The sequence below is a fragment of the Ammospiza nelsoni genome, chromosome 25, assembly GCF_027579445.1.
Source record: "Ammospiza nelsoni isolate bAmmNel1 chromosome 25, bAmmNel1.pri, whole genome shotgun sequence".
Lineage (NCBI taxonomy): Eukaryota > Metazoa > Chordata > Aves > Passeriformes > Passerellidae > Ammospiza > Ammospiza nelsoni.
The window spans coordinates 2,990,120-3,053,966 of NC_080657.1; the positions used below are offsets into that span (position 1 = coordinate 2,990,120).

General features: G+C 52.0%; 3 protein-coding genes and 1 long non-coding RNA gene across 4 annotated transcripts; 1 reads left to right on the forward strand and 3 right to left on the reverse strand.

Moving 5' to 3' along the window:
* Positions 1 to 13,208: 13,208 nt before the first annotated feature.
* On the reverse strand, positions 13,209 to 15,595 carry LOC132083937 (uncharacterized). Its single transcript, XR_009420007.1, has 6 exons — positions 15,170 to 15,595; positions 14,877 to 14,932; positions 14,576 to 14,635; positions 14,224 to 14,286; positions 13,687 to 13,777; positions 13,209 to 13,427 (listed from the first exon to the last, which is right to left on the reverse strand). It is a non-coding gene; the product is annotated as an uncharacterized LOC132083937 (long non-coding RNA).
* A 60-nt stretch (positions 15,596 to 15,655) lies between these two features.
* On the reverse strand, positions 15,656 to 21,546 carry LOC132083688 (uncharacterized). The gene is made up of 7 exons (XM_059488510.1): positions 21,537 to 21,546; positions 20,184 to 20,391; positions 19,092 to 19,622; positions 18,052 to 18,276; positions 16,724 to 16,924; positions 16,209 to 16,360; positions 15,656 to 15,732 (listed from the first exon to the last, which is right to left on the reverse strand). The coding sequence occupies exons 1-7, from the start codon at positions 21,544 to 21,546 to the stop codon at positions 15,656 to 15,658; spliced, it is 1,404 nt and encodes a 467-aa protein (XP_059344493.1).
* Positions 21,547 to 23,328: 1,782 nt separating this feature from the next.
* KIAA0319L (KIAA0319 like) lies at positions 23,329 to 54,447 on the reverse strand. The gene is made up of 21 exons (XM_059488857.1): positions 54,251 to 54,447; positions 52,871 to 53,037; positions 48,491 to 49,143; positions 43,283 to 43,556; positions 40,484 to 40,585; positions 39,549 to 39,646; positions 38,216 to 38,303; positions 37,109 to 37,201; positions 36,423 to 36,555; positions 35,347 to 35,575; positions 34,477 to 34,600; positions 33,821 to 33,953; positions 32,866 to 33,014; positions 32,438 to 32,589; positions 32,125 to 32,263; positions 31,656 to 31,815; positions 29,622 to 29,764; positions 28,538 to 28,660; positions 27,810 to 27,900; positions 27,372 to 27,463; positions 23,329 to 25,059 (listed from the first exon to the last, which is right to left on the reverse strand). Exons 2-21 carry the CDS (start codon positions 53,010 to 53,012, stop codon positions 24,872 to 24,874), a joined length of 3,306 nt encoding a protein of 1,101 aa, XP_059344840.1. The 5' UTR covers positions 53,013 to 53,037; positions 54,251 to 54,447; the 3' UTR covers positions 23,329 to 24,871.
* A 262-nt stretch (positions 54,448 to 54,709) lies between these two features.
* Positions 54,710 to 59,273, forward strand: NCDN (neurochondrin). Its single transcript, XM_059488863.1, has 6 exons — positions 54,710 to 55,126; positions 55,498 to 56,484; positions 56,629 to 56,855; positions 57,031 to 57,255; positions 57,496 to 57,638; positions 58,561 to 59,273. The coding sequence occupies exons 1-6, from the start codon at positions 55,025 to 55,027 to the stop codon at positions 59,025 to 59,027; spliced, it is 2,151 nt and encodes a 716-aa protein (XP_059344846.1). The 5' UTR covers positions 54,710 to 55,024; the 3' UTR covers positions 59,028 to 59,273.
* The last annotated feature ends 4,574 nt before the right edge of the window (positions 59,274 to 63,847 follow it).

The following is a 63,847-nucleotide window of genomic DNA, read 5'->3' on the forward strand; positions in this document are numbered from 1 at the left end:
GGGTGGGTCCCAGTGTCCCCCCAGCCTGGGAGGAACAGGGGCACATCCCGCAGTGCCCACACACCCACCCTGCCCTGCCCTGCCCGCCACAGCCACCAACCCAGAACAGCACAGGGACACAGGGCAGGTGTCAGCCCAGTCTGTCACCTGCCACCAGCACAAGGTCAATCAAACAGAGTTCATAACAAACTCACCCCCTGCCTTGCCAGCCCTTCCCTGTGCAGGGCGAGAGGGAGCAGGGCTGGCAGCAGTGCCCACTGCAATCCCTGCCTGGAGCACAGCAATTCCCAGGGCACTCAGCAGGTACCTGCACACCCACCACCACTGCAGCCCCTCCTGCCATGCACTTCTGCTTTCGGGGCGCCTCTCGCTCCTACAGCTCTTCAAGGTGCCCAGGCTGCTGGGGCTTCCCAGTGCCTGCCAGGCTGCCTGGCAGGGACCTTGGGGTCAGGCATCTGCTTGGCTTCCCTTGGGAGGTCACAAAGAACGACAGAATGAACTAGGCTGCAAAAGACCTTTGAGATCATCTAGTCCAACCTGTGACCTCACACCCCCTCATCAACCTAACCATGACACTGAGAGCAACATCCAGTGTCTTTAAACACGTCCAGGGATGGTGACTCCACCACCTCCCTGGCCAGACAATGTCAGTGCCCAATCAGTCTTTCAGTGAAGAAATTTTTCCCTGTTGTCTCACCCAAACTTCCCACGAATTTTACCTGGATTATCCCCATTGTTGGGACCATCGTCTGGGCCATTGTCAGGACCATTCCCAGGACCACCACCAGGACCATCCTCAGGACCACCACCAGCACCATCCTCAGGACCATCCCCATCCTTGGGTTCATCACCATGATCTGTCTCATCCCAGGATTTCTTATCTGAATTTCTCTCCTTCTTGGGCTCATCACCAGGAGTTGTGTGCTCCCCAGATTTCTCATCCAAAAGTGTCTCCTCCTTGGGTTCCTCCTCTGGAGTTGGCTTTCTCTTGTACGTCTTGGCAAAGTTTCCTGCACCGAGTGACAGCAGGATAGATGTCAGCCCAATTTTAGCACCAAGAGAGAAACCTGCAGCTCCAGGCTGGTCCTGCCCCTCCCTCACAGCAGCACCTTGAGTCTCTCCTTCCCAGCACTCGCAGTCCCAGCCTGGCAGTGAACCCCAGTGCCAGACCTTCACCTCCAGTGGCAGCTCCTTTGCCTCTGTGTCTCACAGCTAAGAGGGAAAAAGGGAGGAGGGCAGGAGGGAGAAGAGGAAAAGGAAAGCGAAGAGGAAGAGGACAGGGAAGGTGGAAGAGGGAAGGAAGCAGCGCTGCCCACCTGCCCCCAGCATTGCTCACCTGCCCGCGGTGCCCGGTGTACTGGAATGGTCCCGTGGTGCCCGATGGACTGGGATGGTCCCGCGGTGCCCGGTGCCCTGGAAAGGTCCTGCAGTTCCCGGTGCACCGGAACGGCCCCGCGGTGCCCGGTGCCCTGGAGAGGTGCCGGTGCCCGCCCCGGGGCCGCCCCGTCCCAGCCGCGCCCAGGGAGGAGGCAGCGGGCTGAGCTTGATTCTCCGTTCGGGCGGTCGGACACAGCAAGGGCGGCACGGGACAGGGGTGGGGGTCCCGGCCGCGGAACCAGAGGGGTTCCAGAGTGTGGGGTCACGGCAGACGAGTGCGAGGGTCCTGTGGTGTACGGGAGGGTCACGGCACGGCAGCCGAACCTGAGCCCTGCGTGGCTGCCGAAGCTTAACCCCAGCCAGCCCAAAGCGCCTCGCAGCCGCTTGCTCACCACTCCCACCCCTCCAACCCCATCGGGACTAAGGACAGAATGGAAGGGTAAAAACTAGAAAACTTGTGGGTTGAAATAAACAGTTTAATAGGGAAAGAAAAAGCCGTGCGCGCAAGCAAAGCAAACCCAGGAATTCAGTCCCTGCTTCCCGCGGGCAGGGAGGGGTTCAGCTCCTCCGGGAGAGCGGGACTCCTGCAGACGGGACAGACGCGGGAAGAGAAATGCCATCACTCCAAGTGTCCCCTCCTTTGTCCATTCATGTTATGTCCCACGGTCTGGGATATCCCATTGGTCAGTTGAGGTCACTTGTCCCTCCCACGTCTCCTCCCAACCTCTCACTCACCCCCAAATCCCTCCCCAGCATGGCCGTGTGAGGGGCTGGAAATGCCTTGGCTCTGGGAAAGCTCAGCACTAACAAAACACCTCTGTGGCATCAACCTCGTGTTTGGCACAAAACCAAAACACAGCCCCTGGGAGGAAAATTAAAATTACCCCTAGCCCAGCCCAAAGCAGCACAATGACCAAGAGCTGTGAGGAGTCCTGAGGAAGAGGAGGAGAAATCAGCCCAGGGCTCCCCAGCTGGCCCTGCCTAAGCATAGGACCCCCATTATCCCCCCTAGCAAGGGGGAGCACCCCATGGAGGAGCAGATCCCCAAGATCTCAGCTCCCTGCTGCCATCAGGTGTCCCCAGAGCCAGGGCAGTGCAGGCAGCAGGGCCACACGGGGCACCCCTGGGCCTGGACCCTGCTCCCATGGCCACCCCAGGCCCTGGACGTGGGCACTGCCCTGGCAGGACAAAGCTCAGGGTGCTGGGGAAATGCTGTGCTGCCTTGTTTACCAACACTGCTGCAGAATGTGTGTATCTGAGGTAAATAATAGAGAGAATGCAGGAACTGAAACTCAGCTGAGTGTGAGGAGTGCCCTGAGGTCACACATGGGGCAAAGTACGGGACACAGAGCACTTGTCAGCCCAGTCTGTCACCTGTCACCGGCACAAGGTGACTCAAACGTGGTTTACAACAAAGCCATCCAATGCCTGGATGGGAGTCAGAGGCCAGAGGTTGTGCAGGGGCCTTGGGGAGCACCTCCTGCCCACCCCCAGTGCCATCCTCAGCCTGTGCCCAGCGCAGCCCAGGTGGAGGCACTGCCCAGATGGCCCCTGTGCCCACAGCCACCAAACTGCTCCTCGTGTTTGGAGCCATGGCCAACCCATGTGTGCCTCAGACCCAGATCCCCTGAGTGGCTGGAGGATGCTCAGGATGGTGTTTGGGGGTGGCTGCCCTTCGTGGGTGATGGGATGCTCCAGGATGCAGTCGAGGCTCAGTGGTTTGGGCTGCACCCCACTAAGGGTCACCTCAGTCTGTGCCAGAGAGTTGGCCTGCAGTGAGCTCTGCTCCCTGAGCACACCCAGCCCCTTTCTGCTCTGCCTCTCTGTCCCTGGCCAGTGCTGCCAGTGGGCACAGCAGTTCTTGCCACAGAGCACTCACCTCCCTGCACAGCCCCAATGCCCTCAGCCCTGGTCCCTGCCCCAGCAACTCCTGGCTCTTCCCACCACGTTGCTAGATTCCTTTGCTAGATTTCAGTTGGGTTCAGACCACTGAAGCCTTCAAGGGCTGCTTTGGCTCTACAGGAAGCCCAGGGTACAAGTCTGTGTTCCCTCCCAGCACAGCCCAATTCCCTGCCCTCCCCACTCACCGATTCGGAGACTGAAGCCAAAATACTTGTAATTCATAGAGAACTTGATGGCCTCACCTCTTGCCAGTGCTGCAGGGAGGGCAGAGCAGCGTTAGGGTGCTGTCTGTGACCCCCATCTCCCCCTGCCACCTGCACCAGACCCGGCCTCCCCAAAAGCACCCAGGGAGCAGAGCGGGCAGCGAGGGCTGGGGCTGCAGGGACGGGGACAGCCCTGGGCGGCAGGAGAGGAGCAGCGTGCAGGGCTGCAGCAGCGGGGGCAGCCACAACTCCATTCCAGGCACTGCCCAGAGCTGTCTCTTCCATCAGCAGCACCACAAGAGAACCCAAACGCTTCTTAACCCGTGCCAGGCTCTCACCTACAAGTGCAGGTCTAATGAGGATTCCAATGAGGAATGCAGCGACAAATAGAAGAAAGTCTAAGAAGGAAAATGGCAGATGAGCAGGAGTTGGGCACTAAAGCTCCTCCCGGCTGGAGCCCAGCGCCCTGTGAAGGGCAGGGCAGGGTGCCAGAGGCAGCAGCAGCTCCTCCTTCAGCCCTGCAGATGCCCGAAGGGGCGAACCCCAGGGTCCCTGTCCCCCCCCATATTGTCCCACCCAGGTCCCGTGTCCCCGACCCCACGAGCCACCCAACTTACCCATGGTGCTCTGGACGGCAGCAGGAGCTGCACTGTGTCCTCTGTGATCCTGCTCCTCCGAGAAACGAGAACAAGACGTTTTTCCGTGAGCAGCAGGCGGGGCTGGCGGGGCTTTGGTGTCCTGTACGATCGTGCTCAGCCACACCTGTCCCACTCAGGAGCCCGCGGTTCCCCACACAAGCACAGAGCCCTCAGACTCTGCCCAGGCCCCTGCCCCGCCCAGGGCTTGGTGGATGCTCCCCGTTATTGCCCCCAAGGTGAGCAGGGCCCCGTTATTGCCCCCCCTGCACAGAGAAAGGGGGTGCTGTCCCCAAACACCCACTGTGAGAGCACAGCACCCCACACCACCGACCTGTCCTGTGTCTGCTGTGCTCTGAGGGTCAAAGGGCAGCAGGAAAGGTACCAACAGGTAATGTCACCACAGGTAATTTCCGAGAAATTGCTCAACCACTGAGTTTCGGTTTCGTTCTAATCAACAATTGATTTTGCTGTCTCTGCTGGAGCTGGGCTGGGGCTCCCCCATCTCCAGGACATTGGACCTTGGGGTTGTCCCTGCAGGGAGCCTGTGGCTTTCCACTCTGGGGAATTGCAAGGAATTATTTTAAAAATAGATGGTATGGAATGAAATTAAGTCCACCAAGACAACATTGTATCTGAAAACTGTTTCTTGATAACTCAAAAACAAACAAGAAAAGAAATTACACTACTAAAAAGTGTAGAAAAGACAGAGAAGGAGGAAGGAAAATGGAAAAGGAGTGTGGGGAGAGAGAAAGAGAGGCAGCCAGAGACAAAAGTGGGAGTGAGCAGCAGCAGATCAGGGAGTGGCTCGATGCTCACAGGATGCTCTGCCAGCAGCCCAGGAGCTCCCCATGGCTGCTCCCCAGGGATCCCACCCTGAGCATCCCAGACACGGCTCCCAGGAGCCAGGACAAGGGCCCAGCCCGGCAGGAGCCGTGGGCACAGCGTGTCTGGCAGCACCAGCAGCCCTGAACCACCCCAAACCCAACAGAGTGGGTGTGCAGGGGACAGGGAGCAAGGCTGGGAACACGGCCTGTGCAATCCCTGCCTGGAGCACAGCACAGCCCCAGCTGCACGGCAGCAACCTGAGCCACCACGCACACCAAGCAACACCACACATACACATCCACACCAGCAGTGCATTTTTATTAAAGATTTCAAAGCATTGATTGATCAGGGCAATCCTAATTTTTGGTGAGGCATCTGCGGGTCACTGGAGGCTTTCCAGTTCCTGCAGTGGGAAGACACCAATCAATCAGCAATCTTCCTCTTGGAAGGAAGGAAATCTGCTTCTGTTCACTGGCTGTGGTAATCAACAGTGCTTCTTCTGGATCTCTTTGCATGGGCTCAGAGGGTCATCCTTGTGTTTTCCCCCTATAAAGACAGGAGTGTCAGGTCCCAGAAGCATCGAGGCTGCCTGCTGATTGCCAAGCAAGAGGCAGGGACAGCCAACAATGTCTCTCCAGCAAGAGCCTCTCCAGTCTGTGCCAGAGCGTTGGCTGCAGTCAGCTCTGCTCCCTGAGCACACCCAGCCCCTTCCTGCTCTCCATTTCCACCTCTGGCCCGTGCTGCCAGTGGACACAGCAGTTCTTGCCACAGAGCACTCACCTCCCTGCACAGCCCCGATGCCCTCAGCCCTGATCCCCGACCCCAGCAACTCCTGGCTCTTCCCACCACGTTGCTAGATTCCTTTGCTAGATTTCAGTTGGGTTCAGACCAGGGATGGCTTCAAGGGCTGCTTTGGCTCTACAGGAAGCCCAGGGTACAAGTCTGTGTTCCCTCCCAGCACAGCCCAATTCCCTGCCCTCCCCACTCACCAAATCGGAAACTGAAGCCAAAACACTTGTAATTCATAGAGAAGTTGATGGCCTCACCTCCTGCCAGTGCTGCAGGAAGGACAGAGCAGTGTTAGGGTGCTCTCTGTGAGCCCCATCTCCCCCTGCCACCTGCACCAGACCCGGCCTCCCCAAAAGCAGCCAGGGAGCAGAGCGGGCAGTGAGGGCTGGGGCTGCAGGGACGGGGACAGCCCTGGGCGGCAGGAGAGGAGCAGCGTGCAGGGCTGCAGCAGCGGGGGCAGCCACAACTCCATTCCAGGCACTGCCCAGAGCTGCCCCTTCCCCCTCAGCAGCACAACAAGCCAAGCTGACTGCTGCTCATCTCATGACAAACTCTCACCTGCAATTGCAACACCAATGGCGAGTCCTGCAAAGAATGCAGCAGCAACAGATGGATTGAGGACCAAGAAGAAAACTGGAAGATGAACAGGACTTGATCACTAAAGCCCCTCTCAGCTGGAGCCCAGAGCCCTGTGCCGGGCAGGGCAGGGTGCAGCAGCAGCTCTGCCAGCAACGCCCTCCTTCAGCCCTGCAGAAGCCCTGGAGGGGGAGAAGGGCAGAACCCCAGGGTCCCTGTGCCACACACCCCCCCCCCCCTCCAGTCAGTCCCACTGCCGGTCCCATGTCCCCGACCCCATGAGCCACCCAACTTACCCATGGTCAGCTGGACAGGAGCAAGAGCTGCCGTGAGTCTGCTCTAATCCTGGTCCCTTGGGAAGCAAGAACAAGAAATCTTTCCATGGGCAGCAGGTGGGGTCAGAGGGGCTTTGCTGCCCTGCACAATCGCCCTGAACCACCCCTCTCCCACCCAGGACACCCCAGCTGTCCCATAAGAGCAGAGACCCCTCAGTGCCCACCCAGGCTCCACTGCTCCGCCAGCGCACGGACTCAGACCCGCAGGGATACTGAGATATTTATCAAGAAAAAGGAGCTGGTTTTATACCTTTCATCAAGACCCACGATTTCCTTGTACGTTTTTTATCACTAAGTGACCTTTCACACATTGCCATATCAGCAACGTTCTTAACGTTTTCTTATCATCCTTCTATGGGGTCATCTCATGCCATACAGGTTCCAACAGGCTCCTCTCCTTAGGGTGTCCACAAAGTGGCTTTTCTTCCCAAGGTCAGGGGACACCAGTTATTCCATGCTGCCATGGCATTCTGCAGGCACAGCCCACAGCCTGTTATCTTATCTCTCCCCACAGATACAGCCAGGTGAGCAGGGCCCCTTATTGCCCCCGCTACACAGAGAAAGGAGGTGCTGTCCCCAAACACCCACTGTGGGAGCACACCACCCCCACCACCAGCCTGTCCTGTGGCTGCTGTTCTCAGAGGGTCAAAGTGCTGCAGAAGAGATCCCAAAAGGGAATGTCAGGGCAGGCAATTCCCGAAAAATTGCTCAATCACTGAATTTCACTTTCATTCTCATCAACTTTTGATGTTGTCTCAGATGCAGCAGGGCTGGGGCTCTCCCATCTCCAGGACATTGGACCTTGGGGTTGTCCCTGCAGGGAGCCTGTGGCTTTCGACTGTGGGGAACTATGAGGAAATATTTTGAAAATAGATGACCTGGAATGAAAAGAAGTCAACCAAAACAACCTTGTATATGAAAACTGTTTATTGAAAATGCAAAAGAAATTTTAAAAAAAGAAATTACACTACTAAAAAGTGTAGAAAAGACAGAGAAGGAGGAAGGAAAATGGAAAAGGAGTGTGGGGAGAGAGAAAGAGAGGAAGCCCGAAATCTGCTTCTGGTCACTGGCTGTGGTAATCAACAGTACTTCTTCTGGATCTCTTTGCATGAGCTCGGAGGGTCATCCTTGTGTTCTCCTCCTATAAAGACAGGAGTGTCAGGTCCCAGAAGCATCGAGGCTGCCTGCTGATTGCCAAGCAAGAGACAGGGACAGCCAACAATGTCTCTCCAGCCAGAGTCTCCCCAGTCTGTTCCAGAGCGTTGGCTGCAGTCAGCTCTGCATCCTGAGCACATCCAGCCCCTTTCTGCTCTCCATTTCCACCTCTGGCCAGTGCTGCCAGTGGACACAGCAGTTCTTGTCACAGAGCACTCACCTGCCTGCACTGCCCCAGTGCCCTCAGCCCTGATCCGTACCCCATCGTGTCCTGGCTCTTCCCACCACATTGGGATGGATCCCTTTCCCTCAGTTTGGGCACATTCAGACCAGTGAGGGGTTCAAGGGCTGCTTTGGCTTCAGAGTAAGCCCAGGGTACAACCCCGTGTTCCACCCAGCACAGCCCAGCCCAATTCCCTGCCCTCCTCACTCACCAACACGCATAAGCAGACCCGTGGGAGTCATACCGATCCATATGGGCCGTCCCATTGCCAGTGCTGCAGTTAGGACAGAGCAGCGTTAGGGTGCTGTCTGTGAGCCCCATCTCCCCCTGCCGCCTGCACCAGACCCGGCCTCCCCAAAAGCAGCCAGGGAGCAGAGCGGGCAGCGAGGGCTGGGGCTGCAGGGACGGGGACAGCCCTGGGCGGCAGGAGAGGAGCAGCGTGCAGGGCTGCAGCAGCGGGGGCAGACACAACTCCATTCCAGGCACTGCCCAGAGCTGCCCCTTCCCTCTCAGCAGCACCCAAGCCAAGCTGACTGCTGCTCATCTCGTGACAAACTCTCACCTGCAATTGCAACGCCAATGGCGAGTCCTGCAAAGAATGCAGCGGCAACTGGAAGAATGACTAAGAAGGAAAATGGCAGATGAGCAGGAGTTGGGCACTAAAGTTCCTCCTGGCTGGAACCCAGTGCCGTGTACCAGGCAGGGCAGGGTCCCAGAGGCAGCAGCAGCTCTGCCAGCACCGCCCTCCTTCAGCCCTGCAGAGGCCCCACAGGGGAGAAGGGGCGAGCCCCAGGGTCCCTGTGCCCCCTCCCCGTCTGTCCCACTGCAAGTTCCCCGTCCCAGACCCCACCAGACACCCAACTTACCCATGGTGGGCTGGGCGGGAGCGAGAGCTGCGATGACCCTGCTCTAATCCGGTCCCTTGGGAAGCAAGAACAAGATTTCTCTGCATAGGCAGCAGGTGGGATCAGAGGGGATTTACTGCCCGGCACCATCGCCCCCAGCCGCCCCTCTCCCACTCAAAAGCCCCCGGCCCCTCCCCTCACAAGAAGAGACTCCCAGCCCATGCACACGATCCTGGCCGTCCCAGGGACCAGTGCCTGCTCCGCCGGCACAGCGAGGGGAGCAGCCCCCGGTACTGTCCCCTCCTCAGAGAAAGGCGGCTGTCCCCGAGCACCCACCGCGGGACCGCGGCACCTCAACCTCTGCTGCGTCTTTTGTGCTCTGAGGGGAAAATGGCAGCCGAAAATAAGCGGACCCACCCTTGCACCTTCCGGCAGGAAAGGCGGGGGTGGGCCAACTGATTTCCGAGAATTCTTAAACCAGTCACAGTTCTAATTTCTGTTTCACTCTTGGTGTTGCTGCCTGTGCTAGAGCAGGAGTGAGGCTCTCCCGTCCTCGGGGTCGCGCATACGGGCATATGAAGAAGTATGTAGGGTTGGCAGGGAGGGGCGGGCGCCGCGGGGCTGGGGGCGCAGGGCACGGGGCTGCCCCTCTGCCGGCCGTGTCCTCCTGCCCCAGTGAGGTCCTGCAAGGAGCCCGTGGCCATGGTGAAACCCGAGAGCGAGCAGGGGCTCTGGGGCACCTCCTGCCCAGCCCCAGTGCCATCCTCATCCTCTCCCCGGTGCAGCCCAGGTGCAGGCACTGCCCAGATGGCCCCTGTGCCCACAGGCACCAAACTGCTCCTCGTGTTTGGAGCCATGGCTAACCCATGTGTGCCTCAGACCCAGAGCCCCTCAGTGGCTGCAGAGTGTTCAGGATGGTGTTCCAGGGTTTTGGATGCCCTTCGAGGGTGCAGGGATGCTTTGGCACGCAGCTGAGGCTCAGTGGTTTGTGCTGCAGGGCACCAGTGCAGCTGAACCTGTGAGGAGATGGGGGCACAGCCAAGGGCCGTGTCCTGTGAGCCCACGGGGGCCAGCAGGGATGGGTGGCAGAGGTGGGTGCCTGTGCTTGGAACCACTTCCAGAGGGGAATCTCCTCCAGCCCAAGCTCTTGGCTTGGCAGGGGTCACTGCTGCTGCTGCTGGGTCAGGATGCACCAACTCATTCCCCTGCCCCCTGCACTCCACAGGACACCCTCCACATGTCCCTGTCCATTTGTCAGAGCAGTGGTTGAAGGTTGGAGTAGCTGGGTCAGTGTAGGGCAGCACCCACCTCCCACACCCCCATGCCCCTGCCCATCTTGTTGGCAGTGACTCAGCACCAGCAGCTTGGCCACACCGGCCACAGCTCCCTGCAAGGAGCCCCCGGGTGCCAAGTCCAGCCTCACATCACCAGCCCTGCCCCAGCACACACAGGCAGCAGAGTCACTGCTCAGTGCCACCCCTGAGACACCAACCATTGCCGTGAGCCACCACGGTGGCTGCCACCACAGCCCTGCTCCCCCCAGGACGCTCTGCCAGCAGCCCAGGAGCTCCCCCATGGCTGCTCCCCAGGGATCCCACCCTGAGCATCCCAGACACGGCTCCCAGGAGCCAGGACAAGGGCCCAGCCCAGCAGGAGCCGTGGGCACAGCGTGTCTGGAGCACCAGCAGCCCTGAACCACCCCAAACCCAACAGAGTGGGTGTGCAGGGGACAGGGAGCAAGGCTGGGAACACGGCCTGTGCAATCCCTGCCTGGAGCACAGCACAGCCCCAGCTGCGCGGCAGCAACCTGAGTAACCACACATGAAACACCACCAGACAGACATGCTGGCACTGCTCATTTATTGTTTAGCATGATTTTGTGAGTAAAATGGATCCAAATCATTGAAAGCAGAAGCTGTGGGAGGGATTGGACTTTCCAGCACCAGCCATTTGGAGACGAATCCTGGGCTTGGAAGGAAGGGATCTTGCTTCTGCTCCCTTGCATTGAGCACAGGGAGCTGTTTCTGTTCCAGCATGCCAGCAGCTGCTGCTCAGGGGGCAGTCAGCCCCTTGATGCAGCCCCTGCAAAGACAGAAGGGTGATGTTCCAGGGGCATTGACACTGCCTGCTGATAAACAAGCATGAAGCAGGGACAGCCCATGACTTCTCCTGAGTAGGAGAGGCAGAGGTCTCCATGGACGGTGCCAGACTGTTGGCCTGCAGTGAGCTCTGCTCCCTGAGCACATCCAACACCTTTCTGCTCTTCATTTCCACCTCTGGACAGTGCTGCCAGTGGACACAGCAGTTCTTGCCACAGAGCACTCACCTGCCTGCACAGCCCCAGTGCCCTCAGCCCCAATGCCCTTGCCCCATCGTGTCCTGGCTCTTCCCACCACATTGGGATGGATCCCTTTCCCTCAGTTTGGGCACATTCAGACCAGTGAGGGGTTCAAGAGCTGCTTTGGCTTCAGAGTAAGCCCAGGGTGCAACCCCGTGTTCCACCCAGCACAGCCCAGCCCCCCTGCCCTCCTCACTCACCAAAATGGAAACATGCAAACTCGGTATTCATGCAGAAGACCGATACGGACGATTTACATTCATTGCCATTGTTGCTCCTGCAGTTAGGACAGAGCAGCGTTAGGGTGCTCTCAGTGAGCCCCATCTCCCCCTGCCGCCTGCACCAGACCCGGCCTCCCCAAAAGCAGCCAGGGAGCAGAGCGGGCAGCGAGGGCTGGGGCTGCAGGGACGGGGACAGCCCTGGGCGGCAGGAGAGGAGCAGCGTGCAGGGCTGCAGCAGCGGGGGCAGACACAACTCCATTCCAGGCACTGCCCAGAGCTGCCCCTTCCCCCTCAGCAGCACAACAAGTGAAGTTGAGCACTGCTCATCCCGTGCCAGACTCTCACCTACAATTGTAAATCCAGTAACGACAACCAGGACGACCAGAAAGGCGAGCACAGTTGGCCCTAAGAAGGAAAAATTCAAACGGGCTAATATGTGGGCATAAAGTTCCTCCCGGCTGGAGCCCTGTGCCCTGTGCCGGGCAGGGCAGGGTCCCAGAGGCAGCAGCAGCTCTGCCAGCACCGCCCTCCTTCAGCCCTGCACAGGCCCCACAGGGGAGAAGAGGCGAGCCCCAGGGTCCCTGTGCCCCCTCCCCGTCTGTCCCACTGCAAGTCCCGTGTCCCAGTTTCCACCAGACACCCAACTTACCCATGGTGGGCTGGGCGGGAGCGAGAGCTGCGATGACCCTGCTCTAATCCGGTCCCTTGGGAAGCAAGAACAAGATTTCTCTGCATAGGCAGCAGGTGGGATCAGAGGGGATTTACTGCCCGGCACCATCGCCCCCAGCCGCCCCTCTCCCACTCAAAAGCCCCCGGCCCCTCCCCTCACAAGAAGAGACCCCCCAGCCCATGCACACGATCCTGGCCGTCCCAGGGACCAGTGCCTGCTCCGCCGGCACAGCGAGGGGAGCAGCCCCCGGTACTGTCCCCTCCTCAGAGAAAGGCGGCTGTCCCCGAGCACCCACCGCGGGACCGCGGCACCTCAACCTCTGCTGCGTCTTTTGTGCTCTGAGGGGAAAACGGCAGCCGAAAATAAGCGGACCCACCCTTGCACCTTCCGGCAGGAAAGGCGGGGGTGGGCCAACTGATTTCCGAGAATTCTTAAACCAGTCACTCAGTTTTAATTTCTGTTTCACTCTTGGTGTTGCTGCCTGTGCTAGAGCAGGAGTGAGGCTCTCCCGTCCTCGGGGTCGCGCATATGGGCATATGAAGAAGTATGTAGGGTTGGCAGGGAGGGGCGGGCGCCGCGGGGCTGGGGGCGCAGGGCACGGGGCTGCCCCTCTGCCGGCCGTGTCCCCCAGCCCCAGTGAGGTCCTGCAAGGAGCCCGTGGCCATGGTGAAACCCGAGAGCGGGCAGGGGCTCTGGGGAGCACCTTCTCCACGTGCTTGGAGGGCGAGGCAGCGCCGTGGCCAACCCACGTGTGCTTCGAACCGAGAGCCCCTGGGGGGCTGCAGAGTGTTCAGGATGGTGTTTTGGGGGAATTTGGCTGCCCTTGGAGGCTGCAGAGATGCACCCACTCCAGCCCCGGGGCTCTGCCGGCCCTGCAGTGCAGTGCCAGGCAGCCCTGAGGATTTGCTGCAGCAGCGCCGGGCTCCCAGGGACTGCCAGCACTGCCAGGCTGCAGTGAGAGCAGCCCCTGGCTGTGCAGGGGGACAGGGAGCAAGGCTGGAAACACGGCCTGTGCAATCCCTGCCTGGAGTACAGCACAGCCCCAGCTGCGGGGCAGCAACCTGAGCCACAATGCACACCCAAGTACCACCACACAGACATGCCAGCACTGTGCATTTATGGCTTATTTATTGCTGAATTCCAAATCACTGAAAGCAGAAGCTGTGGGAGGGATTGGACTTTCCAGCACCAGCTGTTTGAAGACGAATCCTGGGCTTGGAAGGAAGGGATCTTGCTTCTGCTCCCTTGCATTGAGCGCAGGGAGCTGTTTCTGTTCCAGCATGCCAGCAGCTGCTGCTCAGGGGGCAGAGTCAGGTCATTTATGCAGCCCCTGCAAAGACAGAGGGTGATGTTCTAGGAGCATCGACGCTGCCTGCTGAGGGACAAGCATGAGGCAGGAACCTGAGCCACGACGCATACCAGGCACCACCACACACACCCGCACCAGAAATGCACTTCCATTAAAGTATTCAAAAGCATTTATTGCTCAAGGCCATCCAAATCTGTTCAATGGTCAGCTGCTGATCACTGACAGCATTATGGTTCATGTGGGAAGACATGAAGCAGGCTGTTGGAGGGAAGGAAATCACCTTCTGTTCACTGCCCATGGTGATCAGGCTTTCTTCTTCTGGTCAGCAGGGCATTGGCTGCAGCCTGGGGGGCTGGCCTTTTGTTTCCCCCCTATAAAGACAGGAGTGTCAGGTTCCAGAAGCATCAAGGCTGCCTGTTGATACACAAGCAGGATCCAGGGACAGCCAACAATGTCTCTCCAGCAAGAGCCTCCTCAGTCTGTTCCAGAGCGTTGGCTGCAGTCAGCTCTGCTCCCTGAGCACATCCAGCCCCTTCCTGCTCTTCATTTCCACCTCTGGCCAGTGCTGCCAGTGGACACAGCAGTTCTTGCCACAGAGCACTCACCTGCCTGCACAGCCCCAGTGCCCTCAGCCCCAATGCCCTTGTCCCATCGTGTCCTGGCTCTTCCCACCACATTGGGATGGATCCCTTTCCCTCAGTTTGGGCACATTCAGACCAGTGAGGGGTTCAAGGGCTGCTTTGGCTGCAGAGTAAGCCCAGGGTCCAAGCCCGTGTTCCACCCAGCACAGCCCAGCCCCCCTGCCCTCCCCACTCACCAGGATCACCATGCACACCCCCGGCTTTCACAGAGGTCTCCATGGGCTGATTCATTGCGACAGCTGCAGTGAAGGCAGAGCAGCGTTAGGGTGCTCTCTGTGAGCCCCATCTCCCCCTGCCACCTGCACCAGACCCGGCCTCCCCAAAAGCACCCAGGGAGCAGAGCGGGCAGCGAGGGCTGGGGCTGCAGGGACGGGGACAGCCCTGGGCGGCAGGAGAGGAGCAGCGTGCAGGGCTGCAGCAGCGGGGGCAGACACAACTCCATTCCAGGCACTGCCCAGAGCTGCCCCTTCCCCCTCAGCAGCACAAGCAGCGAAGCCGAGCGCTGCTCATCCCGTGCCAAATTCTCACCCAAAATTGCAGCGCCTATGACCAGTACCGCCAGGTACGCCACGGCAACTGGAAGAAAGCCTAAAAAAGAAAATGACAGATGGGCGGGAGTGTGTGGGCAGTAAAGCTCCTCCCAGCTGGAGCCCAGCGCCCCGTGCCGGGCAGGGCAGGGTCCCAGAGCAGCAGCAGCTCTGCCAGCGCCGCTCCCCTTCAGCCCTCCGGGAGGAGAGGGGAGCAGGGGCGAACCCCAGGGTCCCTGTGCCCCCCTCGATCTGCCCCACGCCAGAGTCTGGGCCCCCCACCCCCGAGCCACCCAACTCACTCATGGGCAGCTGGACAGGAGCGAGAGCTGCGATGAGTCTGCTCTAATCCCGGTACCTTGGGAAGCAAGAAGATTTTTTTGCGGGCTTTGCTGCCCTCCACGATCGCCCCCAACAACCCCTCTCCCACCCAGGAGACCCCGGCCCCCTCCCCTCACAAGAAGAGACCCCCCCAGTTCCCGCCCAGGCTCCTGCCCGTCCCAGGGGTCCGTGGCTGCTCCGCCGGCACAGCGAGGGGAGCAGCCCCCGGCACTGTCCCCCCATTACAGAAAGGCTGCTGTCCCCACACACCCACCGCGACACTCCACGACACCAAAGTCCTGTTTACGCTCTGAGGGTCCAATGGCGGTCGGAAAAGCTCCCGCCAGGCACGGCAGCTGTGGGTCAGCTGCTTTCCGGGAAATTCTGGAGCCGCTCGCTCGGTTTCATTCTCTCCTTAACTCTAGATGGTGCTGCCTCTGCTAGAGCAGGGCTGGGGCCCTCGGGGTCGCACCCTCAGGGATCCCTTTGGCCCCGATGGCCTCGGACGGGACCTGCGGGGGCTGAGGGGGAAGGACGCGCCGGGCCGGGGCTGCTCAGGCTGTGCCGGAGCTCCTGTGGCTTCACGGGGCCTTTCCCCAGCAGGTTTGGGACCGATGAAACTCCGCGGCGCCGAGGAGCACCCACAGCAGTCTGGAGAACAGAGCTGGAGCCGCTCTGCCTCCTCCCCAGCGGGCATCCTTAAAAACCGGCCGAAACCCCTCTCTGCACCCCCGTTTGTCCCGGTCCCTGCAGCCGCTCCTCAGCCCGATCCCGCTCGGGTCAGCACGGATGTAGCGCCCAGGGCCAGCGGGTGCTGTGGCTCATGCGCCGCTGCAGCTGGTTGAAGGGGACCAAATCCAGTTGCAAGTTGATCTGGTTCCTTTTTACCAGCCCCAGGGGACGCATCGTCTCTCCGGAGGCTCCGTCTGGTCGCTGCTGGTCATGGGGGGCTCCCGGCGTGGGGGTCCCAGCCCAAAAATACATACTTCTTAACATTCCATAGCACCGGCCGGCTCCATATGGGCATATGAAGAAGTATGTAGGGTTGGCAGGGAGGGGCGGGCGCCGCGGGGCTGGGGGCGCAGGGCACGGGGCTGCCCCTCTGCCGGCCGTGTCCTCCTGCCCCAGTGAGGTCCTGCAAGGAGCCCGTGGCCATGGTGAAACCCGAGAGCGAGCAGGGGCTCTGGGGCACCTCCTGCCCAGCCCCAGTGCCATGGGCCTCTCCCCGGTGCAGCCCAGGTGCAGGCACTGCCCAGATGGCCCCTGTGCCCACAGGCACCAAACTGCTCCTCGTGTTTGGAGCCATGGCCAACCCATGTGTGCCTCGGACCCAGAGCCCCTCAGTGGCTGCAGAGTGTTCAGGATGGTGTTCCAGGGTTTTGGCTGCCCTTTGAGGGTGATGGGATACTCCAGGATGCACCTGAGGCTCAGTGGTTTGTGCTGCAGGGCACCAGTGCAGCTGCACCTGCGAGGAGAAGGAGGCATGACCAAGCCCACAGGGGCCAGCAGGGATGGGTGGCAGAGGTGGGTGCCTGTGCCCGCAGCCATTTCCACAGGGGAATCCTCCTTGGCCCAAGCTCTTGGCTTGGCAGGGGTCCCCCTGGTGCTGCTGCTGTTCTGCTGGGTCAGGATGCACCAACTCATTCCCCTGCATCCCCCATGACCCCCAAACTCCACATCCTCATATCTGTCCATGTGCCAGAGCAGTGTTTCAGCTGGTGCACATAAAGTCAGTGTAGGTGGGCACCCACCTCCCACACCCCCATGCCCCTGCCCATTTTGTTTGCGCAGCCAGGAGAAGGACGCAGAACTCTGGGCCCCTCCCCACCCAGCGGCTCTGGACTGGGAATGCTGGAGGTGCCTCTGCCCATGGCAGGAGGGATTCAGCTGAGAACTCAGAGTCTTGACAGTCTGACGAATCCGCGTGCTTGGAAGGAGGGCGCTGTGGGGGCTTCCCATGCCCAGCACAGCCACGGCAGGGTGACAGAGAGGATGCACGCTGACTTCAGTTTCCTTCCCAGCCCTAAACCTGCGGTTGGAATGGGACAATGGCAGGTACAGGGAGCGTTCCTGGGTTCCCAGGGCTGCCCCCTCTCAGGACAGGAGGTGAGGGGTGCGTGGGGGTCTGGCTGTGGGCAGGAGGGTCTGGCTGGACACGGCGTGGCCGTGACTCAGCACCAGCAGCCCTGGCCACACACACCACAGCTCCCCTGCAAGGAGCCCCCGGGTGCCAAGTGCAGCCTCACGTCACCAGCCCAGCTCACAGCACACACAGGCAGCAGTCACTGCTCAGGGCACCCCAAGACACCAATCACTGCTGTGGGGCACGGCATGGCACAGCCAGGATGCTCTGCCAGCAGCCCAGGAGCTCCCCATGGCTGCTCCCCAGGGATCCCACCCTGAGCATCCCAGACACGGCTCCCAGGAGCCAGGACAAGGGCCCAGCCCGGCAGGAGCCGTGGGCACAGCGTGTCTGGCAGCACCAGCTCCCCTGAACCATCCCAAACCAAACAGAGTGGGTGTCCTGAGCCCGAGGCTGCAGAGATGCACCCCCTCCAGCCCCGGGGCTCTGCCGGCCCTGCAGTGCAGTGCCAGGCTGCCCTGAGGATTTGCTGCAGCAGCACCGGGGTCCCAGGGACTGCCGGCACTGCCAGGCTGCAGTGGGAGTCAAAAGCTCAGGGCTGAACCCACCCTGAAACCACAGAGCCAGGGCTCTCACATGGCAGCCGAGTTCATCTCCAGTCACCTCGGCTGACCTTGGGCAGCCTCCCAGTGCTGGGAATCAGAGACACCCCAGCCCGAGTGGCCCACACAGCCTCAGCCCGTGGCACTGATCCCACAGCCCTCGGCCGGGCTCTCCCAGTGACCTTGGAGGCTGCGCCAGCTCCAGGGGATCCTCATTGCGTCCCAGGCACCTCGCTGTGTCCCCTGCTCCAGCCCGGGCCCCCCTGCCTGCTCCCACCACCCCTCCTTGCCCCTGCCCTGTTCCACAGACCGCTTCTACCCCACTGCCCTCTCCGTGCCCGGACATTTCTGGTCATCCCCACCAACCCCCTCTGCATCCCCGGGCGTGCCCCCCACCCCCGAAGGCCTCCCCGAGCCCTCCCCAGCCCCAGCGCTGCATTTTGCAGCTGTAGCCCCCGAGCCGAAACGCACCAGGGAGCTGTGGCCTGGGGCAGCCCCTCTTCCAGGAACGCTCCATGCCCGCAGAGCGGCTGTGGATCCCCGGCCGGGGCAGCCCCCCGTGCTCTCTGCGTGCCCCGAGAGCAGCTCCGTGCCCGGCCGGGGTGGTTTGCGGGCACCAGGCGGCTTTGCAGGGGCTGCCGGGGCCGGCCGAGGTGGCACCCACGCGTCCGCAGGCACCCAACAACCCCGGCTTGGCTATAAAAGGAAGAGTCTTTTTTCTCCCCCGGCTCCGCCAGCGCCGCGTCCCTGGCCGAGCTCTGCAGCCGCTGCCCCGCAGGGCCTTTCCAAGTTTTCCCACCCAGCGCTGCCCCCCCAGCCGGCTTCCCCCGGCTCATCCATCCCCACTGCAGCAGCTGCTGGGTGACTTATAAAACACCAAGAGGCCCAGCAAGCGGGAGGGTGCAGGGGGAGCGCTGGCACGGGGTGCCCGGGGGATCACCGCGCCTCCCTCCTGCCGTCCCTTGGCCCGGCATTGCCCGTGTCGGGGCGGTGGGTGCAGGACCCCGGTGCACCGGCCGTGGTGGTCCGCGCTTCCCTCCGTGCCGGTCCACAACGCGATGCCGAGGTGCCCAGAAGTTGGGTTTCCCACCCTGTCCCGCAGGCCTGGGGTGTCCCCACTTTGCGTGGCGGAGGTCCCTGGGGAGGGGGGACCCCCGCAGGCAGCAGGGCCGGGTGCTGCCCGCAGAGCCCCAGCATTCAGCACCCAGGACCCCTCCGGAGCCAGGACCTGCCGAGGGGGCCCCATTGTTCCCCCAGCCACACAGGGACTTGCTGCCACCCCCCGCTCCTCCGCCCGCACCGGGCTGGCCCCAGGCAGGGTGGGGGGGCTGCGGTGTCCCCCTCCCCAGGGCGTCCCCTCCCCGCCCACGCCGCCGGCGCCCGCAGCCGGAGCATCCCCGGCCCCGGCGGGCTCAGCACCGGCCGGGCTCGCTGAAGGTTAAACCTTGGCGGCGGGGAAAGCCCCGCTGCCCCCCGCAGACCCCGCAGCTCCCGCCCGCAAGGCCACTCACGGTGCTGGAGGTGACAGCGGCCGCAGCAGGCTGGGCTGGCGGCAGCGAGCTGCGGTGACACCCGGCACGGGCACGCTGCTGCTTCCCTGCTCGCCTTGACTTTGCCACAGGACTCCTCCGGCTCGTCCGCAGGAGCTTGCAGCATCCTCCAGTTCAGCGGGAGAAGTTCCTCGCCAGGAGGGAGGGAGGAGGGAGGGATTTAAGGCAGACCCTGCCGGGGATGCAACATCTCCGGGTGCAGCTGAAGACCCCTGGCTCGCTGGGCACCCCAAAGCTCCCTCCTCGCTCTCCCCATGCTGGTGTCGGTGTCCCGGCACACGTGCCCGATTCTGGGTGATCTCTGCTGAGAAACCCTCTCCCTCCCGGACAGGGACAGCCAGGGCTGCCACCAGCACGCAGAGAGCGACCCAGCTCTGCCACCTGCCCCACGTCCCCCGGGCGCCCTCGGGGGTCCCAAGCCTTGTCGTGGGGGAGCCGGCACACAGCCCCGGGCCCAGCAGCAGCCCAGGGCAGCTCGAGGGCAAAACGGAGCTGGTGGAGTGCACAGAAGGGTAAAACCTGTCACCACCTCAGCCACACGAGATTCCCCGTGCGGATGGGCATCCCTGGGTGTCCCCAGGCCACCCACCTGGGGTGTCCCCAACCACGGGGCGGTTGTCACAGCATCCCCAGCTGCCAAGTCCGGGGGTACAGGGCTGCTCTGCCCACCCGGAGCCCCACGTGTCCTACCTGCAGAGAGCCGGCAGGGCAAGGGGCAGGACTCTGGGAGACACCTCAGCGTGGCTCCCAAAGGGAAAAGCCGGGGCCAGCAGCGTGGCATCCCTCCCGCGGCGGTCCCGGCCGCTCCCTGCCTGCCACGACACCCTCCCCACGCCGGGTGCGCTCTGTTTGCCTGCTATTTTTGGCAGCCTCCTAAGAGCTCCTCTCAGGCTATTAATAATGAGAGTGAGAAATTCGTTTGGCCTCTCCTATATAAGGAAAGGTAGAGGCTTAGAGGCAGCTAAATATACTGGCGCGTGCGGGAGCGAGCGGGGAGTCCTTGGCACCGCGTGTGGAAAAGAGATTGTTTGAACAATGGAAAGACGGACTCACTCGGAGCGCGGGGCCCCGCCTGGACCGACGGGCGGACGGAGGGATGGACGGAGGGTGATGGTGCCCGCGGGGCTCCACCGCAGCAGCCGCCGATGCCCCTCGGGGCTCAGCTTCAGAGGGGAGGCAGGAGCGGGGATGCTCTGCAACTCCTGCTCCGAGCCAGCCACGCTCGCCCCAAAACGCCTGTGACAGTCCCCGGGGAGTGATGCTGGGTCAGGAGGGACGTGAGGGGTGCTGGTGGTGGGACCAGGTGTGCTGTGATGGGGCCACACGGCCGGCACAGGGTCGGTCCTGCAGCTGAGCCCCGCAAATCCCGGCCTCTCTCAGGGCCGTGACCGACGCTCCTGCCCGGCTCTGGAATCTGGAACTGCCCCTGGGGTATTTCCCCAGCCCGTGGTGGAGGTGCCACACTGTGGCATCTCTGGCATCTCCGCAGGTGCCACAAAGTGTCCCACCAGCCCCCTGCAGTGTGCCCGCACCCTCGGCACAGGGATAATTTACGGATAAATCATTGCTGTGTCCCTCCCGTGGCTACGGGAGCCCCGGGCGAGGTGCGGGAGCCGCTGTCAGGGAGAGCCCGGCTGAAGAAGGAAAGCAGCAGCAATCCAGGGAATCCTAATGACAGGAAGGCGCTGGGGAGCAGCGCCAAATCCACACGGTCGGAGCAAGGACAGCACATGCAGCAGGATGAGCACAAAGAGAGGAAAAACCGGGTTCCTCTGGCTCCGGAAAGAGCTTGTTGGGGTTTTTTAACTCTTTGTAGTCACGGTGCTGCTTAGGGAGGCACAAGTGGTGAAGCTGCGGATGCAGCCCCGACCTCCCCAGCTCTGTCACTGGCCTTGGCCTCGGTGCCTGCGGCCAGATCCCGGCACCCGAGGGACTGCAGGGCTTCCCCGGCTGCTGAGCCACCCAAACACCGGGACAGCCGTGGTGGGAGAGCCCTCACTGCTGCTTTGGTCACAGCTGCCTCAGTTTCTTGAGCTGTGAAATTCCAGCAATAAAACCCATTTCACAGACTGAGGATGCTCTGAGGCTCCAGCCCAGGCGCTGATCCCCTCATGGGGATGTGACACAGACCAAAATCTGCTGGAGGCAGGAGCAGCTCTTTGCCCTCAGGGCAGTGAGAAGCCCCAATCTCCTGTTCTGGCTGCTGTAAGTTCTCCCCACCCGTCAAGCAGAGCCAAGCTGGGGAGCTCAGCAGATCCGGCTTCCTCTGTCCTTAGGTGACATTGAGGGAAGTGAACTCAGAGGCTCCAGCCCACCCCATGGACCACGTGAACTCTGCATGGACAGAAGGACAACCCTGAAGGTGAATCTCCAAAAAATCTGTGTCCGAGTGCCATCAGTCCCTACCGAGTGCCATGTGCTAAACTGTGTTCGTACACAGGCAGCCCCAGCAAGAGCTGGGTGGCCACAGTCACCTCCTTCAAGGACTCCACTAACTAATAAATGTTCCTCTGCTGCATGAGGAGGTGCTGCCATCCAGGTGTGGGGCAGCTGCTGCTTTGCTTTCCTGTGAAATGAAGCCTTAGGTGAGACCTGTCCCATAGCTGAAACTGGATAACGAAGCAAAACATCTTCTCATTTATAAGAAACATCTTCCCATTTGCAAGAAACACCTTCCCATGTGCAAGGAACACCTTCCCATGTGCAAGAAGCATTTTGTTTAAAAAAAAAGACTTTTACTCTTGACCCAAGTAACACTGGAATCACCAAACATCATTAACCAAAGTGCACACAGCTTGGGCACCCCCAGCTATGCAGCAGGATGTGGAAAAGATTTAAGAGCAAACTATTTAAAAACTATAGAATGTGCCTCAAATATCTTCACTAGAGCTTGAATATGTTAAATGAAATAAAACTGAGTGAAGGTGCTGGTTCATCTGACAGATGTCTCAGCCTTTAACTTCCACACGTGGGCAACTTGTAGCCAGTGTCTAATTGTGAAATCATACAGCATAGCAATGCAGAAACCTTCCTGAGCAAGGGCACGCTCACGGCGCTCGGCTAACAAACCAGCAGCAAAATCAGCGACACTGGGAGAGGAGGAGAGCAGGAAAAGGGATTCCAAAAGCCCAGGGAGGCTCTGGGCACACAGCTGGGCAGGGCTGTGCTCCTGGGGCACTGCAGCACACAGCCCACCCTGCTCCTGCCTCGGGCCTGTTCCCACCTTCAGCATGGGGGGGTCTCCTCACCTCTGTCAGCCCCACACGTCCTTGTGCCCCCCAAAGCTGGGGTGCAGAGCCTGTCCCCATTCCCGAAGGTTTGGTGGTGCTGAGGGTGAACACGTGGAGGGGGAAGAGGCTGCACAGCCAGGGAATACTAATGGAGCCAGGAATCTAATGTGAGCTGTGCTGTGCTGTCACAAAGCTGCACCCAGAGATGGCAAGGGACTTGGAGCTGCTGGGCACAGAGGGAAGGCCAAAGCCCTCCTAAAGCCCAAACTTGGGTTGGGGTGCAGCCCCTCAGTACAGCACCCCCCGTGAAGGGCTGTGACCCCACAGTGAAACACAGGGGTGAAGGGAACAACCACAGCTGAACAAAGGTGCTGGAGGTAACAGGGACTGTAATTCCCTCCTGTAACAAGCAGCCAGGCTCACTGAAAGCCCACCATGGGTCTGTTGAGAAGGGCACTGACCCCTGCAGTGCCTGAGCCCTCCCTGGCATGGGCAGGAGAGAGGGGCTCAAAAAGCACAGTCCCCAATGACCAGAACTCAGCAGAGCCCAACAGTTCCCCTCTCCCAGCACAAAGTGCTCCCAGCTGCAGCCTCGGGGCACACCTGGTCAATCCCTGCAGCTCCAAAGCCTCCTGTTCCCACAGTTTGCTGACTCACACCCAAATGAAGGCACACACAGAGTTAAGTGTGGGGCCATGGGACAGCCAGCCCTGGGCTGTGCCCTCTGAGGAGCCTCCCAGGGTCAGCCCTGCCTGTGTGTGGGCCTGGGTGGGTTTGGAGGGTGCAGGAGCCTCCAGGGAGGGGAAGCCTGAGCCAAGCCCCAGCTGTGTGCCAGACAGCCCAGGCACAGGGTGGCCCCTGTGACGCCAGCAAATGCCACAGCCTCAGCACTGGGAGAGCTGCAGGCTCCAGAGCTGGCCTGAGCAACAGCTGATTGCCCAAAAAATAAACTCAGCAGCAGCCACGACTACATTCAGTGAGGGAACACCCCCTCACGTTCAATAGTGTTTAATCTTCATCTAGCTCAACACAAATCAGTAGTGCAGCAATATAAATACAACTGAGGAACTTAAAGCCTTTTGGCTTTCATAGCTCAATAAGAAGGAAAAAAAAAAAAAAAAGCCAATGAAACCAGTTTCCAGTTTTTAAATTAAACACAAAGAAAGGCAATGAACTGCCCACCCATCCCCAGAGAAGGAGTGGCATCCTTCATGCCAGCACGAGGCTGAGCTCTGCCCGAGGACAGGGTGCAACTCACGACAGCAGCACAGTGACATAAGGGAGTGGCAATGGGAGAGGAGCCCCCTGCTGCCCCCGGGCTCAGGCAGCAGGGACACAGTGACACGCTGTGCCACGTGCTGCTGGCACTGCCCACCACCCCTGGGCACCCAGAGTTCCCTTTTCCACCACAAAAGGACATCAGTGTGCTCTTGACACTGTGATGGGAGCACACAGGGCTCTGCAGCCACACCAGCACAGGGCCAGTGAGCTGCCAGCCTGAGGGAGCAGCCAGCTGGGGACTGCACAGACCAATCCCCATCACCTGGGATGTGCAAATTTTAAGGGAAAAAAAAAAAAACCAAACAAACAAACCAAAAAACCACAGTACATAGTGTTCCATAACTGAGATATGGTTATGTCCAGCCTCATGGACGGCCTGGTGACCAACAGAAAGTGCTGGGGCCACAGAACATGTCACAGCTTTGGAATGAAGCCAGACATTGGACAGAGGCACCAAAGGGGGTTGTGTGTCCCCAGCTCTGGTACCAAGCAGGACTTTGCTGCAGGAGGGGGTCTCCCAGCCTGGGCAGTAACCCAGGTCAGCTTTTCACACATGAACAGGCACCAAGTCCCAACACTCCCCATGAGAGCAGCCTGACAGTGATTGGGAACAGCCACAAACCCCCTCCTACCTGCAAACTGCCAGAGTGTTTACATTCCCCCTCCTCTACACTCCAACAGCAGCCAAGTGCATGTGAAAGGACAATCTACATTAAAATAGTGCTCAAACCATTAGGGAAGGTGGGAGTAAAGGAGAAGAAAGTTGTTGGACAGCATAACTAGCCTGTGGTAGGCTATGGGAGCCTGAAGGGAGCTCAGAGCACAGCTCAAGTCCTTGACTTTCCTTCTCCAAGGAGCTCCAAGGCAAGTGAGCTGAAGTCCACAGGTGCTCCCTCCAGTGCAGTCTGAGGTGGCTTAGGAGGGTCCTGCACATTCACAGTTGCTCCAAGTGGTTCTGTCCTGCCCTCTCCAGATGCCAGCTCCATCCTTTCCTGACTCTTCTCCTGGGGTTCACAGTTGCCTTCTCCTCCCTTTGATTTCCCTTGAAGTTCAAATTCAAGTACAACCAGTTTGAACCGAATGAAAAGAAACCCACAAAACCAAAGTTATTTTTCTGTGAAACGACTTAGCAGCGTTGTCCTGGTCAAAGTGGCCTCCAAAGGCCCTGCTAGGACAGGGATGGGATTTGACCTTCCCTGCTGAGCTCCAGCCAAGGCTGCCCAAGGGGGGCTATAGGATCTCCTCCCTCTGGCTCTTGGCTTTGAGGCTCAGCTGCCCGTTGCGCAGGGAGCCGTTCTGGCTGCGGAGCAGTTTCCCTTTCTCCCGGTCAGGCCACGTGAAGATGGCTTCATCACTGTCCAGCTCCGACTCTGAGTGCATCAGGCTCGTGTTGAGGACTTGGGCTTTCTGTCTGCCACCTTGAAGGGGAAACATTCCCAGGTTAGAAAAGCTTTTAACGCCATCCCCTCTAAGTCTCTTTTTCTCATCTAAGAGCAGCAGAACCTGACTTTCCTCTGTGTGTCTCTTATTCCCTGGGATGCTGAAGCCAAAGTGATCCTGTCTCAGACATGAGACAGGATGAATACATTCTCCTTCTTGAAATTAGGGAATGATCTGCCATTTGCATTTATTTTTTAACAACAAGCCATGAAATCCAAATCAGGACAAAAAGCAGTAGTAAGTCTAACCTGGGATTTCTTTTTGTATTTCTGAGGGTGACCCATGGTTTCTTTCATATATCTTTTCAAACACAATAGAAGTTATTTCCTATTTAGAAAAGTAAATCTGTATTGTAGTTAGATTTTGTATAAGATTAGTAGGTGTAGCTATTTGGTTTGTACTAGGATCTCTGCTAAAAATAGAGGGGAGAGTTAGGTGAAAACTTACAGGAGTACCAGAGAAAAACCTGTATGAACAGAGTGTGTTTATGTCTTGCAGAGTATGTATGTTAAAATCTCAGTTAAATATGGAAAAAGTATAGTGATCCTGTCTCAGACACTCTGGCATGTCAGGGGTCACAACAACACTCCAAGACAACACAAAGCACAACAAGCAGCCAGGAAGGCAATGATGTGACCAGAAGGGAATGTGAGTACATGGGGGAGCTCTGTCTCCCTGACCTTGCTCGGGGCATTGCCTGGAAAATGCTTGGAGGGCTCACAACTGGAGCAAGAGAATATGCAGGTGTGTGAGGGAAGATCTCTGCCATCTCACTACCCTCTCCCTACTCTCCTCTCTGCAAGAGAAGAGAGATAAATTAGCAGGATGAATTTAGATTAATGCACAAGGACAGGAGAGAGATATTTACTGATATTGTCAACAGAGGAAATATTTAAATTTAGCTTTTCCTTAATGGAGAAATGCAACATTTCCTCTCTTAGCAGAAAGCTCCCTGGACATATCTAGCAGGGAAAAAAGACTTCACTCAACAGCCAGCCTCAGAAGCAGCAAGATGAGTTTAGTTACCAGAGAGCAAATGGTGAGGCACATTTAGCACACTGATTGCTCAGTGGGCTCTGAGGTGACAGATGGTCAGATTAAAGCAGAGTTGGGTGCTGAGGGAGGGAAACACACCCAGGTTTCCTGCAAGGGTATCTGTGTTTGAGCAGTGGGACAGCCTGGTGCTCAGAGGAACAGCTGATCAGTCTGTCACTGCAATGCCCTCCATGCTGCTCTTGGGCACTGCTCACTTTGCTGGAACACCATTAAATGGGATAACACCAGCATGAGCAGTCGTTTTCTGCTCACAAACAAGGATCAGGGACTCTTTTCCATGCACAGTTAACACATCCCCTTCTCTAAACAAAACCAGGACACACTCTGACATGAAACACACACTCAGCAGCTGCAGAGCTCCCTGGCTTTCAGCAGGGCTGTACTTGGCACATCCTTCCCAACACTTCCCTCTTTTCCTGGTCAGTCAGCAGGTGCCCATGGCTTGGTTCATGTATCAGATAAAAACACTCCAGCCTGAAATAACTCCCTGATCTTTGCAAAGCACTGACAAGCACTCTCAGGTCAGCAATGCTGGCTAAGAACACTGAGGACAAATCCTGCCCTTCTGGAATGGGCCAATGACCTGTAGCCACAAGGAGCACTGAGGAATTCATGGAGCTCCCTCTGAAATGCATCTGCTTACTGGAAAACTAGAGGATGAGCTAAAATGTGAAATTTTCACAGCCTGATGTGCACAGGAGCAAGAATAAATAAGTTGATGAACCAGTTGTTTGTGGTGGGTGAGTAGCAGAGCACAAATAAACCTCAATCTCTCCAGTACACAAGTATTTTGAGTTTGTTCTCAGGTGTTGATCAGTTCAGTGTAATGTTTAGTGCCACTGAATTCCTGCTTTGCTGTAGAGAATGACCAAAGAATTGCATATTGGCAAGAAGGGAACTACCAGAACCCAGGGGAAAACCTCAGAGCAGGAGAAGTTACAGTCAAGACCCAATTTTGGGCTTCCTGAGTCAGACTCTTTTGCACAGCTTAATGCATCCCCTTCCTACTTCTGAGGTGCCAAGTGGAGACATCAGGACCAGGCCAGTTTCAGCCCCAATTTCCAAATCTAAAAGTTAGATGACTTTACTAAATACAGATCTGAGACAAGCTCTCAGATCTTCTGAGACTCCTCTGTCAGTCCCTACATCACATTTATTTCACTGTTAAGTCCACTGAGGAAGAATCCTCAGTCAGCCCTCTGGAAGTGCTGAGCTCTTCCCTCTCATGTTTTACCTGCTTTGGGATTTGGTTTTAACTCCAGGCTTTCCTGATCCGTTGCATCCAAAATCTTGTATTTGCTTTTTCTTTTGGATTTTCCTTTCCGTCTAAAGGGGAGAAAAAGGAATTAAGCAACAGTCCATTTCCAAAAGAGCCAGAAGAAAAACAACTCTGATCTTCAAAGCTAAAGCACTCACTATTTAGGATTATGTTCACATTACAAAGTGAAACATTAAAATGTTGCTCAGTTGCACATTTATAGGTTAATCCAAATTTTCTTCTTAACATAACCCAGAGTTCTGGAACTTTAACATTTAACTTGAAACACTTAAAACCCAGGATCCCAAGGCTCAGCAGATGACCTGCTGGGACAATGGGATTGAATCTTTAACCTCCTACTGCAGACACTTGGCTGTGAAACCTGAATACAGCAGGGTTTGGTTTCAGTCCCACCTCTTGCAGCAGCAGATCACCATCCACGACAAGATTCCAAAGGCAACCACGATGACAAAAGATGCAATGATCACATAGAGCACACTCCACTCTGCAAGCAAAACCCCAGAGATAAACACATTTTGGCACCTCGTACAACTGACAGTGCACATTTTAGGGGACTGTTTTTGGGAAAGAAAAGGCAAGGCCTGCCTCTTTGCAGAATTAGAGGCTGGCATTCCCCACTGGCAGCAGCACCAGATCCCCTTGGGAAGCTCAAAATCCAATGTGTGGATTTGCTGGGCAGTGCTCACTGAGTGCTGGTTGATAAAATTTGCTCTCCTGTGGCAGGACAGAGATGACAGAAGAGAGCTGTGATTTATACACCCAGAATAGATTCAACTTTAAGTGAGTGTCCACTGGGAGGGTGTGAAGGGAACTCACTCCCCTGTCAAACATCTGCCCAAAGGTGAGACAAAGGTCTGTGTGCTGGTGTCAGCATCTCATCAGGAGATGACAGAAGAGAGCTGTGATTTATACACCCAGAATAGATTTAACTCTCAGTGAGTGTCCACTGGGAGGGTGTGAAGGGAACTCACTCCCCTGTCAAACATCTGCCCAAAGGTGAGACAAAGGTTTGTGTCCCGGTCTCAGCATCTCATCACAACAACGGGGATGCCTGGCATGTGCCCAGCCTGGGTTCCAAAGAGGGTTTCTGTGCCAAGGTGCCACCCAGGGGGGTCACTCACCGCAGTTGCTTTCGCCGTCCCCCATCTGCACCCTGAGGAAATTCTCCATCCAGAAGGGGTCACACACGCAGCGCTTGGTGAAGGAGTCACAGCGCCCGTGCTCAGAGCAGTTCAGCTGACAGGCTGGGGGCCAAAACCAGCAAGGTGAACTAAATGACTCACAGGTGAGGTAAAAATGGGAGAAAATGGTTCAATCCAGCCAACCCCTCCTGCAGGCTCTGATCTGAATGTGGCCCCTCTGCAGCTCATTCATAGCTCAGTAATCACGAGAGGTGAGAAGTGCAAAGTAAGCACCTGGGCTTTCTGCCAAACTGAAACATCCCACTTCACCAGCAACATATATTTTGCCTAATAAATCCTCATTTTGATATACAAGTTGTGGAATTTGTATATTAGTCAAGTAAATGTTTTTAAACAAAGTTTTGATTTTCCAATTCAAACCCCGACTGTGAGACAGACAAGAAACAAACAGATCCTTTGGAGGCACCAAACAGAATTGAAAAATGGCTTCTGAAGGCCAAAAAATGGTAAAATCAGGAAGTAATGAAAATAATTACTTTACACAATTCTAGTTTCAAATCTCTAACTGATCAGCAAATGATCCTCACAGGATGGATCTCATAAAAGAAAAGCAGTGCTAATGTAAAGATGTAAAATAATGATAGAAGGGGAACATTTCTTGCAGACTGATGTTTGTGCTGCACAGGAAACAAGTGGGCTCACAGCTACCAAGATGTGCAGTTCATTGTTTTCAGGATGACACTGATTTCAGTGACTATAGTCCATTAACACTGTATTTTAGTTTCATAAGTATCAATCTGCTTTTGGTTTTGTGAACTCTTATCTTCACAGCAACACTGCAAGTAATTATTTATAAGAAGCTGAATAGTGAATGGATGGAATTAATTGGTAAATAAGTGATTAGTGAATAGTCTAATAGACTTAATTTTCTGTTTCCCATTTATTAACATGAAAGCTCCTGCATGTGTCTGGGCATGGGGGTGTTTTCAGCACCCTTATTTCTATCAGGCAGCTGAAAGGAAGGTAAAAGATGTTCAGTCTGTCCCAAGAGACTCTCACTTACTGACTGTGTTAATCTCCAGGGCCCGGAAGATGAGGAAGTCTGACTGTTGTTTCCTCAGCTCGTTCTTCAGCGTCCAGGCCACCTCCCGTCCTTTGAATATCTGGTGGGGAGGCTGGTTCTGCACAAAGAACACCATCTTTGTGCTGGAAGAGAGGAAAAAATTACTAATTATCTGCTGCTTCTCCAAATATCAGGTGGAGAGCCACACTCTCCAGTCTGTCATTAGAGGGACTTACTCAGAATCCCAAATTTATTTGAAGACCAGACTGCTGGCTCTGTTTGAAAGCAGTAATGGCAGACCTGGTTTTACAGTAGAAAACCCTTCAAGATATCTGATCCATTCATATTTTTCAAGGGAGGGCTGCACTGTTCTTGAATTTACACATTAAGTAGATCTTTGTATGTTCATGCTAAGCATCAAATCCCCAAACTTTAAGGTCCTGCTGTTTTCATACTCTCCTTCCTTCCTTGCTCTGGGATCCTGAGATTTTACTACTCTGAAACTTTGGGGTCCATTTACATGCTCAGCACAGAGCTCCAGCACCAGAAAATAGAAATTTACACTCTTTTGCAGAGTTGAGTTTGAATGCACCAAGTGCTGTAGCCCAAAACCAACCCAGGTGTGGAGGATTCTGTATTCTGCAGCTTTACTGCATTAACTTTATGACAGAAGAACTTGTTCCTCATGGCTTGCTCACCTTGCAGAGCCCTGTGGATCCTTTAGACTCACAAAAGGATGCATGAATGTTTGGGATTTATTATCACTAGTGAGCTCAAGAGTCAATGGCATATCAGTGAAACCCTCAGAGTATGTGAAATACCAACAGTCAGAGGAAAAAGCTCTTTTTTAACAGCACAAGTTACTTTGACAGTGGAAGCAAAAATGGGATCTTAAAGCCATCTGTCAGGAAACAATCTCTGCTCCTTTTTAACACTTCCCACTCTTTTGTCTGCTGGAACACACAAACAGATGAAGCATTAATGACAAGAATCCCTTACTTGCCTTCCTCAGGGGCGACTGGCTTGCTCATGGCAGAGACAGAGAGCTACAGTTACAACAGAAAGTGCTGGCTCCTCTGTTCTCAGCTCCCTAGCTTTGCATGGACAATGAATTCTGATTTTCCTGCTACAGCAGGCCAGGTGGACACAAAGGAATCGATACATCACAGCACTCAGCTGGGTGTAAAGTAACAGCAGATTTATTGCTGACTTGCTGCAGGACTTTAAGCACGTCCCTTAAATCTTCTTCAGTGCTTTAGGTACTTTAAAACTACTCCCCTTTTAATAAAAACTAAGTGGAATATTGCACTTATTTCAACAGATTTCCACTCATGGCTTGTTGCCACTCTCCAGGTAGGCAATACCACCCTGACCTACAGCCCTGCTCAGCAGCCAACTTCCATGTGTTTAGGATAAATAGGAGTTTTCTGTAAGCCAATTAGCAATCAAAATTAAGCTTCTCTACCTCTTCAAACAGAAATCATATTGGCTCAATATATTTTTTTCATACACTAAGTTGAAGCAGTTGTGTGGGCAATAAAGCTTCTGCAGAATTAGTGGAAGATGTCCCTGCCTGGGGCTGTGTGGTTGGAACTGGATGATCTTTAAAGTCCTTTCTACCCAATCCAGTCTGTGATTGTATGAGCTATCAATTTGGCATGAAGGTGAGGGGGATTGTTTCACACTCTGGTGTGTTTTAAGTGTTTCAGCAAACTCCTGCACCAAGCTCTGCTACTTCTCCAGCTGCAGAACATCCCTTCACACAGTCTCCACAACTTTCAAAAAACAAATCAGATTTGTTCTTATTTTACAGGTTTGAGGTGAAAATACATCAGCAGCAGCAGTTTTCAAGGGCAATGCACCATCTCCAGAGGGGAAAGATACCCAAGACTTGCTTGACAACTCTGATCCAAGCAGGAATATCAACGTTAACAACTCCACATGTCCCAATGATCCAATCTGCTTTCCAAGAGGCCTTGATTTTCCAAACCCTCCAGCAATTCCTTGCTGTGTACCCTCCCAGATGAATCCCACCTTTGCTCAGTGTATGGCTGGATCTTTTGCACGGTGATGTCTGAGTCCAGGACCCCCAGCAGCACCCCGATCTGCCGGATGAACATCCCCTTCTGCCGCTCCGTCAGCTGGCTCACGTTCACATCCAGGATTATCTCCACCAGGTTGTTTTTCCTAGGATCTAGACAGAATGTAGATTGTACAGATCTTTAAGAGTTTTTATTTAGCAGCCTGGGCACAAGGCAGGTTTTTAGCTATCTCTCCAGGATGTTTCTGATTTGAACACAGAACTAGAGCAGCACTGTGGGAAGGGACACAAGGTAACAAAAGCAGTGAGTCAGCCCTCAAAAACCACAGGAAAACACAACCACATCCCTCAAAACTTTTGACATTTACAGTTCTAAACTACACTAGATGACATATTTTGATCCCAGTATACTGTATCAGAAGGCTGCAGGCAAATGTGGTACAGCACAAAAGCCAGACTCACCAGGTTTGACCTCCACTGTGGTCCTTTCCACATCACTCTCTCCTTTGGCATCTGTTACTCTGAGGTGAAATGTGTAGGTCCCTTCTACCAGATTGGACAGGAGGAGGACAGGATGATGGTCTGAATTATTTAAGACTTCCTGGAAGGCAGAACAAAGTAAGTATGAGGAAACAAAGGATCAAAGTAGCACCATGTATTGTCATATTTCAGGATATGACAGAGTAACAGCCCAACAAGGAGCTTTGTATTTCCTTGGGAGCTGACAACACTACTTTGCACTGATTTTTGTGATCCTTTACAAAAGAAAGCTCACCCCAGCTGCAGGGCTCCCCTCATCCCGGGTCCACAAGTAGCTGACAATCCCTTTATCATCAGAGGACTTGGATCCATCCAGCTCTGCTGTGTTTGTGGGCAAGGTGATGACAACGTTACCAGCAATCTTTGCAACGGGCGGCTTGTTTATCTCTAAATAAACAGAGAGAAAACACTTGGAGAAAGACCTTGTAATGCCCAATCAAAAATTACTGCATTAGATCTCCAGTGTACTCCAGAAATCCCTGTCTAACCCCAGGGAAGAGAAGGGAAATGCTGCAGGATTAGGCTGAAAATATCATTCAAGGCCACTTCAGTGTTCTCCACATTGTCTCCCTCCATTCCTTACTTTTTTTTCTGTCTCTGAACACAGGTTTTGCTGAACTCAGACACAACCAGTGACTGAGCAGCTCTTGTGGCTGGATGTACCTTCCTTGACGATGACGTTGACGGAGCTTTGGCTCTGCAGGTTCCTCTCATCCTTCACTGTCAGAGTGAACTCATATGTCCCAACCTGGAGGCCTGTGACAGTGGCAATGCTGCTGTTGGCATTCTCCAGCTTCACACCATCTGGACCCCTAACAAACACACAAGGGCTCTGGTTAGTTTTTGATCTCTTTCATGGGTTTTGATAAGTTTAAACTTTGCACAGAGTACTGGAGGCAAACTCACTCCAAACAGGAGCCTGGAAATAATAATCCATTATAAAAATCAAAATTGTGTTCTCGAGTTACAGCAAGATAATCTAAACAATAAGTGCAGGATCCAGAACAAAAAGCATAATTTCTGGCAGGTAAATGTTTTGGTTAATTTTAAACCAGAGGAACACTGATAACAGCACTTAGGCAGTGTTTACAAATAGTTGTACTTTCAGCAAATTGGCTTGTGAACTGCACAATGAGCCAATTTTGAAAAAAAAAAGAAGGTGCAAAGCAATAACAGTCCTTCATTTCTAAGGCTTTGCACAGACATTGCATTAACAAACAGAAAAAATGACTGCAAGTTGCTCATAGGCTTTTTCCTGAGTTCCCTAAAGCATTTCAGGGAATTTAGAGTTGAAGAGAACTCTGCCTCTAAACAAACTGCAAAAGCATCGAGTTAGGAGGCCCTGCTGTTGTTTGATTACAAGGGCCAGGCTCTCCATGAGACCCAAGCTGTGAATGGAAACACAGCTGAGCCACACCATGCTCAGGCCTAGAGATGAAGGCAAAGCTATTTCTTATGCTCAAAGAAAACTCCACTTCTTTTCAACCAAACATAAATCCTTGTCTTATTCAGATAAAGCTTGGCAGGCCCCATGTGACCATCACTGAACACAAGGGAGGTGTGGGGGTGTTTTAAATGAAAGATTTGGATACACAAGAACATGGAAGGTGATACACACCGAGTTTTTTCCCAAAGATAGAAGACAATCTTCTGGTCATCCGAGCTCTTGCTGCCATCTAGAGTGGTGCTGTCCACAGGAAGAGTCAGTTCTTTATCTGGACCAGCATCTGCCTTTGGGGGCTTGTTGTTCTCTGGAAAAGAATGCAGGGTTTCTCAAACACAACCATAAAGGAAGCTTAAACACCACCAATAAGATTTTCCAGTACATCCCTTGCCCACTACTTTGTACTCAGATAAACTGAGGTTAAAAGCAGTTAAGAAATCCAATAAGCATTTAATTCACACATCTGCAATAAAATGAAACTGAAAACTAGGAATTCTGATTTTTGCTCTCATTCTCTCAGTACTGCTCCACTTTTCCTGCCCCTGTCCCAGGACCCAGCACTGTGGGCAGACACAGCTGTTTGGAAACACAATCTTGCCTTTATTGTAGGAAAATATCAATCAGGTTACACTGTGTAAAATAAGAGAATGGCCCACAATTACAATATTCCTACAAGCTTTATTTTGCTCATTTATCAGCAATATACCAGCCCAGAATGTTCCTAAATCAGATCAGCTTTCCTGAAAGTCACCATAAGAGGTTGCTGACAGATTGCTGCTCACCTCCAACCCCTGGGAGGGAAGCAGCAAGAGCAGGTAAAGGCAGCTTACCTGGCTGGACTATCACAGTGACCTCTGCAGTGGACTGGTGCCCAGCAGAATCAGTCACTATGAGCTGGTAGGTGTAATCACCTTCCTGCATTGCAGAGAGCTGCAAGACTGGTGTCCTCACACCCTGTGAGAAAAGATTTTCATGGGTTAAAAACAATCCTCATGCAGATGAGGGTGGACCAGAAGACTCTGATTCTAAAGCAACCATTACCAGCACATTCTAGGGGGTTATTACCAACTCCTGCTGTGGGAGCAGGAGTCTGTGCCACTTCAGCAAAGCTCTTGCAGCTAAATTTATGCACACTACAAGGACACTGTTGTGGGACATAATAAGAGCAATGCCATACAAGCAGACCTTTAGGGATTCAGTAGTTCCCAACTCCAGTAAAATCTCTGAGGAGCCATGTGCAAATCCCACACATTGTGAACCTGATTCATGGACTTTCTTATTTTACAAATTTGACAGTAATAATCTTCAAAAGAAAAATGATGACACAGAAACAAGTTCCAACATTTATTTTTTAGGAGGGTCTGGTCAGTATCAGCAAAATTTAGACTCCAAGATTCAGCTTGAAAGTTCCCACCTCTCTCAATCCCCCTTCTTCAGCAGGATTTAAAACTGCATTGCCCAAGAAAGGAACAGGATGCCAGGGTGAGGCTGGTGCAACAGCTCAGCTACTAAACCACCACCAGCTTCCAAAATCCTTGTTTAAAGTTAAACAAGGATTTCACTTTAGGCACATACTTATCATCACACCTTTGCTCTGTAGGATTCTAAAAGACATTTCCTAACAGTCCATTCAAACTGGTTTGATTATAGACAAAATCCCAGCTAGTGAGCAACCCAGGTGGAACACAGGAGACACTGACCTGCATCTCCATCACCTTCCCTTTGCTGTTGGGGCTCAGCAGCCACTCGTAGCTGACGATGCTGTGGTCGTCCGTGCTCTGGTTGCCATAGAGAGTGATGGAGTTCTGGGGCAGGGTGATCACCTGGTTTGGGCCAGCATTGGCCACTGGAGGATAATCCACTGCCTTCTTCACAGTCAGGTTGGCAGTGGTGGAGTTGCTGGCACCATCTGAGTCCACAACTGTCAGACTGAAGAGGGAAATAAGAAGTGATGGTGACCAGAGCTGAATACAGGCTTTTCTGAATAGAAACTTCCCCCAATGTCCAATTATCAGCCTCCAAGTGATGCAAGGAATTCAACAGTCACATCCATCTCTCACTTGCAATCTAACAACCAGTTCCAAGGTGAAACACAGAAGTGCATTACTAACCCACAAGTGGAATGACACAGCACATCTCCTCAGGTAGCTGGTACCACAAACACAGCTGCTTTTTGCTAAATCTAGACCTGAACATGGATCTGATTAGTTCATGCCAACTGCCTAACAAGAAAGCAGTGTTCAGTAAGAGGCATTCCAGGTTATTTGACTTTAAATAGATCTGCTGGTGCAGTGATGGACATCACACCAAAATACAGGCCAAAGGAAAATCACAGGACAAATACAGAATTAAAATCAGCTCCCACCTATTGCCAAGGTTGTGCATCAACCCATTAGACCTCATTCACTTATCGGACACAAACACATTGCATTTAAAAACTGGATTTCAAGACTGCATTTCTTCCTAAGCCTTTACCCAGAGAGTTTAGATTTGACATTTCAAGGGACATTTTGTAGCACTGACAGAGCAGCCATCATCTTAACCAGGGCTACAAGTCAAGAATAAGAAGTAGCTGGACAGCTTATCTCTCCTGAAGTGCAAAGCTACAAAACTACTTGAAAGTGTAGGAGTGGAGAGAGGGAACATCACAAAATGCAGTTCTCTCCATGTTTTGTGTTGGGTTTTTTTTTTTTTAAACCAGATTAACACTTCAGGAATCTTATATATTTCACTCTTAAGGGATGAGAACTGATGGACTCTGCCAGGTGTGACCTACCTGAAAGTGTAATTCCCAGGTACCAGGTTGGTCAGTGTCAGTATGGGAGTGTCACTGGAAACCTTCTCTTCCCTCAGGGGACCCTTCAGCTCTTCCCAGTGGTAGCTGATAATTTTATCATCATCAGTGCTTTCTGTTTCAGTAATGGAGGAAAACAAACACACACAAGGAGTTGGAAAATGCTGCTTCACAGATTCCAATGGTCAGTCCCCACTTCTGCCCTGGGGTTAGTGGGCAAAGGTATTTTTGGTTGAAGCCCAAAGTCTCTGTTATGCTCAGACACCCAAACTGTAACAAATCAATGCTAGATGGGGCTAAGACAACCTGAATTTGTATAAAGGAACTCCTGAAAAGCTCTAGTGCAGGCCAGGATCACTAAAGGTGTCCTGTCAGTAACCTACACATTTGAAGTTTAGCCAACAGCCCAGTAATTTTGACTGACAGTAATTATTTTTTGATTCTGAGCAGCAACCTCCAGAGCTTTTCCTTTTTTAGGAGATTGGCTCAGGCCAGTGCCCTTCAAAAGGAACATGGAGAGGTGCTGTTGTGTGTGTTCTGCTCTCCTGGCCAGAGAGGCTAATTCTTTTCAGTGTCACTGTTTCTCTTGAACTTTATGCAAAAGGCCAGCCCAGGAGCAAACACAAAGCCCCCTGCTGGATGCTGCACTAAAACCTGCAGGTACTCACTGCTGCCATCGATGAGAGTGGAAATGGTCGGCAGGGAGATTTCCTGGAACGGTGGGGACACGATGGCAACAGGAGGCTGATTCACCCGGGGCTCTGCAACAACAACCCAGCTGTTACCATCACACCACAGGCAGAAAATCCTGGCCAAAAAACTGCAAAACTATCAGCAACAGTGATTTGTGCTTCCAGCACGTTCTACACCAGCTTGGGGAATCAGTGATGCCAAAAGGGGGTTCAAACAGTGTGGGGGTGAACAGCCAGCACATCAGTGCTCTGGGAAGGCTGCACTGCATCAGGTCAAGCACCTACAGCTTCTTGCCACAGTGTGGCTGCTGCTCTGAAAAGTGAAGGATTTTGGTGCATGCTGCCAGCTGCAAAGTCACTGCTTATAAGGAAATGAGCAGCCACAGCACCCAGAAGACCAGCCACACACTCCTGCTAATTTAGGGAGTGCAAGAGGATTCTTTGCCCACAAAGCTTGTACAAAAGTCTAGCTGAAATTAAAGTCTTGCTGCAAAATTAAGGGTTTTATTGACACCTGTGGCTGTCTCTACACACAGGCCACATAAAAAGTGAGGCAGCACAAAATGCTGCATCTCCACCAGCTCATCTGCAAACCAAGTCTTACAATAGGGAATGAGATTTGACTTAACCTGCCTGTGGTTGGGAATGATATTCCTTATGGACAGAAAAGAACCACCAAAGGGGCTTCAAAGCTCTGGTTTCTCTTCAGTTTTTGCTCCTGCTGCTAGAAGCTTTTTGTCAGACTGCAGCTAGTTTTTATGGAAGCAGTGACCTTTCAGGGTGAGGTGTTTGCTGAGCACTTCCCTATCAGGGTTAGAGCTCTTTTATCAAAGTGGTTGGCTTGATACAGTAGAGCAAAAATAGAAGTGTGTTAGCAATAGCTTCCAATCTCAGGAAATTATTTAATATACATGTATATATGTGTGTGTTTGTGTGTATATATATATATATTTACACATATTCTGCAAGTTCACAGCACAATGAACAATCCCCACACCAAACCAAACAATCTAACCCATGGTACAGCTGCCTTGGCTTGTCAGAGATGGGTGAAATCAAGGAAAATCCAACCCCAGCACTCACTTGGATTCACTGTTACATTCACATATCCCTCTCCATGAGCATTCTCCCCATCCACAACAACTCTGAACTCGTACAGGCCAACAGTAAGCTGGAAACAAACACAAAGGATTATTTACCTACAGGTTGGTGGCACCTTGTCAGGACCTATTGGAAGGTCAAGTTCCTGTGCTTTGGCACAGGAGCACCCAGGCAATTGTGCTTCAGCCTCTGCATACACAGCAAAGGAGGGTTTCCAGGCCAAAATGCATTACAGGTATTTTAGTTTACAATGGCTATGCAGAAACCAAAGATTCATGTTTCCCTCTGCCACAGGATTGTCAGTCAAGCTTTATTTTCCAGCAACAAAAGGCAAACAGAAGAGAGATAAGAGAGATTAGTTCAGGTTGTCTGGCCACAGGAATCTGAGCTAGCAGATTGCATTTGAGGTGAAAAAAGCTGCATGTAAGAAGAAAATCTCTTTTTGTGCATTTTTATAAATGCAAGTGTTTCTTCTTTTCCTTCCAGGTGACATGAGCCAGGCAGTCACCTCTTCACCATCCACTATTGAGCCAAAATGAGAGGATGAGGGACCAGGTGCTGGACAACAATCTTGACACCCAAAAGGCTGAAACCCTGACAGAGACCTGCACACTCCTTTCCAAAGGTTTGGCTCTGCATGATATCCTTACTACAGCCTGTAGATTTTTTTCTGAGTGCAGTAGAATCCAGGCTGCTCAAAGGAATGTCTCAAGTACAGAACTGTATATTCACAGTACTTAAGAGTCATTTCCTTGTTAAGAATCCCCACATGCAGGACCTGGCAACCCTTTCCCTGTCAGAGCTTGTCTAAGAGCAGCAGCCAGGACATGCCATGAGATATTGCAGGGCTCTGGTTAATGGAAGCAGCAAGACCCCCTTCCAGTGGGCAGTACAAGGCTCAGACTGCCACACTGCTCCAGGAATATTCCCTCCCCTTGTTACTGTTAAATTGTGCCATTTGTGTGCCTTGTCACACTGCTTGTAGGCAGCTTGTACCTCCTGAAATCAATTTCTTCCTTCCCTCGTGCCAGATCAATCTCCTTTCTCTAAGAGCCTCAGAAGAGGGTTTGCAGCCCAATGTTGGCTGCCTGCCCATCATGCAATTTCCTATTCATCCTGAAACCCCACACAGGTCTTTCCTGGCTGCTGGGGTCCCCATCTTCTTCATCCTGAAACCCCACACAGGTCTTTCCTGGCTGCTGGGGTCCCCATCTTCTCCATCCTGAAATCCCACACAAGTCTTTCCTGGCTGCTGGTCCCCATCTTCTCCACTTGGCATTTAACACAACAGGATATGAAGTAGCCAAAGCTTTACCTTAGACAACTTCAGGGTCTGGGAGTGTTTCTCTGCCATTACTCCACTGTAGTCTTTTGGATGAGTAATCAGCTCCCACTCATAGGAATATGTGGTTCCTTAAACAAAAAGAAAAGGTCCAGATGTTTGTTTTCAAAGCCTGTCTTTCTGCCATGCTAAAGAACTGCAAAGGTATTAAACATTTACAAGGCACATTCTGCTGCACTGTGGAGAAATGAGACAGCTTGGCCTGTTGCTTTTTGGGAATATACCCAGGAAAAGAGACAATCTGTGCTTCCAAACTCATTTACTCTGGAATCAAAACCCATCTTTCAGCCTCCAAGGCAATAAAGAGCTTTGGAACAATCACAGCTCCAGGATAAAAAGAGAGAAAAGCCTTATGACATCCTCAGATGCTGCAGATACAGGAATGCCAATTTTTGAACAGGAATGAATCAATCCCTGCTGCCCACAACATGGAAGACACCTGCCTCTACAGCTCCCACTGCCACAGTGGACAGAGTTAGGAGAAGAACTTTAAAAATATCTACCAACAATTTGCATGATGAAATGAGGAGTGTACAGAATGTGTTCCTCAGCAGGCAAATACCCCAATTCAGATTTTGATCACTCGCTAATACAGCTCAGTTCCTATCACCAAATATAAAGAATAGATGCTAAAAGTACAATTTTTTGTCACACACCACCCTGAGAATGTGCCATCTCTTCCCACAATCTCCCAAATCCACTGGCTTTGTAGCACTTTCCATTTTTTTGTGCCTCACTATTTTCTCTGAGAGGCAGCACAAGGCAATAGCTGAGTATGAAAATTTTCCACAGGAAAGTGCTCTCTGACAAAAGACATTTTCAAGACTGCCCTTATTACATGCCACACAGAATCACTGTTTGCCTTTCCACATCCCCAGCCCTTAGCAGAACTCCCAGGGAAGCTTTACCAGGTGGTGGCTCAGGAAGCACAAATGCATTCAGCTGAACTTCATTCTTTGGCAGGGTCACTTCAACACTGTCTCCAGCAGAAACCACCAGCTCCTTCATAGCTGAAAGGGACAAACACAGAATTGGAGAGGAACAGGGGGGAAAAAAAACACCTTGGTTTCAGTTTATGGAATAAACCCCAGCTATAAATGATGTATTTTGTAAATATCCTGCTCTCATTTCAGGTTTTGCTCTCTTTGTCAATGTAAAAGCTCTAATGGGGGTTTACAATTTTTAGACAAGCCCAAAATGACTCAGTCACCTCTTTCTTTGTAGATACTGTGCTGAAACCTCCTCACCCGGGTCCAGCAGGATGGGAAGGGTTTTACTTGACAGCTTTTTGGCAGAGAACTCAGCTGCAGGCTCATGGCACAGCAAGACAAACACTGCTACTTCCAAACTGCAATTCCTGAGCTTCACAAATATATAAAGAATCCACAGAATTTCATTTTTGAAAAATTGCTTGAGGGCTAAGAGAATTTTTTTTAACTTGCATAGCTGCCACACTGGGTATGGAAGCTCAAGATACAAACTTGGTCCTTTTATTTGTATTTTCTTTTCCACACCCACTCAAGAATTTTCTTGCCATTCCATTTCAAATAAACTGACAGGTTCCTTTTAAAAACTACAGGGTAACCTTGAAAACTATAGCCAGGGACATATTTTTTCTACTTTTTATTAGAATTAAGATAACCAGAAAGTTCAACACATTTCTTAAAAACACCTCTTGGCCTCCTCATCTCTCTCTTCCCTTCCCATTTGCTTTATATTTGTCTTTTTATTATTGGACCTGGGAATTATGCATAGAAAATATTAATTCTTTAGTTTGACCCTGTCAAAGACAATGTTTCAGAGGTATGCACAAAAAATCCAAATTTAACAAATGGGGAAAAAAGGACCTTAGACATTCTGCTATTTTCCCACCTTTATTATCTATTATTTATCTATCTTCCAGTTTTAATAGCTAGTGGAATTAACCACCTTTTTTTTTTTCCTCTCAAATACTCCATCAATCTTTCCCCTCTCAAATACTCATCAATCTTTCACCTTCAAAGAGTTCCAAGGCAAAAAGCAATCAGATCTCATTAGGAAATAATAATAAAAACAAAAACCAGACAAACAGATAAAAGACCTTGGAAAAATTGTTCTTTACATCATCTTTGCATTGTTTAGTAAAGCTAGGAGGCCTTGGCTATGTTAGTGTTCCTAGACAAGCCAATGAAGTTGTTTAAAGCATATTTTCCAGTTTTAGGTGGGGTAAGCCCTTAAAAAATAATAAAAATAAATTAACTTGTCAGCACAAGCAGCCAATGAGCTTCCTGCCAAAACCATCTTTGGATGCAGTGCTTGCCTTACACTTTCCATTTGTTCCCTTGTAAGGGAAAGGCACCCTAAATTCAAAAGAAATTCAGCAGTGAATGTTTCAGGCACTGGCCGAAGTGAATTCTGAGACAGCACACAAGCAGTACACGCCATTCCCTGTGCATGGCCACCCCTCCAGGGAGGGCTGCCAGCCTGCCTGAGGGAACAGAGCTGCCAAAGGGCATTTTGACCCTTGTGCACTTTCAACAGTCTGTTTTAGGAAATAGCAGTGTGAACAGAAACATCAGCATGCTGCAGAGCAAGCAGGGCTAACAGCCAAGTACTCTGTTCTCCACGGCTGAACTGGGCAGGGACACCTCAGGGACACAAAAGAATCACTCACACCCTTTTTTGAGCACACATTAAGGTTTCTGCTCGATTTGATGGATAGCACTGTGCCAAGGCTACTGGAAAAACACTTCCCAGGACTCTGCCCTGCATCACATCTCAGCCTTCACTTGGGGAATTGAGATATCCTCATTAATTCCCAGCTGTCCTCACATGCATTGGTCACAAGCAGATTTATGATGCTCAAGTCCCATTCCAGACCCTCAGGAATTACTGGGATCCAACAGCACATGTGCTGACACAGATGCCTCAGTATTCTCTCCAAGGTACCATAACTATCTATATATCTATATATTTTTATACATATTCTTATATATTTTATACATATGTAATATAATCTATATATAATATATATAGATATATAGAGACATAGATATATAGATGGATAGATATAGAAATATACACATACATATATAGATATCTATATATTTTATACATATTTTATATATATTATATATATTATACTCTATATATATATCTATATATGTGCATATATATCTATATCATATATAGATATTTATATATATTTATACATATATTTATAAATATTATATATAATATAATCTATCTATATCTATATATAATATATACCTGTACAGATATATAGATATTTATATATATATATTTATACATGTATTTATAAATATTATATATAATTATCTATATCTTTATATTTGTATATATAAAAGATAGATAGATAGATAGATAGATAGATAGATAGATAGATAGATAGATAATTATGGTACCTTGATACCATATATTTACAGATATATTTATAATATATCTATATATTTTAATCTATCTATATTTATCTATTTTATATATATATATAAATAATATAGATATGAAGATGAAGATGAAGATATAGAGATATAGATATAGATAATTATGGTACCTTGGCACCATATATTTACATATATATATATATAACATTTATTATTATTATTATTTATATTTATTTATAATATATCTAGATATAATTTTCCACACTGCTGTGGCTGGAAAAAGCCTGAGCAGGTGCCATTTGCTGGAGCCCCCCAAGTCCTCACCTGGCGTGGTGGCAGCAGTGCTGGGGGCAGCAGCAGTGCTGCTCTGGGCTGTAGTGACACTGCCATTTGTGGGCACTCCACTGGGCACAGAAGTCTCTGCCTGTGCCTTTGCTGTGCTTTTCACTGGCACAGGGCTGGCTGTGGGCAGCTGAGGGTGGGCATCACCAGGCTGCCCAGGCTGCTCAGTCTTCCCTGCAGCTGTCAAGTCCAGTGCCACAGGGCTGGAGAACGTAGCCAGCACTGAGGATTCTGGTGCAGATGTTCCTGTGTGGACCTGGAAAGGAAGAACTTGTCTGAGTTTGACCTGAACACTGAATGGCAGTTTTAAGTTGCTCCTCCACAGTTAAGGAGGCTGGAAAATCCCTGGTTTGTTTTTCCAGAAGCAGGAATTTTTACAGCTTCCTCTTCTCTCTTTCTGAAGTTTCTCCATGTTCTTCCTCCAGAGCAGACATTTCTACCCCAGCTGAACACCAGATTTAGCTACAGCATTTAAGTACCAAGGCTGTTGATGTGACAAATATAAGAGAAGATCCAGGTTCAAAGTTGCAATGAGTGGAGGTAAAAGAACAAAAAGGTGGGATAAGACAGAGCCTGAAGACAGGGACCACAAACTGGGGTTTATTTACTCTGGCTGTGATTTCCTGAATCCATGCAGTTGGCCAGCATGAAGCAGGAGGATGGCAATGGCATTTTTATGTAATAACTGAATTGTTACAGCAAGAGGACATTTATTTTGGAATCACTCTTCAAAGCAAGGTGAGCTGACACACAGAGCTCCCTGCATGCCTGCCCCAGGAGATGCTGTTGGGCAGGGAGAGGAGCTGGAGGGCACAAACTCTGCTCACATCCACACAGGATGAGCCACTGGATTGAAAATAATCAGAGTGGCAGGAACAATTTCCATTCTTTCATCAGAAAATTCCTTTTACTTAGCCCCATTCCAGCTCCCAGCCTACCAGGCCATACTCCTGACAATTTCCCTCCACCATGAAGTCCATGTGTGTAGCACTTTTTGTTTTAGCTAACTCTGTTTTGAGAACATCTGCTAAATATTTAAAATGGAGCAATTTACCATCTTTGACTCAGAAATTGCTTTGGAGCTGGATTTCCCACCACTACTGCCCATTAGAGGAGTCATTAAAAGCTCATATTGGAGGAAATATACTCAATATACTTTTAGACCATGCTGCTGGCATTCAGTCCAGGAAAAAGGAACTGGGAAAACTCTCCAGATCATGGTGGGCAACATCCTTGTCAGTAAATGGGCTGGGCTTTAGAAAACACTAAATGTTGGTTGTGAAAATAAAGCTGTGCTGCCCACACTGAACACCCAGCCAAGCCAGAAGCAGCAGGGAAGGCACTCAGGGCTTCTCTGCAAGGTTTCTGTTTCAGCCTTGGGCAAATAATTTCCTCTCACCATATCTCAGCTCCCTTTGCTCACAGAATGGAAAACAATTGTTTGATTAACATCTGAGCTGTATGTACCAAGGAATCAAACACTATTTGTTGGTGTTACAGACATGAGCTGTCTTCCTTTATTTGGTTACTTAATAATGGGCTCAACTTAAACAGAAGTATGGATTCTTTGGAATCTATGCAGGGAAAATCTGGCATGCTGCTCTTCCTCAGTGGCCCCAGGACAGCTGGATGTCCCAAGCTGTATCATCTTCCACCCACTGACAACTGCAAAGGGTACTGACTCCCTTCCCTCAAGATAAAGTTTGAAATGCTGACAGGAGAAAGAGGGAACAGCCAGGCAGGAACCCAAGTGAGACTCTTTAGGAAAGGCACAGGAGCAGAATGTTCCCATGACTTCCTACCATTATGGGAAACAACCTTTTGTTTCTCAAGAATCAACCCAGAAGGGTCACAAGAACAGGAGCCACAAAAAACATACAGGAGATCCACATTCACCTGCTGGTCACAGCAGAGTCCCCACTTTGCTTGGCAATATTTTCAGGGAGCTGAATGCTTTCTTGACTCACTTTTAATTCCCAAAAAACCCCCACTTTAGAGTTAAGAGAGATCCTCTTCCTTCCAAAAATCTTCAGGATGAATTGACAGCCAAATGTCTGTGGAGAGCTGGAATTAGATAAGCTTTGCCTGGGGCAACACAACAGTCAAAAATGCCTCTAATGCTTGCAAGCTGAGACATTTCTTATCTCTGCTCCATAACTCTGAATTCTTTAAAGCAAAGAACAGATTATTTCGTTCTTGGGGATAAATGACAAGGAGACTAGAAGTTTGCCAGCTGTCCTATCTTATTAGCTTAGAAAATAGAGAGGAGTGACACATTGGCCTGAGTCAACACAGGAGCCTCAGACAATTTTGATTCCACCCCTAAATGCCTTTGGCCTGAGACAAATAACCCAGTGTCCTTGTCTGGGAGTCCCATGTCTGGGAGAGGGACTAGAGCAGCCCTGTGCTCAGAATCCACACTGAGCCCAAGTTACTTGAGAGAAAAATACCTCTGTCCTGGAAATTACTTCTATTTTTTAATTTAAATAGCCTGGTCTGAAATCACAAAATGGGCTCTTTTCAGCTTAGATGGTTTCCTTCTGTCTGCAGTAAGTGCCACATCTGTGAAGTCTTTTAAGGTACTAAAATGTAGGTAATGTCACAAACCATTACAGAGTTAGTGCTGGTGGTAAAGAGACATTTCCTTGTTCCTTGTGGATGAAAAGCTTGCAGGAAGTGTGACAGCAGGAGCCAAACAGTGGGTTTGATGTGAGGGCAGGAATGAGTTCTCTGGCTCTGTTGCAACACTCCTGCTCCAGCCTTTCCCATCTGTCTGCAGAGCTGCTGCAGTGCTGCAGCATCCCTGCTCCTCAGCAGTGCTACAGTTAAATACTTCTCCTGACTGGCTGTTAAATGTGTGGCTATAATTTAAAATTGACAAGGAATTTACAATGAGACAGAAAAAAACCTGTCACTCACTTTAATGAAAAAGTACCAATCTCCCTAAGTTAAGGGCTGATGAGCAGGATGCACTGTGGTTTATCCTGGTTCCATTGCATGGATACAGTAAAACCAGAAATTAATGCTCAGTGCACATTAGCAAATGTGATTGCAGATGGCTGTGGAGCCATCAGAACTGCAAGAGGAAAATTAAAACCCACAGAGGCAACGTTTCCCCAAAACTATAATTTTCCTTCTCTCTGAAGGAGAGAAGGAAAGCAAAGGAAAATATTTACCTTCCATACATTCAATGCTCAGCAGCAGCAGAGCAGAAAAAGCACTTTGATTTCAAATCTCCTTTCCTACTTCAGGTGTTTGATGCTCTCAGGTGTGAACAGCCAGAACTGTCCCCATCAACCAATCCCTCCTAAATAACAGCAGGAAACACCCAGCCATGTGCTCCATGGATTGGGCCAAATGTAGCCCAGAAATTCTATTGATTTCAGCATGGGTGTAACTTTATTTTGGTCCCAGCTTGGAATACCTCACTCCTGGAAGGTCTGGCCATGTCCCAGGAACACAGCCCCCAGTGTTTTATCCTTGGCTCACATTAAACTGCTCTTGGATTTGAAGTGCAAGGACAGCTGCAGAGCTGGCTTTGCATTTTGCAGGTAAAGTTGGATGGTTCAATAATCCTGGAATTAGCCCAGGTGGGTATTTTAATTCTTTCTTCTCCTCAAAAACTCCATCCTAAACATCAAAAATGCAAATGCCAGGAATTCCATCATGTCACTATATTTTTGTAGAATGTTTTTAGTTTTTATATTTAAGAATTTGCATTTTGTTAAGAGCCATGGACTTTCTTATTAGCAAAAATCATCAAGGAAAATAAAAACCTTTCCCCAGCAGTGGAAAGGTTAATGTCAATGTGCACCCAACAGTGCACATTAATGACAATGGGAGCAATTCCTAAAGAAGGGAAATCCTGCATGTTGAGCAACATTTAGAAGCTGATTTATCAGTGTAATTTAATATTTGTAACCAGTTTACTAGACACACACTGGACTGTAATAGCAGGATAACCTGGAAAGCAAAACTGCAAAAAGAACAAGTAGGGAGATGTAAAAGCTGCTCCCCAAGAGCAAGAGAAAACATTTAAAAGTGGCTGCAAAGACATCTCCTCACATGTGTGACAGCTGAGAGAATGGGGTCACCATCTCAGCTCTACTCCTAGGAGGAGGAAAGAACAGGGAGGGTGGAAATGCTGCAGCATTGCAGGGGAGAGAGAAATCTGAGCTCAAGTCAGCCTCAAATGCTGAGGGGGTTCTGGAAAATCCAACATTTGTCAGGTTTTAGTGCCTGGTTTCACATGTCACCCTGGCTGCCCAGCAGTGTCCCTTGGCTGCTCGCCACATCCTGCTCCAGGGTGGTGGCTCAGGCACTCACAGCCCTACCTGCAACCAGGATTTGAAAAAGTCAGTCATTTCCAGAACCAGAGGCACCAGTTTTGTACAAAGGCAAATCCCTGAAACGTGGCAAAAGCTATTTCAGGAGCAGTTTAACAAAGTAGAGTTATATTGCACCATCAGGAGTGCACAAGCATTTTTGAGATAAGGCTCCAAAAATCATTTGCAGATGTAAAAATACAAACATCACTTAACAATTCAAATGTGCCAAATTCTCTGTAACATCATGATGTACTGGCTTAACACTGCATGTATTTGGAGTAGAGACTAAACTGATTTCATTCACCCAGTGCCAAGGTAAGCTTTGGAGGATTTGAGAAACTGGAGCACTCCTCAAAAAAGAGAACATTTGGAATTAAGATGCCAACTCAAGCAAGCAGATTGACATCAAAATACACTGTGAGCTCTATGCATGACTCTATAAAATAATGCATTTAACTGCCTTGATTCAGTATTTAAATGAAAACAGCTTTTTTAATTGTGTGGATTTGAACAGGTACTTTTACAGGTAACAGTTTTCAGCTCTCATATAATTCCCACTGACATGTCACCTTTCCTTCTCATCTGGCAAGCACACTGTGTGATTATACAGAGGATAAGCATTATTAGAGACTCCATCCTGCCTTACATTCCCACTTCAACACAGTTTATCCCAGCTAAGAAAAGGGGAAAAAAATCCACCCCAAAACCCAAATAAAAACCCAAACCACTGGCTGTGCCTTGTTGATAGGAGGCTGAAAATTGGTAACTTGAAAAGTTATCCCATCAGTTCCAAGTCAAAATCTACCTAAAGCCAGACTGAGGAGGGGAACAGCTGTCCCAGACTGCCCCACCCATCACTCACCTGGGGCAAGTCACCATCAGCATCCTGTGACCTGTTCACATTATTGCTCTTAGTAAGGATTGGGCTTCTGGGGTTCAGTTCTCTTGGATTCTGCCCATTTCTCAGCAAGTCTTGCTTTTGTTTTTCTTTCTCAGGAGCAGCTCTGTCTGCCACTAGGTGCCTCAGGACCTGATCCTTCAAGTGTTCTGTTGCACTTTGGCTGCTTCTGGAGTTCTCTGCCAGATCCCTTCTCAGGAGCTGCACCCTGTCATCTGCCAACCTCCACTTCTGCAAGGATCTCCTCAGTCTTTTCTTCCTCTGGACACGGATATCCCAGTCCAACCACTTGTGACTCCAAGTCTTCCCATCACCTTCCACATGGAAGTTTAACAAGTGCTCTGTGCTTTTTGATTTCTTTAAAAACACCAAAACAGAATCTGAAAAGCCAGTTTTGTTGGCCTGACAGGTGCCAGGCATGGTGCAGTTCACCTGGATGCACATATTCTCCAAGAACCAAAAGGCATCACAGGTGGGGTGCTGGCAGCAAGTGGTCTGACAGGAGCTCAGAGTGTGGAACCCCTCCAGAAGCTGCAAATGGTGACCTGCCCACGATGTCAAACGGCCACCAAGCAGGATCTTCCCCAGCTCACACTTAGATCCGTTCCAGTTTGCATCTGGGAAAGAGGAGGGAACACAAACAGACAATTCTCAGTCCTTTAAAGCAGTGGGTAATAGATCTCATCACTATTTGGGACACAGGAAAGTAAATCTGACTTCTGAAATCTCTACCTGGCCTCACTATCCAGCACTTACACAAGATTTGAAGGAGCAATCTGCTCCTCCTACCTAAGCCACCACCATCCTTTCCAAGAGCAGAAGTGACGACAGAAATGTTCCTGTTTCAGAGGAGCCCATAATGCCCACACTGAGCAGCTGGACCAAGGTCACACAGCAAGATCAGAGCCAGAAACTGAACCCCAAAATGCCAAGCACAGCTCTTTAACCAGTTATGGCCCTGCCTCTCTGCCCAGAAGGAAAACACTGCACACAGTGGCACTGGCCTGGTGCACAGCACAGAGGCATTTTTAACTCTTCCATGCTGATATTTGACATCAGTTGCTTATTCTGACTGAATTTGCTCCACTTGGGAAGTTGCTAACAGGTTCTAGAAAAGAGTTCTGCAAGGCAAAGCCTTGCCACCCACCCTGCCATGGTGTTTTTCATTAAAAACCCTCAAACATTTGACAAAAATTTCAGTTAAGAGTCAAGTCACTTCAGGTCTCAGCTCTGCAGTAAGGCAGCAACTGCTTTGCATATGGATTCTTTTTTTCTTAGCATGAAAATTTTGAGTGCTTGCAGGGATCAATGGATTAAAGGCTTCCAAAATTCAGAGCTCTGCAGATTAAGGACTCCCTAAAAATAGCCTAATGACCTATGGGACTGTTCCACTGTGCTGTGTTCAGCATCCAAGCAATAACAGGTCATTGGAAGATTACTTTACAAACAGTGTTGCTAGATGGGAGTTGTGCAGCTGGAGAATATGCTCCAGATCTGGCTCCCTCCCTGTCAAGAATGGAGTTCTTGAACACAACACAAATGGGAAACGTTTTTCTCCATTAAAATAAAGTATGAATTTAAATTACAATATCCTGATTGAGAATGAAGTTGAGTTTAGTGACCAAGTCATGGGGACAGAGCTCGCTGTGGGTGTCTGAACCCACCACTGTGCAGAAGGGGGAGAGCACTGAAATGTGTAAAAGAAACTCTGCAAATGTTCAACAGCAAGAGAAGAAGAGAAGTTGATACCAGGATTTTTAAAAACCTCAGCACCCTTGTCACACCTCATCAACACACAGCACTTCCTTGGAGAGAGAGCAGACAGGGAATCTGTGTGCCCAGGGCAGCTGCCAGCCTCATCACACCTGAAATACCAGGACTGGCACTGTCACAGTCACAGCAGGGAGAAATTCCTGGCACCAACCTGATGGGGCTGGAATTAGAGCAGAATATGGAACGTGTGTACACACCAAACCCATGTGTATGCACACACACTCTCTCCAGACCTGGAGAAACAATAACAAATTGAAGAATTACACCACCCCTGTGAATTTCAATAGGATTTCATCCACTCAGATCTGTTTTGCCTGTAAAATTCCCTTTCTGTTAAAGGTGAATCACTGTTGCTAATATATCCTGAGCATGAGGGAAATGTGCTGCTTCCCACATCCCTAAAATCCTTCCTCCTCCTCCTCCATCACTGCTCATCCATCTCTCCTCATGTGTCAGGCCTGGCTCACACATACCACTCAAATTAAGGCTTGATATGGAAGCAGTGAAATTCAGCAGCAGTTTCTAGTACCAGGCTTGGAACTGGGGCACACACAGAATGGGGCACATTTAAAAGAAAAATGTTCCCAGGGAAGATATCCCTTGTGACAAATCACTACATAACACAGGTATTATATTTATTTATCTCAAATGTAAAGCCTGGATCCCCAAAAATATCTCAGCATGTCAGAGCCATGACTTAGCCTGGATGACACAACACTGCCATGCTGAGAACATTCTGCTTCTCTTTTAACACACTGCTAAAACAAGATTTGAATAATATTTTGGCTACATTTCATTTCTAGAACTCTGTTAATGGCCACTTGGGACATATTTCTTTGAAATTAGCCAGTATGTTCTTCTGAATTGCTGTACATGGACAGCTTAAAACTCAGATAACTCTCAGGAATGACAGAAGTGAACAGGCAACTCCCAGCACACCAGATGTGAATTTTCCACAGAGACATACTGATTTTCACTTTGCATTTTCAAATTCCATGGCCTTTGCTGGGCATCAAACATTCAGACAACTCTACATGCCCTGGGAGAAAACAAAAGCTACACTTGCAGTCATTTGTGGAAAGTAGAAACATTCTTGAGGATGAGTTCCCTCCTAAGCTCAGCACCACACAAGTCACAAGACACCTGCACAGTGGGAGTGCTTAGTCACTTTTCCATCCTGTTTTTGTCACATCAGTGCAGAAAACTGCTCTTCCCTGGAATTCAGGAGTTCCTGTCCCAGGGATGCAGCTCCCAGCCTTGCTGAGCTGCAGGGGAATGGAACACAGAGCTTCTATTAATAACTTCAGGTTTACAGACTTGCCCAGGCAGTTAATCCTGCCTGATAGCAGATTAATGATTAAAGACTTGACTCTGTGGACTTTTTAAACCTGCCACACAGTCACTCAGTCAGTTATGTCAACACAGCCCCCTTGTGTAACTCCACATGACCATGCTCATTTCTAGGCAGCCAGAACTCCTCCTCAGCTTCACAAACAAGCCCAAAATAACAAAAACTCTGCAATGGAAAAAACGTCCACATCAGGGTAGCTATGCCCATATAATTATATTTATTTCTGCACACGCAAAAGCTTTAATTTAATGGACTCTTCACTCATTTAACAGTTGGAATTGGTGATCTCAGAGCTGCACTGTTCCAATCTTAACAATTCTGAGTCCTGGCTTTAACTCTTCCAAGCAGAGCAGCCCTTAAACACATCAACACTGTCTAGAACACCCTCTAGGAGCTCTAACTCTGAACTTCCAAGAAATTACTAAAGCCAGGAAATGCAGGCAGGAAGCTCAGTTGAAAAGGAAACACTCATCATTCAAACACACAGCCCTTAGTAGGAATACAAACATGTTTTTCCAGGGTCTGAATTAGCTGATTAAAATCACACAGCTCATTAGCTTAATCAAATCTGCCACTGGGAACTGTCCAGGAAGGACCAGCAACACAGCAGGGACGCTGCACATGTCCACATAACTGGGAAACAAAACAAACCAACCCCCTTCCCAAACCAAACATCACACAATCCATTAGAGGAAAACTTCCATCCAAGCCACTAACTTTGTTATTTACTTGAGCAGGAGGTTGGTTGCTCAAGTTTGAACAGGAAACAATAAAAAACAAACATACCCACTGCCTGTAGGCAAATAAAGACTTCTGACACACTGCTCTTGGGAAGAGCATTAAACATCTTAGGGCTAAAAAATATTCCTGCCTTTCCAGGTTGATTTCCTTAAATTAAATTATTTTCCAGATTATCACTTGTCCCTTTGTCAAAAATTAAGGTCAGAAAAAAGCTCTCTCTGAGATACAAACTACACTTTTGAGAGCTCATTTAGCAGCTGCTAAGGGTGGTGCTTTGTTTGGTTTGAAAAAAAACAACAACTGCTTTGGTTTCTCAGTTAAAAAAAAAAAAAAATTAAAAAGGAAACCAATAAAAAACCAACCCTATAATGTCTACCAGTAAATCATTTCACTTTTCTCTCAGAGTATTTTAAACAACTAAGAGGGATAAAGAACATAAAAATCCACAGACAGAGTCCCAGAGAGAACAGAAGAGTCACCTGCAGAGGAGCACGAGGCACACAGGCAAGTGCACAGGTAGAGCAGCTGCAGAATTCCCAGCTCCCTCACAGCTCTTCCCAGGCAGTATCGGGACAGGAACCGGGTGCTGATGCTGGGCTTGGCTTCCAACCTCTTCTCCATGGCCTTTGTGGGCAGCAGCAGGGTTCTAGAAACACGCAGGGGGTGAAACACAAAACATCCTGTGGCAATTGAAACGTTCCTGCACGGATCCAGCCAGAGTGCAACGTGAACAGAGCATTTGTGGAGGAAGAGGAACGTCTTATCAGCTGGGATTAGTCCAGCTGTTGCTAAGGAACTATCAATGCCTGACACCAAAATGAAATTTGTAGTGGCACAGCTCCCAGTGCTGAGTGCAGAGAGCCTTTCCCTTGTGGTTTTCTCCTCCAGACCCCATTTTTCATCTGATATCACAATAGCTGTCCACTGGTATCCAAACAGGCATTCAGGAAATTCCAATTTCATATATGCCTGAGGACTGGACACCCAGCAGCAGCATGAGGATGACACAAGCAGGGACAACCCCTGCACATCTGCCTGGAGATGTCACCATAGGCACGTCCGTGCTGGCTGGTGCCAGCCACAAACAGGGAAATGACAGCACAGCAACACAGGGAAACTGGGAACTAACGCCCTGGTTTGCTTCTTGTTGTGCTCCACAGGGCAGAGATCACCAAACTTCTCTGCCTTTCTAATGCCAAAGGCTATTTAATAGCCTTACACGCTAATTGAATGCAAATTATCTCTAGGTGACGCGGTAGGAGAACATTAATTATTTCACAGTATATATATATATATATATATATATATATAATAAATAGTATCTATTTTAAGGGAGCAATGAAAGCATCATTAGGCACTAAACGGCATTAAATAGGCCAGTTCTGAGAATGTAAAGGGAATGCTGTGACAGAGGGAATGCTGTGGCAGGGAATGCTGTGGCAGGGAATGCTGTGACACACAGGGAATGCTGTCACACACAGGGAATGCTGTCCCAGGGAATGCTGTCACACACAGGGAATGCTGTCACACACAGGGAATGCTGTCCCAGGGAATGTTGTCACAGGGAACGCTGTCCCAGCCGGATCCAGCAGCGCTCCGCAAACACCCAGAGCTGGTTACACCTCGAGGAATTGCACTCAACCGTCCGCAGCAGAGCAGGAACAGACACAGGAGCAAAACTTCACGGGGATGAAGGTGTAAACACACGCCCGTTCACCCAACAGGTCCTGGAGGGAACTTTCCGCCGCCCCAGCCCCGGTGCCCGCTCCTGCCCGGCCGGAGCCCCAGCACGGAGCCCCCGCGGCCGGGCCCGGGCCCCGCGGGAGGCGCAGCGCTCCGTGCCGCCGGCGCGTACGTACCAAGGGCGCATGGCGAGGCTCGGCGGCTCCTCAGCGGCTCCTCGGCGAGCTCAGGCGGGCACCGGGCGCCGGGCACGGCCGGGGCTCCGGCGCGGCGGGCCCGGGGGCACCGCGGCCTCCCGCCCCGCGGCCATGGCGGCGCACGCTCACCCGGAAGCTGAACCGCCGCCCGCCGGCACCAGGGCTGGGTCCGGCCGTGCGGGCAGTGCCAGGGCTGTGGAGTCCCCGGCGCTCGCTCCGCCGCCGCTCCCGGTCGCACCGGGCGGGGCGGGCGCGGAGGCCGCGCAGCCACAGGTGATTTGCCCACAGTTCCGCGCGGAGGCGGCGGCTTCGGGCACCGCCCAACAAGGCCGCGCGCGGTTGGCCGGCGGCGCGGAGGGGGCGCGCGGATTGGCTGCGGGGGGAGGCGGGGCCGGCGGCGCGCGCCCGCGGGCGGGGCGCCGTGAGGGAAGGGACCGGAGCCGTGAGGGAAGGAGCGGAAACCGTGCGGGACAGGGCCGAGGGAAAGGAGCGGAGCTGTGAGGGAAAGGAGCGGAAACCGTGCGGGAAAGGGCTGAGGGAAAGGAGCGGAGCTGTGAGGGAAAGGAGCGGAAACCGTGAGGGACAGGGTCGAGGGAAAGGAGCGGAGCTGTGAGGGAAAGGAGCGGAAACAGTGCGGGAAAGGACCGGATCCCTGAGGGACGGGGCCGAGGGAAGGAGCCGGAGCCGTGAGGGAAGGGGCCAAGGGAAGCCTGCCCGCGTTCCCCTCTAGTCCTTCAGCCCCGCTTCCCAGCCATGGCCTCGGACTCCGGGGACGGGCTCGCCACGCTGAAGCGGTGCCTCAGTGTGCTCAGAGACCCGAGGAACGACAGCGAGCAGTTCGCAGCGCTGCTCCTGGTAAGGAACGGCGGGATCGCCTCCGGAGGGGGTAAAGGGGAGGGCAAACACCCTGCTGAACACGGGAGTGCCCGGGGGATGTGGGAAGGGGGATTGGGAGCTCAGAGCAAAGCTGCTTCAGAGTTTTGGGGTTCCCTTCAGCAAAGCAAGAGAGCCTGGCCTTGACCTGGGTGTGTGGAGAGCCAGTCGGTGCTGCCACACTGTTGAAACATGTAAAAATGTCTGGATTAGCACTGGAGCAAGTGCCAGCTCAGTGCTTACTTCCTTGCACTAAATAAAGTTGGTTTGGTTTCTGATTTGTAGCAATTCCATCTTGTGCATGTACCAATTCCTTTTGCTATGCTCACTCTCACTCCTGTTTTGCCTCGTAGGTGACCAAAGCAGTCAGAGCTGGAGAGGTGGATGCCAAGACCCGCCGCCAGATCTTCGATGCGATCGGTTTCACATTCCCGACCCGCCTGCTGATCTCCCAGCAGCCCCCAGCCGACTGCCCCCCGCACACCTTCCGTGCCCTCGGCCTCACCCTGCTGGCCTGTTTCTGCACCGACCCACAGCTAGCTGGGCACTCCCAGATCCTGAACAAAATCCCGACCTTCAATGACATCCTGCTGTCCCCCTGTGACCCAGACTGCACATCCATGGTTGATGATGTGTACCAGTGCCTCAGTGCTATCCTGGCTACAGCCAGGGGCCCCAGGGCGTTGGTGACCAAAGGGACAGTGTCTGCCCTGTGCCAGGCCTACCTGAGTGGTGGTCATGGCTCTGAGCGTGCCCTCACACTGCTTGTGGGGCTGTTGGCTGTAGCAGAGGCCAAGTGCTGGCACAGAGATGCTCCACAGCTCCTGGCTGTGCTCAGCAAGCTCTCCAGTGACTTCCTCAAGGCTGAAGACATGACCAAATTTGAGCTGTGTGAGGTTCTGCCTCGCTTCATCCCCCTGTCACATCCTCTCACAGAGAGCTCTCAGGGCTCTGAGTGCCTGTGCAGGCTTTACAAAGGGCTGGCTGACGTTTTGGGCAGCAAACTCAGCCAGTCCCAGCGGGACCCCGCTCTGAAGCTCGCAGCCAGCCTCGTGCAGGCCTGTGGGGCTGAGTGGATCCCAGTAGGGAGAGCTGGCAGCAAGTTCCTGGCCCTGCTGGTGAACTTGGCTTGTGTGGAGGTTCGCCTGAGCCTGGAGGAGCCAGATCCCCTGGAGGTGGAGGGCAAGAAGGAAGTGGTGACAGCCTGCTATGTCCTTATGGAGATGGGCATCCAGGAGTGCCTGAGGGAGGAGAACCCTCTGCTAGAAAACGTGCAGAAAATGCAGCTCATGAGGATCATGGAGGAGGCATTTGGAGCTGTAATATTCTACCTGAGACAGGTAAGGCAGGGCTGTTAACAAAGAGCGGGTTGTGGGGGTGGCTCTGTGTGGAGCAAACTCTCCCTCTTGTTCCACTGTGATTTCCAGACCTGTGGTAGTTGATGTACAGTGACAATAATGTGTCACTTTGCTTTCTTCATGCAGGTTAAACAGGAGGAGCTGCAAGATCCTTTCATCTTTGCCTCTGTTCGAGTCCTTGGAGCCTGGATGGCAGAAGAGACATCCTCCCTGAAGCAGGAAATCTGTGAGCTCTTGCCTTTCCTTGTTGATTATGCCAGGATGCTTTTCAAGGAGGGCAGCCCAGCTGAGAGTCCTCCCCAGGCAGAGCTGGTCAGCACTGAGGGCTCTGCCTTACCCCAGGATGCTCTGAGGTGAGCATTTTCAGCACACATTTATTGCATTTTAGTGCAAACCTGCTCAAATATTTTATTCTATTTTCATTCTCCCTGCAGTGCCACTTCCATGGGGCTTTCTCCCCCAAGATGGATGTAAATGCAGGGCTCAGACCCATTCTACCTCATGCTCCCAGTTTCTTTCCCCTTCCAGATTTCTGCTCCCTGGCTTTTGCCATTTGACAGCAGAGGACAAACCCCGGGACATCCTCATTGCTGAAGGGGCCCCAGCACTGCTGTGTGAGTACTTCCTGCAGCAGTGGGAGGTCCTGACCTCCGAGCCCACGGCCCCAGCACCTCTGACAAGCACTGAGATGAGTCTGCAGACCATGTGTGGGATTTTCCTTAACCTGGTTGTGACTGCTCCAGACCTGGTCAGGTAACAGAGCTGTGGGGGCTGGCTCTGAGGTTGGCAGTGGGAAGAAAGCTTGGAGGATCCTCAGGCTTGGATCCATGTGCATCAAGCTTGAGGATCTGTTAACCTGCCATGCTGAAAAGGAATATTCCTTTTTCAGCCCCAATTCCATTATATTTTTGGTGCTGTGTTTAACCGTGACATTCTCAGGTGCTTCTGGCTCTGCTCAGGAAATGTGTCAAAAAGAGTTGATTTTCTCTCTAGGCGTGACAAAACCTTTTCCTCCTTGATGGATGTGTTGCTGAAGTCTCTTCCACTTCTGCTGCCCCAGAAGCATCACCTGGTTCTGGCAGCAAACGTTGCCACTCTGGGCCTGATGATGGCCAGGATCCTGGCAGGGTCAGCAGGTAAAGGAAGTTGCCATTGGCAAAGCTGCATGGGCAGACACCAGGAGCTGGGGCCGGGCATGTGGGCAGTGCCAGGGCTGCAGAGCCACAGGTCTGGGCTGGACAAAGCAAATAGAAGGGAAACTGGTCCAGCTTGTCATTAGAAAAGTGATAAACTGCCGGAATCTGGGCTGTTTGGGTGACCTGGAAAGGCCCAGGGTGGCCTTGGACAGCCCGCGCTTCAAAGGACGAGAAGAGGCTTCAGATCTTTTCTCGGTCTCGGTGTTTATTAATTGTTTATCTAAAAGATTTTCTCTTGGCCCGACAGAGGTCTGCACAGCAGCCAGCCATGAGCACACTGAGAGCCCACGGGGCGGTCACTTATCTTTATACTCGAAATTACGTATACAATATTTATCATTTTTCCCCAATACCTTTTACCCTTATTAACCAGTGCACTTTTAGTAATAACCAATCCCAAAGTGCCAACATCACCACAGAAGATGGAGGCCAAGAAGAAGAAGAAGAGGACACGCCCCAATTCCTCCATCTTACTTCTTTAGACCCCCCTGTACAGAAATCTTAAACCCTGTGTTTTACACTCTAATTAACTTACCCCTTCACCATTCACCCCAGTGAAATCCTCCCATCCTCATACAGGTGTCGTCTCCCGTGTAGGATCAAAGTCCAGCCACCAGACACTTCTGGCAACATTCCAGGACTCCCGAGCCCCCCAAGGGTGGACTCGGCCTCTCTGCACCTCAGTCCTGAGGTGCTGAGATCCCACAATAAACCAAAAATGTTCAGGAGCAAGGAATGCGTGAAATAATCAGCATGGCGTGCTGGGATGAAGAGATTTCTAGGGCAGGAAGATATTCTGCTCCACGGGGCCCTTCTCTGAGTGGGTGAACTACATTGTAACATTGATTTCCTTTTCTCCCAGCCCTCCAGGGAACACAACGGGCCAAGGAGTTCTTTGGAGCTGCCATTGGCTTCCTGTCCCAGGCCCACGTGGCTCAGGCAGACCCCAGCAGTGACAGGCTGGCCCTGGCCGTGTCCCCCGCCTACGCCAGCGCCTGGGACGACATCGCTGAGCTCTGGTTCCTGGGGATGCAGGCCTGGGCTGGCTGTGTGCCACTGCTCCCCTGGCTGCCACACACCGCTCTGGGGGCACGCTGGCTGCAGGGAATGGCACAGCTGCTGTCCCAGGTCACTCCAGCCTCTGTGGATTGTGAGCTGGTCGCTGCGTTCCAGGCCGTGCTGGTGGAGCTGGCCAGAGCCAGCCAGCAGTGCAGGGATGTCATCCTGTCCCACCAGGGCACGGACTGGGCCAATCTGTATGGAATGGCAGCTCTGGAACAGTGTCTGGCTGAGCAGAGAGGAGCCAGCAGCACTCCAGGTGGGAAATGAACTTGCACAAGGTCTGTTCAGCACTTCTGCCAGATGGGCACAAAAAAAACCATTTTAATGACCAAACTTCACAAAACTGGAGTGATGCAGCAGCACCCAGCATGATCAGCACTGTCCACATCTGTGTGCAGAACTGCTTCCCCTCAGAGCATTTCACCTTGCCCTTGCTCGACCTGTTGTGAGGATTTCTCTGTAAAAACAGCCTGTTTTGTTATTAAAGATATTTCGTCAGTTTGTTTTTTTAAACTCCTCAGTGCTGGAATTTCTTTCTGCCCAGGGCCCTGACAGGATGCTTGCTTCTCCTGTTAGTCACAGTTTTGTCACAGTAAGCCCTGTAGGTTTTCACCTTATTTTCTCTGACTCCTGCACTTATTACTAACTACACATAGAACCCTGAAAAAGGCAGGAATGGGAAAAGCTTTATTATTTACTGATAGCACTGGGAATAACCACTTGTGACTTGAAGATGCTGTGCTGCTGGAGGATCCCCCAGTTAATATCCTCCACTGTTACCATCATCCCAAGTTCACACCTAGAAAACAGGCAAAGCAAGTAGTGCTGGCAAGGTTTTGCCCCATCAAACACTTGCACGAAGTACATCCATGGGATTTTCTATGCTCCCTCTCGCTGCCAGGATGAGATGTACAGGGAGAGATTTCCACTCTTGCAAGGTGAAGGATTTGGTCTGCTCTGCTCCATTTAGGGTGTGGAAGCCAAAATGGGTGAGCTCCTCCTGCTGGAGAAGAGAAGAGAAGAGAAGAGAAGAGAAGAGAAGAGAAGAGAAGAGAAGAGAAGAGAAGAGAAGAGAAGAGAAGAGAAGAGAAGAGAAGAGAAGAGAAGAGAAGAGAAGAGAAGAGAAGAGCCACATGCACCGTGGAGTAAACCTCTTGTAGCACCGGCTTTCCAGTTGCAGTTCTGGGGTCCCGCGTTGTCCCGAGGGTGTTTCCCAGGAGGAGCGGCTGCGCAGGGTGGCTGCAGAGGCTCAGGCTGATCCGAGCCGCGCTCCCTGCTCCCGCTTTTCCACCAGGTGTCAGCCGAGGAGTTCTCTGGGAGCTGCTGCCTCGCCGGGACCGCTCTGCTGCCAGCCCGAGGCGCTGATCAGAACTCATTGGAGGGGGCTGAGAATCGTCTGATCAAGGGAAAATCAAGCACGAAGCTGCTCAAAAGGAGGGCTGGCTCTGGGTGTATTCCTGCTTTACGCTGTGTTTTTGGCTCGCTGCTTTATTAGAGCGAGTGCCTTACACAACTGGAGAGGAGGCTGCTGCTCAGGGAAAGTATCTTTAGATCTTTTCAGCTCAGCCCTGAGCAGCCAGTGCAAGTTGGAACAAAGGCAGGTGCTGCCAGCAGAGCGGTGCGAGCCAAACCAGCAAATGAGCCTCCTGGCCTTGGAAAAGAGCAGAACTTTGTGGAGCTGGGCTGGGAGAGGCTCCTCAGCCTGCCAGGAACACATCCCTGCACCTCAGGGACACAGCAGCAGGAAAAGCTGTCAGAAAAACACCCAAACCCTCAAAGCCTTTACCTTCAAGTGCTCCCAGTCCTGTAAGCTCTCTTGCCTCTGGTCAGGGGTGTGGGCTTCCCATTAATGACAGCCACTAATTAGTGCTAATGAGAGATATGACCTGTATCACCAGGAGGATGTTCTGCTATCCCAGTGCAGTCCTGGGCTTGCTGTGGGCAGCTGATCTGGTTTGGCCATGGTTCATTCCCGTGGGCAGTGGTTGGAGCTCCAACACCTGACCAGAGATCCAGCCTGTGCCTGCAGTTCCAGCACTAGCACGGTCCTAACCCAGAGGCCTTTGGCTGCTGCTCTGTCATTTCCTGAGAGATTACCTGGGAACAAACTGAGAACCCTGTTTTATCCTTCCCCATCTTAGGGAGTGGGGTTTGGCCACCAACAGGTGCCTGGAGAGGAGCATCTGCACCTCATTCTCACACTCTTTGGTGTAAAGTCCCCTCAGGTGTGGGCAGGACCAGCTGTGCCCTGCCAGAGCTGGACCCTCCCTGGGACCCTGATATCTTGTCATGCACTTATTTCCTTGCATGAAACAAAACATGCTCCTCATGAGCCCCTCACAGATCTGAGCTGACAATGGAAGGGGTGAGACACCAATGTGGCTCTGGGAAGTTACCAGGCTGAATGCCAGTGGAGGGGGCAGATCTCTTTGCTCTCTTGTCCCAGGGCACTTTCCAAACATTCCTGGACAGAGCATCCCCAAAAAGACTGTTTTGCCTCCCCAGGACTGAGTGCTAACAACATGAGCACTGCATGCTCAGGAGGGGAGGGCACTGGAGCTGTTGGAAGCCTCGTGCCACGTGGGCATCTCCTCTGGCTCCATGTGTGCCAGTGCACAGGCACCAGCACGCCCGGCTGGCCCAGCCCACGCGAGGGAGATGCTGCCCTGGCAGCCTGGCCAAGGCTTCAAAGGCTGCAGGATGTCCTCAGCCACCCCGAGCTCTGCAAGCCCAACCACAGGTTCTGCCTCTGGCAGCTGGCATCCATGGGTACTGATGATCTGGTGCCAGAGAGGTGGATGTGGCATCATCTCACATCCCCTCTCTGCCAGTGTTTGAGATCCCAGCACGGAGTGGGACTGCAGCCAGCAGCACCCAAAGCAAACTGTGCTTTATCTCCCAGTGCATTTCCAACACCAGGACAAGCTCTCCAGGAGCAAGATGATTGTTCACTGTGCTCCTGCAAGATGGACAAGGCCCCAGAGGAGCAGATCCACATTCTGTTTCTCTTTGACAGTTTAAATGTCATAATGCCATTGCAAACCTGACCGTGGTATATGTTATTTTACAGCATTTATTCATCTCACCCTAAAAGCACTGGCAATAAAATTAAGTATTTCATAAAGTTATTTGGCTGCTGTGCTGCCAGAACCCAGGGCAGCACCCTCCCTCCTGCCATGAGATGTAGCAGGGGTGGCACAGCTGGACTTGTGATCCTTAAACAGGGATGCTAAAGATCAGGGAGCTGTGTTTGAACCTCCTGTGCTCAGGTGACCCCAGCAATTGTCCTGGCCAGGATGAACCAGGAACAAACCCAGGCAGCTGCTGGGAGAGTGTGTTGACAACCCCCTGTGTGACAGTCCTGGGCCCTGCTGGGACCTCGGGACAGCAAAAAGTGAACAATTGTTCATTATGGTTTAATGAGTGCCTCCTGTCCATGAGAGGCCCAGGGTTTGGTTTGCCCTCATCACCAGACAGGTGCTGGACAGAGGGTCTGGGGCACTGAAGGACTCAGGCAGGTCTTGGACATCTTGCAAGGACAATTCTGCTTCTTGTAGGGCTCTGAGGGTGCTGCTGGGCAGGACACCAGGGCTGGGAAGGTGCTGATTGTGCTCCCAGAGAAGGTGAGAGAAGGTGCCGGGGCAGGGGAGCTCCTGGGGGTTTCCTGAAGCCCAGAGTCTGTTGCAAGGTTCCTTTTCTCCTTCCTGAGCCCTGCTGTGTTGTACTGGGGAGGGTGACACCCCCTCAGAGCCCCACAGCTCCAGGCTGGCCTGGCCCTGCCCCAGCCTGATGTGTTCCCACGACCCCAGTTTGCCCAGCATGTTCCGTGAGGGGCAGTGGGACAGCTCTGCCTTTTGTTTTTCCTTCCCTTTGTCTGTCAGTGTTGCAGGTTTCCTCTGCTCTCATTTTTGGGCGGAAACACAGCTTCCCTCCAAGCTGCTGCAAGGAACCATCCTCCTGCTTGCCTGCTGTCCTGGGCAGGCTGACTCCCAGCCCTTCCTGCCTGCATTTTGCACAGTTTCACCTCTTTTAGATGAATAAAGACTCGACATTATATGCACTAGACGAGTGAGGGACATTAAGAATGAACTGGAACATAACTGCAAAATACAGCATGTCCAATCCAATTTTTCCTAGCAAATGAAATGGATCTGGTGGAAAATAAATACAGAACTTCCAGGAGCAGCGTCCTTGAAGAGCATTTGAGGGGGATGAAAAGATTTGAATGGATCAACCCTCTATACCTCTTCATATCTCTCCTCCCACCCTTAAATGCCATCTTTAACAGAAATAAATTAGAATAAACGATCAGCCCATGCCTCCTAAAGACAGGTGGCAGGGTAATATTAAAAGAAATGAATAAAAATTCATTTAATGAGCATTGTTAATTAAACCTGGAAATCAAAGAGGTCTGAGTTGTGGGAATTCAGAGGAAAAATGAAAATGAAGGGAGCTGTAGCTCGGGGCGGGAAGAGTGGAATTAAATTAACTGCAGTGTGGGGCTGTGTTTGTTGATGTCGATCACACAGCGCGGCGTGCTAAGCTGGGGGTGAAGGGTTTGTGCTCTGCCCCACGTAAAACACGCGCTGCCGATGGAAGGTCCCGCCCTGCGGGTGGCACGGGGAGCCCGCGGGGACCCGCGGTGACACCGGCCACGGGGAGCTGTGACCGCGTGTCCGGTGCCGCCAGTGTGTGCCGGGGTGCGAGCGGCCGAGGCTGTGCGTGTGCCCGTGGGGTCGGGCATCGCCGCTCCGCCGTGGGACCGGCGTGGCCGTGATATCGGGGGAAGGGGGATGGCATTGGGGTCACTCTGCCCGGCTCGCCCCGCTGTGTCCCGTGCCCGGTGCCGCGCTCCGGGACCCGGTGTTGCGGGCCCGCCTCGTCCTGCCCCGGAGGGAGGGCTCAAACAGAGAGTGAGGGAGGGACGGGGAGGCGGAGGGAGGGATGGAGGAGGGCGCAGAGGCAGGCACGCCGCCCGTCGGTGCTCCCCGTTTTCCCCCGGCTCTGTTGCACTCGCCGCCCGTCCTCCCGTCCGTCTCTCCGGGCAGGGAGCCAGACCCGGAGCATCCCCAGACAATTCTCGTTGT

Coding starts and splice junctions, on each gene's coding strand:
- KIAA0319L (XM_059488857.1), bottom strand. CDS start 53,012: ATGGAGAAGAGGTTGGAAGCCAAGCCCAGCATCAGCACCCGGTTCCTG. Junction 33,015..33,820: donor TATCTTTGGGAAAAAACTCG/GTGTGTATCACC, acceptor TGTGTTTGTTAG/GGGTCCAGATGGTGTGAAGC. Junction 27,901..28,537: donor GGACGGCGAAAGCAACTGCG/GTGAGTGACCCC, acceptor TTTTGCTTGCAG/AGTGGAGTGTGCTCTATGTG.
- NCDN (XM_059488863.1), top strand. CDS start 55,025: ATGGCCTCGGACTCCGGGGACGGGCTCGCCACGCTGAAGCGGTGCCTC. Junction 56,485..56,628: donor TAATATTCTACCTGAGACAG/GTAAGGCAGGGC, acceptor TTCTTCATGCAG/GTTAAACAGGAGGAGCTGCA. Junction 57,256..57,495: donor ACTGCTCCAGACCTGGTCAG/GTAACAGAGCTG, acceptor TTTTCTCTCTAG/GCGTGACAAAACCTTTTCCT.
- LOC132083688 (XM_059488510.1), bottom strand. Junction 18,277..19,091: donor CCGCTGTCACCTCCAGCACC/GTGAGTGGCCTT, acceptor TTCCTTTTATAG/CCAAGCCGGGGTTGTTGGGT. Junction 16,925..18,051: donor CCCCAGGCCACAGCTCCCTG/GTGCGTTTCGGC, acceptor TTCCAACCGCAG/GTTTAGGGCTGGGAAGGAAA.